Genomic DNA, 67670 nt, shown 5'->3' with positions numbered 1-67670 from the left:
CTACTATTTCTGCACATACAGCACCAAACAATGATGATAAGCCCACATTTTCTTAGATTATCAATGTTTATAGTCCTCCCTAAAGCTGCTTTCCAAATAAATAAATAAAAGAAAAAAGGGTCCTTAGGCGGTGCTTTACTCCAAATGTTCTTCCAATGAAAATGATTATGAGCTTAAGTAGTGAGAGTCTCATAGAAAGAGTGTACATAAAATTTTCCTTTACTGGAAGGCCACCACTCCAATTTATCCACCATTGTAACAACAGGTCCATTGGTGTAGAGCAAGTTAAAGAACTCAACAAGGACACCTACTTCCCAATCATGTGCCTCCCAAATGAAATTAACATTCCATTGTTGCGAACCATCAGTAATTTTTTCCCGCAAGTCAGCCACCAAAGCATCTTGTTCCCGTGCAATTATGAAAATAGAGGGATAGACATCCTTAAGAACTATATCCCCAACCCTAACATCATGCCAAAAATTGATTTTGTTGCCATCCCCCCATACACAGCCTAATGTTGTTGAGAAAGACCACCAACCTTTCTGGATATGCTTCCATAACCCTACTCCATATGCCCCCTAACTTCATTAGAGCACCAATCTCCCCTTATACTCCCATACTTAGTATCAATCACCACCTTCCATAATGTTTTTCTCTCATAATTATATCTCCACAGTCATTTTCTAAGAGCCTTATTGAAGGCCCTCACATTGCGAACCTCCAACCCAACACCCCCTCAAGAGAGAGCACACCTTGTCCCACCCAAGTAAATGAAACTTAAACTCATCGCCAAGTCCACTCCACAAAAAATCTCGTTGAAACTTCTCAATACGAGAGGCAACACTAACTGGAAGAGAAAATAATGACAAGAAATATATGAGAAGGTTTGAGAGGGTACTCTTTATTAATGTAATCCGATCCCTTTTAAACAAATACAACATTTTCTACCCAGCTAGCCTACGCTCTATTTTCTCTACTATCTCATCTCAAATAGTCTTGACTTTGAATTATGCTCCCAATGGAAGGCCAATGTACTTCATAGGCAGCGAAGAGACCACACAACCCAATATGTTAGCCAGCCCCTGACATTGTGCACATTACCCACAGCAACCATCTCTGTTTCAGAGAGATTTATTTTTAACCCGAAGACCGCTTCAAACAAAGCAAGATAGCCTTTAAAGATTGAATATGACTTGGATTTGCCTCATAAAAAACAGCGTGTCATATGCAAACAAAAGATGTGAAATAATGGTAGAATCATGGTTAGTATCCCCCACTGAATGAACCCTGGAAAAAGCCACCCTCCACTGAAGCCGACAACATTCTATTTAGGGCCGCCATGAAAATAACAAATAAGATGGGTGATACTGGATCGCCTTGTCGAGAAGTGAGCCGTTGACACACAATGCCTCATCCAACCCCTCCGTCTCTCCCCAAAATCACATCTCCTCAACAAATAAAAAAGAAATTCCCAATTAGTGTGATGGTAGGCCTTCTCTATGTCTAATTTGCATAAAATACTTGGGACTCTTGACTTGATCCTGTTGTCTAAACATTTGTTAGCGAGAAGGACCAAGTCCAAGCCAACCAGCTCATTTTCTGAGTTTGTAACTCAATAAGGATGGGGTATTTCAAAACACTTATTTGTCGAAACAAAGGTGTTCAAACTTGTTTGGATAGCAAGAATACTATTGGCTTGGACTCTGTGTTTTGAGCTGTTTTGTTGTACTTCTTATTTTGTTTTGTAATTTCCTTGTGGTGGTTTTAGTGCACTGAAGTTTATCTACTTTTTTTTTTTTTTTTTTTTTATGGGGTCTTTTGCATAAAATACCTGGGACTCTTGACTTGATCCTGTTGTCTAAACATTCGTTAGCGAGAAGGACCAAGTCCAAGCCAACCAGCTCGTTTTCTGAGTTTGTAACTCGATAAGGATGGGGTATTTCAAAACACTTATTTGTCAAAACAAAGGTGTTCAAACTTGTTTGGATAGCAGGAATACTAGTGGCTTGGACTCTTTGTGTTTTGAGCTGTTTTGTTGTACTTCTTATTTTGTTTTGTAATGTCCTTGTGGTGGTTTTAGTACACTGAAGTTTATCTACTTTTTTTTTTATGAGGTCTTATTATAGCATACTTGTGCCCCCCCCCCCCCCCCCAACCAACCCAACCCAACCCAACCCAACCCACGGTTGTCTTCTCCATTTGGCTTGATTAAGGAGTTTATGGTATCCTGATTTGTTTCAACAAAAGTTTGGTTTCTATGTTCTTTTGTGTGCACTCTTCCGAAGTAGCTTTAGAATCTGATCTGTTTTGTTAGATCTTCACTTTTAAGTCTCACTCTTTCTCCCATCTCCTACACACACTTGTTGGTACACACAAACAATTGTTCCAAGATTTTTCCTTGTTGATATCGTTTACAGTGGCTTTTGGTCGGAGGGGAGGGCTTTTGTTGGAGGGGAACTGAGCTTCTGAGAGGAAAAAATTCTATTTACTTTCTTAAAATTATATAAAACAATACATTGTCGAAAATGTTTAGAATCTTACCGTGATTTTTATCGCTTATGGTTCCAACTTTGCACTAAAGCAATTCTGTTTGAAACATAAATTTATTGAATTGTTTCGAAGATTTTGGAAAGGGAAGTTTTGAGAAATTTTAGTCCTTTTTTTTAATATATTGTTTATTAAATTTTGTGAAAGTATATAGAGAAATTTAAATAAATCTTTTAAAAAATAATTTTTCATCTGGATATAATTTTTTTAATTCTATAAAAATTGTATCGAGTTTTGTTTTGTTTTTGTTTTTGTTTTTGACTAATATAATAATGATTAGATAAAAAATTAAAATAGATTTTTTTTAGACTGAAAAGTAAATGAATAATAGAAACTTGTGTTTGTCCATTTTCTTTTTTGTGAAACTTCTCTTTGTGCTCGTCATTTTCTTTTAGTTTGGGGAAGTTATAATAATTAGATAAAAAGTTAAATATTTAAAATTGAAAAATGTTTGTATTTGAATAATGTTTGAAAATGAAATTATGAGAAGTTTTGAGATGAGATCAGGGATGTTTGGAAATCATTTTCATCTTATTCCATCTTATTTTATCTCATATTATTTCATTCACAAACACCATTCAAACATAAACATTTTCAAATTATTCATTACAACTTTTCCAAATTTTTAAACAAAAAATAAAAAACAATTCAACTTTTTCAAATCTTAAAACAAAAACTATATTAAAAAATTATATTCTAACAATATTTTAACTTTATAATATTTTTTATTCAATTTTTTCTCTCCTTTCCTAAAACCTAAAAAATACTGAACTCAAACTATCTCAGTACTATTCACAAACTATCTTAATTCACAAAATTCTCATCTCATTTCATTCTTCAAGTATCCCCTAAATCTCACTTTCCACACCCGCCCTTAGGCTCGTTTGGTTACACAAATAATCTAATTTCATAATTACAACTTTTTCAAACTCTCGTACAGAATATAATAAAAAATTTAACTTTTTCAAATCTAAAAATAAAAATTATATTAAAAAATTATATTATAACAATATTTTATTCAATTTTCATCTCATTTCATTCATGTAATCAAACGAGACTTTAATCTTATAAAGAAAAGTATAGCTAATAAGAATAATAAACTTGGCTTAACCCCGAAGGGGTGTAGCGGTCATGGAACGATTGTATAAATGGACGTCATAGTCTCAAATCGAAATTCCAGATTCACATTCTCATATCGGTGGAATTGAAAGAGTTTTCGCTTGAATTACTATGGATGCATTTTGTGAAAAACTTCTTATCAATCAATGCACTCCAAATTGATCACATTTTTTATTTCCAAACATCTTCTAAATATCTAAAAAGAAAAAAAAAAGTTGCACTACTGTTAATGTCCAAAAACGACGCAGCCCAGAAGGGGAGAAAGATCCATTCCCGGATGTGCTAAGGTGGCGGCCATCCAAGGTATGCACGCGACATGTAGGGTACCGATGGTGCGTGCGTGTGACACACAAGGTTTTTGGAGCCGTGCATGTGGCGGCCAAGCGAACGTGGCCAATGAGCACGTTGCATGGTCCATGTAACGTGCCTTAAGGGTGGCCCATGGTCATGGAGTCATGTGCTGATGTTGTTGTTGTGGAGTCGAGGAGAGGTTTATGGCTAAAAACTGTGCTGGGTGATGAGTTTGCATGGTCTTGGAGTCTGAGCAATGTGTCGGAGCTTGTCTGACCGAGGAAGATGTCTTAGGAGCATCTGGCCAAGGTGAGTCCATCTGAGGATGGTGAAAAGCTCGCAATGTAGCCGACGAGTTTGTTCTGGTCTATGAGTATTTTCTTGGAGTTCATCTAAAGAGTTTGTCTTGGCCGACAAATTGATTTGTATAAGGAGCCACTAGCCGGGATACACATGGCCTGGGAGTATGAGTGAGGAAGTGTTTGCCTGCCAGTTAGCGGCTGAGCAGGTTGCATGATCGTGCATGTGGTGGGGTCGTGTTGCCCGTGGAAGTGCACTTATAGCCCGAGGGGAGTGCCATGTATCCTCAACGGGAGTGTTCATATTGCCCGTGGCAGGGCTGCTGCTGGCTAGGGGTGGTCGGAGACCAACCCAGAGAAGTTAGAAGATGCCGACGGGTCATGAGGTAGCCACCTTTGTCCTTTCTATGCCACGGTAGGGCTGGGCTAAGTAGTTTTCAGCCAATGTGCTTCCATGTGCGTGGCCGGGCGGGAGGTCCTCATTGTGAGGGGCGGTCGTGGACCATCCACAAGGAGACAGACGGCGCTGACAGTTCAGCAGGTGACCGCTAGTGCCACTCTTGTGTTGCGCCATGGCGGGGTCATGGCACTTCTAGTTGCCCACTATTGTGTGTTGTTGTGCGTGGCCACTGGCGGCCTCTTTCTCGTTGTCGTGGTCATGGACTTCTCCAATGGAGATAGACAATGCTGTCGGCCACTGTTGGCCGTCGGCGTCCCTCCTTGGTAGCACCGTAGCTTGGCTGGGCTTCAATCCCGTGCACAAGGGGAGGTGCACATCGGGAGCACTATTCACGCCCCCTCCCAAGGGAATGGGGGTTGGCGAGGCTACCATTAGAAACGGGGGATGCCTCGAGTCGTTGGGTGCACGACAATGTTGTTGTGGACCCGACGTGGTACGTGCATGGCACTATTGACGCCATGCATGACCACCACGTTGCACCATTGCACTGTGCACACTTGGTCTGTGCCCATGTGCTTGTTCAGTATACTGCACCCTCTCCCATACTCTTTTTTTTTTTTTTTTTGCACAATATCTTGAAAAAGTATGAGAAACTGCAATTCAAGCAGCGAGTACTTTGGGATTTCCATTTGGGTAAGAGAAGGTTTACTCGTCCAGTTTCTGCAATAATGCTGCCTATAAAAATAAATTTGAAAGGTTGAGAATACTTATCAAGAAGAGTCTCATCTGCTCCTTCAAAGACTATTTAGCACGTTGAGAAATAGTCATTCTTCCGCCTCCAGTGCAAAAACAATCTCAATCCTACAGACGACTCTACTATTAACGTCGTGTTTCGTACGCCTTTAGGCCAAGTTCTAGCAACTCAAGTCTTAAGAACTAGACCTGCGAAAACATAGAAGAGAGAAGCTAGGAGAGGGTGGCCTTGTGGCTGAGAAGTATCCGATGCCAAAGTTAGTAGGGTATTTTGGAAGTTTGTAAATAATGAAAAAGTCTGGGGATCAGAGAGAGTTTCTTGTACCTGGGAGTTGCTGTTTATACCGAGAGTTTGGGAGAATAAATCATGTCTGCCCCATAGAGTCTGTGTCCTGTTACTGTTCCTTTTGTCAGAGTCTTTTAATGCGATGTGTCTCTAGGACAGCTTCATTGATGTGGCGTGTAGCTCGGGTAGTAGTGTCATTAATGCAGCATGGTTTCCCGATTTGCCTTACCCTATTGGTATCCTTAGTGGTCCGTCGATGTCTCCTTGTTAGAGGATCGAGGGCCCCCTTACTTCCCGCCCGTTTAAGTGGACAAGTACTAAAGGGCTGGACGTTGTTCGAGGGGTCTCCAGGACGGCGAGTCCCATCCCCTTGCAGTATGCTCCCTCACGGAGGTTATGTCCAAGGGGCCTACCCATGGGCCGGGCTGAAGAGTCTAGCTATTCGTTCTGGATTGGGCTTTTATTTCTTATTCTTTTAGTTATTCTTCTCAAACTTACTAAGACAGAAGGGGGAAACCGCTTACAACTAGCACTAATTTAAGAGAAATGATAAAACTATCGAAATTTTGGACAAATATTTTATAATGATATTTTTATTTAATAATTAAAGAATATTTTTTAAGGATTTTTTTATTTTTAAAAAAGTTAAAAAAATGTTTAAATAAAAGTTATACTTTTCGGTTAAAAAAAAGAAAAATGATAGAAGTATTATTTTATAACAATTTGTTTACAGTTATGTAATATTTTTACTTTTGATTTGACAAATTTAAATATAATAAAAAATATTATTATATTTAAAATTGTATATAAATTGTGAATAGATTTGTAACCTCCACTAAAAAAAAAAAAGAAGAGAGGTGCTACAATGTCCTATGAGTATAAGGCCTCATTTGTTTTTAGGAAACATTTCATCTCATCTCATTTCATCATTACAACTTTCTCAAATCTCTACACAAAATAAAATAAACAATTTAACTTTTTCAAATCCTAAAATAAAAATAATATTAAAAAATATATTCTAACAATATTTTATTTAACTTTTTAACTTTAATCTCATCCCATCTCATTTCATCTCTGAAAACAAACGAGCCCACTTTTATCGACAGTTATTTTTACAACTTTTTTTTATTTTTTTATTTAAATTTTCTGATGTATTTAAATATATTTTTTAAAAAAATATAATAATATACTTAAAATTACTTTCTTTATTATTAAATAAAAAAAAAATTCACTAAACTGTCAAATGAAACAGTCACATTGAGACGGCATAGTAATTGTTTTTTCAAAAAAGAATGGGTTTAGAAGCTTTGAGAGTAGCATGACCCCTAATCACTTAGCAAGGAAGTCGCGGTTGGAAAAATATTTTTTTTTTTATTTTTTTAAGAAAGAGGGGGAAAAAGAACTTGGTAACGAAGATAAACATGAGGTGTCTACAGAGTAGCCTGAAGGATCATCATCAGTACTGAAATGTCTCTTTTCCAAGGCAGCTTGTCACCCATCATTGCGATACATATCGTTTTATTCCATTTTATCTTATTTTATTTAATTATTATAATTTTTTTTAAATTTTTATATAAAATAAATAATTTAATTTTTTAAATCTTAAAATAATAATAATATTAAAAAAATATATCTTAATAATATTTTATTTAAATTTTAACTTTTAATTTAATTCATTTCATAAATATATCATCATCACAAATATTTAAGATATGTTTAGATATTGAAGTGAGTTGAATTGAGATGATAAAATATTATTAAAATATTATTTTTTAATATTATTATTATTTTGAGATTTAAAAAAATTGTAATGATGAGTTGAAGATCCAAACTAAGCCTTATATTTATTATCTTGAATGATAATTTACATGTATCTTTCTATTAATGATTAATTACACTTTATCTCCTTAAATTTTTGTTCAATTCACAATGTGATTTTAAAACTAATAATTACATTAAAATAGAGTATCGAACTTTCAAAACTTCTTAATTCTCTCATTTCGTTTACCAATAAGCATTAAATTTAATAGAAATTTACTGTACGTGCAGCTTATTTGTATAATATTTACTATAAAAATATAATTTTTATCTAATTTATTATTATTGATTATATAAAATATAAAATATAAAATAATATATATTATTAATTAAAAATAAATCATAAATCATTAAAAAAGTTTAAAAAATGTTTAAAAAAACGTTATACTTTTCGGTTAAAAAAAAATGATAGAAGTATTACTTTATAACAATTTGTTTACAGTTATGTAATACTTTACTTTTGATTTGATGAATTTAAACATAATAAAAAATTATATTTAAAATCGTATATAAATTGTAAATAGATTTGTAACCTCTGCTTAAAAAATAAAATAAAATGGGTAGAGAAGCTTCTGGGGTGTAGCATCACCCCTAATTACTTAGCAAGGAAGTCGTGGTGGGGCAAAAAGTACTTTTTGGGGGAGGGGGGAAGAACTTGGTAAGGAAAGTAAACACGGAAGTGTCAGAGGGGTCATCATCAGTACTGAAATGTCTCTTTTCCGTGGCAGCTTGTGACCAATCATTGGAATACATATTTGATTTTATCTTATTTTATTTAATTATTATAAATTTTTAAAATTTTTATATAAAATAAAATAAAAAATTTAATTTTTTTAAATTTTAAAATAATAATAATATAAAAAAAATATATTCTAATAATATTTTATTTTAATTTTAATTTTTATCTCAATTCATCTTATAAATATATCATCATCACAAACACTTACATTTAATATCTTAAATGATAATTTACATATATCTTTCCATTAAAGGTTAATTACACTTTATCCTTTCAAATTTTCACTTAATTTATAATGTTATTTTGAAACTAATAATTGCATTAAAGTAGACTATTAAATTTTTAAAACTTTCTAATCCTCCCATTCCGTCTACCAACAACATTAAATCTAACAGAAATTCATTGTACATGCTTCTTATGTGCAGAACATTCACTACAAATATATAATTTTCATCTCATTTATTATGATTGACTATATAAAATATAAAATAATATATGCTATCAATTAATAATAAATCATAAATCATTAAATAATTTTTTATTAATTTATATATGATTAATGAATATCAAATAATTTTATTATGATTATAAATTATTCATACTTACTTACTACTTAGGTATAAAATAATTTTGTATATGATTAATGATTAATAAATAATAACTTAAGTATAAAATAATTTTATATATGATTAATGATTAATAATTTATTATTAATTGATAGTATATATTATTTTATATTTTATATAATCAATGATAATAAATTAAATAAACATTACATCTTTACAGTGAATTTTTATTAGATTTGATGCTACTGATAGACGAAAAGGAATTGAGAAGTTTTGAAAGTTTGAGGATTCACTTTGATGTAATTATTAATTTCGAACGTACATTATGAATTGAATAAAAGTTTGAAGGATCAAGTGTAATTAACTCTTTTATTAAATATGTCACATCTTATTTAGTAATACGAAAATAAGATGAGAGTATGGAGTATAATATTATTTTTTTTATATTGTTAAATATTTTTTTAAAATTCACAATATTATTAAAAAATATTTTTTTAATCATTAAATAAAAAATAATAATCTTTAATTTTCTCTATCCAGTTACACCCCCCCCCCCCCCCCCCCAATACTAGGCACTAGCCGTTGCATCCATGATTTCACCTGTGCCGTTTATGAGGCCGCGAAATACTGCTTTTTGTAAAGTGAATATTCTCAGCTCTGCCTTTTTCCCTGTACGCCAATGTTAATCTCTATGCTGTATAAGATCCAGTCCTTTCTTTCCCATATTCAAAAGCGCCCATTTTTCTCACGTTTCCTTCAGTTGAAGCCTTTCCTTATATCTTCGATGGCGGATCCTTCTTCCATGCAAGTCCCGCTACCTCACCCGGTGGAGCAGCTGCTCCAGCAAATCTGCAGGGAGCAGAGCCAGATGCCCCCCGGCGCCCAGGTGCGCCAGGCGCTTGCTTCCATTGGCGAAGAAGCGGCTGTCCAGCACCTCCGAGTTATCTCGGGCTCTAAAATTAGGAAAAGCCTCGGCGGATTCATCCTTCACATGGTCCGCAATACTCCCTGTTCGCCGCCTCAGTGTATCGCCCCCGCCTCTCAGCTTCGCAGTCCATCCTCTGTTTCCCGCCCGTGATGAGCCCTCCTCAAGGTACATACGGACATTTCCCTATCACATTATAATTCTCGGAACTTTCTTATTTATTTATTTATTTTGTATAGATACATGTAAGTGTTTTCGATGATGATGATGATGGTGCTTCTTCTTCGACGTAGAGATTTCAAATTTGGGTTCTGATAACAGTCAACATTGTTGTTTCAGTTTGTTTTATTTCTTTGTACAGACTTTGTATTTTTCTTTGTACAAGGGTTTGGTCTCGAGCTTTTCTCAACATTTACATTTTAACCTCTGTAATTTCTTGTTTATCCGGGATAGAGCATTTCCTGCTCCCTAGAATATATTTTCTGGAAAAGAAATATCTTCCATAAAACCAACCCGAGTTTTCATTTCCTGATAATTTCTATGCTCTCTCTCTCTCTCTCTCTCTCTCTCTCTCTCTCTCTCTCTCACTCACTAGAGTAGTTTTTGGGCAGACAATGTTTTACTAGTGAACTCGATATGAGATTAAATGGTCACAGATATGTGAAATATATATTAATATTTAAATTAATTCTATCTTGAAATATAGTTGCGGGAATGTATAGTTGATATCAATTTTTTTTTTTTTTTTGATAAGTAAGAATCTTTATTGAATAGAATGAAACTAGGCAATGCTCAAGTACACAGAAAGTATACAAAGTGAGACACCTACTTATATTCTAGTAAGTTGGAAAGAAGAAAGAAACTCCTGAACATTCTCACCCTTTGATACAATAGCAGAAAACCACTGTAAAAGAGGGAATACAAATAAATTCCAGATTTTCCCCACTGCACGCTCCTTGTTGTTAAAGCACTTATCATTCATTTCCGATTATAAACACCACATTAAGCACAAATGTATCATTCACTACACTGCTGCCTCCTATTCTAGCATGCTAGTAGTTCTACCACACTCTTAGGCATTACCCAACTCAGCTCGACTCTACTAAGGATACCAGCCCATAACTCCCTAGCCACCTTACAATATAAAAGCAAATGATCTATCGATTCCCCATTCCTTTTGAGAAATGATATTTGCAGTCGTGAGTGAGCAAGCGCCGTGCAATCACTTTGAAAAAAATGAATAAATACGAGATTCACATGTTGAGAAATTAATTTCTTAATAGTGGACCCTACTTTTTTTCAAAGCGACTACACGGCGCTTGCGCACTGTATGTAGCATTACTCATTCTTTTTACACATGTAGCACCACTTCGTGACCACCATACCGCACTTCCTTAGATTATCAACCGTCAAAATCTTCCCAAATGTAGTTGTCAAAGTAAAAAACACAACTTTAGACGGCACTAAAACCTTCCAAATGCTCTTCCATGGAAAGAATGTGGGGTTGTTGGACTGTCAAGGCCTTGTAAAGAGATTTAACAGAAAACTTTTTTCTCCCCTTGGGAATCCACAGCATACGGTCACCCCCATTGCCTCCTAACTTTGCTGAATACAAGTAACTATAAAAATCTTCCAGCTCTTCAAGTTCCCAATCCTGCGCATTTCTAGTAAAAGTGACATTCCAAGTTACTGTCCCATTTGCATGACACAACAATTCTGAAACTGCAGCTTGCTGATTTCCAGCCAAGTTAAATATAACTGGAAAAACAGTGGAAAGAGGGCTCTCCCCATTCCAAACATTGAACCAAAAGCGGGTTCTTGCTCCATCACCCACCTCAAACGTCATATGTTTTTCAAAAGTGTACCACCCATTTCTAATAAATTTCCATAGGCTTACTCCATAAGACCTCCTACTCTCCTTAGAACACCATCCCTCCCACGCACTACCATACTTGTGATCAATAACCTCTCTCCACAACGAGTTTCCTTCCATTAGATACCTCCACAACCACTTTTCTAATAGTGTCTTGTTAAAAACGTACAAATTTCGCACACCTAAACCACCATTCACAATCGGACAACTCACCCTTTGCCAACTCACAAGGTGAAATTTAATTTTCTCCCCCATGCCACCCCACAAGAAAGCTCTAAACAACTTTTCGATCCGGTTTGCCACACCCACCGGTAATGGGAAGAGAGAAAGATAGTAAGTGGGAAGATTGGAGAGGGTGCTTTTGATAGTGTTAATCTCCCCCCTTTCGATAGATATAACCGCTTTCACTCTGATAATCTTTTCTCAATCTTTTCTATCATACCATCCTAAATACTCTTTGCTTTGAATGACACTTCCATGGGAAGTCCAAGATATTTCATAGGAAGAGAGGCAATTTTATAGCTCAACAACTTTGCTAGAGAAGCAATATTACTCACATCCCTCACTTTGGTGCCCCAACTCCAACTTCCCCAAGTTCACCTTGAGTCTCGAAACAGCTTCAAAGTACAACAAAACCGCCCTTAGAGCTTGAATCTGGTCACTAACAACCTCACAATAAATGAGCGTATCATCAGCGAATAGCAAGTGAGAAATGGAACTGACATCATTATTATTGTTGCCCACCGAAAAACCAGCAAGAAATCCCCCTTTATGGCAGCCTTCACCATGCGACTCAATGCCTCCATTACTATAACAAAAAGGAAAGGGCATAGCGGATCTCCTTGTCGCAAACCCCTCGAAGTTTGAAAAAAACCACAAGATTTTCCATTGACTAAAATTGAAAACTGAGCAGTCAAAACACAATGTTTAACCTATTCGCATCACTTATCCCCAAAACCACATCTTCTAAGTGTATAAAAGAGAAAGTCCCAACACACATGGTCATAAGCCTTTTCCATGTCTAGCTTATAAAGGACTCTTGAGATGCATTCTCTCAACCGGTTGTCCAAACACTCATTTGCTATCAAAACTGAATCCAAAATTTGCTGACCTCAAACGAAAGTATTTTGAGGTTTGGAAATGAGTTTGTCCATCACCAAACTCATATGATTAGCTAACACATTTGATATGATTTTATAGATCCCACCTACCAAAAATAGACTGGAAGTCTTTCAATTCATAGGCACCAACTATCTTCGGGATAAGAGCAATAAAAGTAGCGTTTAATGACTTCTCAAACTTAAGACTAGAATGAAAAGCATGGAAAATCTAGATCACTTCCTCCTTCACTATTTCCCAACACTCTTGAAAGAAAGTCATAGAAAAACCATCCGGGCCTGGGGTTTTATCTTTGCACATACCTCTCATCACTAGATGCACCTCCTCTTCATCAAATGGCCTCTCCAACCAACTTGCTACATCCGAATCCAGCTGATCAAAAATTAAACCATCAAGTTTGGGACGCCATTCTACTTTTTCAGTAAGGAGATCCTCGTAATACTGCACCATATGATCTTGGATCTCTTCGGGAGAATGTAACACATTTGAGCCTGAATGGAGAACTTCAATAGCATTGTTGCGCCTATGAGAATTAGCGACCTTGTGAAAGAACTTAGGTGTCGTTTGGATTCGAAGATGAGTTGAGATGGGTTGTGAATAATAATGAGATTTGTGAGTTAAAGTTGATGAATAGTAATGAATAGTAGTGAGATGAGTTTAGATTAATTGAGATGAGTTGAGATGGGTTGCGAATACAAACCGGGCCTTAGTGCATTTATCCCCCTCCTTTAACCAAAGTGCCATTGATTTTTGCCTCCAAGATATTTCTTCCATCAACAAAACTTTCTTAATTTTGGTCACCACCATATTCTTCCGTAACAAAGAATCATCATTAACATCCCCTTCCTCCAATGCATGCAACTCATCCCAAAGAATATTTTTCTGCAATTCCGTATGTCTAAATACTTCTTCATTCTACTTCTTTAAATCGGCCTTAGGGGATTTAAATTTACCCGCCACTAAGAAACTAGGGATACCATCAAAATAATAATCATCCCACCAAGCCCTTACCTTCTCCACAAATCCTTCAACTTTCAGCCACATTCTCAAATTTGAAAGGACGTCTACCCCCATGAATGTCACTACAATCAAGCAAAATTGGAAAATGATCGAAACATACACGTGGCAACCTTTTCTGACATAGATTTGGAAAGTGCGTCTCCCACAAAGAAGAGACTAGAAATCTATCCAACCTTGACCACTCTCGACTGTTGGACCAAGTATAGGCCCCCCCACCGAAGGAAGATCCACAAGATTCAAATTAAAAATCAGTTCTGAGAAGTCTTCCATTGCTCTTGTCAACGTAGATGCCCCTGCCCTCTCACTAAGGACCCGAACAATGTTGAAATCTCCACAAAAAATCCAAGGTAAATCTCATAAAGAATATAGACCCTCCAATTCCTCCCACAAAGAGCTTCTATCATTATCCAAATTGGGCCCATACACGCCCGCAAAAGCCCACCTCCACCCATCTGCAATATTCCTAAACGTTACAGCCATTGAAAAAAATCCAATACAATCCTCTACCATCTCCACCACTCTCTTATCCCACATTACCAACACACCTCCCGAAGTCCCTGATGAAGCTAAATAACATCACCCCACAAACTACGGATTATGTTTCTGTCAATACCACTCAACTTAGTCTCTTGTAAGCAAACAATGTCAATTTTTTGACTGCGGAGAAGGGATCTAATGCGAAGACGTCTATTCACGTCATTGGTCCCTCTTACATTCCAATACAGTATTTTAGGCTTCATTAGCAAAAGTAAAGTCCCTCCCTTTTACTCTGTCTCTCCCTGAAGTTCCCTCCTTATTGTCATAGTTAATAGAGCATTGCAGTCATTTCAACTCTCTCTCCTTTCTAACAACTGACTTCCTGGTTGTGGAACGACAAGCTTCAATGGCTACTAGGAGAGCCATAAATTGTTCTTCATAGCCATCACAGGATAGTCCCACCCAATCTTGAATCTCCTCCACTTTTTTTAACACTCATTTTGAGACTTTAGGTGCAATCTGAGGGGGAAGCATCTGTTAGGGTGATAGACTACCCATCTCCTCCTCATTGCTATTTGTTGCAACTACCTCCATCTGTAGGTCAGAATCTACCTCCTTTTTCTCTTCCATGTCAAGTAGCTCATTCTCAGATTCTGCATGAATATCTGCATACACCTCCCGTTGTCTGCTACCCTCAAAATTCAGAAGATGCTTCAACAGACTAGTACCCTCATCCACCAGACTTATCTCCTTACCCACAGGAGCTAGCGAGACTTTTTTTCCTACTGAAATTTCCACAATTTCCCCTTCCTCGGTTGACGGCGCCTGAGGCACCACCTCTAGCCCTCCCGAAGCTTCCTGTCGGGGCCCTTGGATGAAGCCGTTGGCTTGAGAATCAACGCCGAAACAACCTCATGAGAGTTGGCTGAGACAACCGAGATATCAGGTTTGACGGCAGCCTTGCCTCTTCTCGTAGATATCTCCTCTGACCTCAACGTGGTTGCCTGTGCGCCGACGACCTCCGTCAAATTAGTCTGTGCAGTTATCGAGATGTCGTGGGCGAAAGATAAGACATAAATCATGCCTCCAAACTCCGATGGTACTGTCTCTGGCGACGGGACCTCCATTCGTGCTTCTGTGACCTTCGGCGAGGTCTTATGAGGCTTCGTCGGCAGCTGTGGCGCGGATCCACTCGCCGATGGGCCACTGACGTGTTGGTGCTTCTTCCTCCAAAATGGGTCATACCTCTGGCCAGTCTGTTCAGGCCTCTCCTTCGGCTGAAGCCCATCACTAGGGCTAAATTGGAGTGAGACATGGCCCTTCCCTTTAGGCCCATTACCCACGCCCAACGTCTACAGCACTCCCAACCCTTTCTTCATTTGATCTGATACCAAATCACAGCCCAAGCCCAAGTCCAAGCCCACCTCATCTTTACCCTCAACGCACTGTATTAGGCTTTTAGCTTTATCAGACTAATCATCCAGCGAGCTCTGCATAACACACAACTCCTTCAGAAGCCTTACCTCTTTCTACCCAGCAAGCCCTGGCATCTCCCCTCGACTCTGGATAGCTACCGAAAAGGGTGCGCCGCCTGCCCTTTGCAGGTCTGCCATAGCAGGTTGCCGCATAGCTCGAGGTATCTCCAAGACCTCCCTGTACCACCGCGACGACTAGGTTATTGCCTCTAGGGGTGCTACCTGCATGGTGCGGGGCACCCCTGCACGCCGCCCCGCACCATGCGGGGGGGAAACCCTGCCCCGGTACCAGGGGGTGGGGTTGAAACCACACCCCGCCCTGCCCCCGCCCAACCCAACGATCTAAAAATTTTTTTAAGACCTAAATTATAATATAATTAAATTATAAATTAAAATTTATACATTCAAATTTGAATTCAACTTCAAATTTTTAACAAATTGTATATATTTATATATAATATATTTATATAAATATTAAAAATATAATTTTTTATATTAAATAGGGGAGGGGTGCGGAGCTGGGGGTGGGGCGGGGCCTCGCTAAGGGACTTCCATGCGGGGTGAGGGCCCCCGCCTGCCCATGTGAGGGTGGGGCGGACGGGAGCTGGGAAGCGGTGGGCGGGCCTCCGCTGCCCACCCCTAACTGTCGCCGTCGTTGATGGTGAATTTCTCCCCTGACCACCTTCTCTGCCCATATCCTTCAACGCTGCCGCGAGCTTCCTCCACCCGATTCCATCCTTATCCCCAGGAATGAAAATGAAACTCCGACGACCTCCCCCACCTCCACCAGAGCCATGTAGGAACCACGAGAGTTTGCACAGTGCTGGGCAATGAATCCTCTATGCTTGTAAGATATAAAACCTTATTTATTAGGTTAGTTCAAGTACTAGGGTCAATTTAACTCTTATATTAAATAGATCGAAATAAGATGAAACTATGTTGGAGCCAACCCAACATAATGTGTTTATTAAGCGAGTTATGGGAGTGTCATGTACCATTTTATTTAAACAGATAATGTGATGATTGAGAGGTTTGATTTGTTTGATTAAATGGGTTGGGTTAGGATTGACACCTATTGTATTCATTGCCGGAATGACATATACCTGACCCATGAACTTGGATTGCTTGCCCCTTATTGTAGTTTAATAAATATATATGATACAACTTGGTAGATTGTTAGATTATTCAATACCCATGCTCCAAGTTCACGGTCTTCAATACAAATTAGAAATAATTAAGGTCTTGTACAAAGTGGTACTTGGGACAAGCAGTACCTCTAATCTATCTCTACCTTCGAAGGATCTGAGAGGCAACCCTGCTTTGAGTTCACCAAAACCTATTACAGCGAGGCTCTATATGTTCCTTTCTAGTGTTCAATATTTTATTTATTTAATTTTTGTTAGGGGGTACATTAGTTTATTATACCAGTGTCTTGTGATTGAACTCAGTCTGTTTGCTATGAACCAAGTACTTCTATATGATTTTATTATGGTACATTTTCTGCCCACACGTGGTGCTTCTACTGACGCAAATTATTATAATTCTAGGGAGTCTGAGAGGCTCACCCTCTTCAAATTTAAGTTCAGCGGGTGCTGTTAGTCCCAGGTTACTGGCCTGGGGAGAACTTGAGTTCCGAAAGGCTTTCTTAATACTAAGTTACATTGGGGCGTAAGTTTTTCTTGCTTTATATTGGTAGTTGCAGTTTCTGGATGCTATGCTTATAATATTGATCTGCTTTTTCCCACAGAAATCAGCTTGAGGATATTGATATATCTGCTGATGAGATTAGAAGTCTGAAAGATTTAGGAATGGTAGAGTTTGAAGAAAGAGTTTGGAAAGCCTTGGGCCTAAAATATGTCAACATAGAACACCGAAGAATGGTGAATTTTATGTTCAAATTGTTGTTGAGCTATGATATTTACCGTTTCTGGACTAATTTATTTTTGCCTGAAAAGTCCACTGAAGATATAGAAAATTGAAGCCGCTTTGCTCTTCATATTGTTAGGTTTTTGTTTCCATTCTGAACAGGAAGGTTTTTTTACCTGGGTTAGCAAAACTAAGTTTATTTTTCCTGGAAAAATAATGTATGCTTCTGACTTGATTTAAATAATCCGAACTTTTTATAAATTGCTATTTTTATAAAATGACACGTGAAACTGAGTGCATTATTCTTTATTCTCTTTGCTTGTTTCTTTTGCCGGATGATTAATTAACAGATGAATGCATTTCATTTCAATATTTCCTCATTTTATGGTCCTGTCTTTTGTATTTACGAAGGAATGGAATTCATATTCCCTGAGACTTATTTTTTTATTGAAAATATCTTAATGATTGTGCTTTTAGACACACCACACACACACACAAGTTATTTCCTCTCATCACGAAAATAAGTTGAGCTAGGACTCTTTGGTTATGTGCTTTATAAGCAATAATGAGCTAATTGACCTATTGATAAATGGAATTTATTTAGAGAATGTTGTTTTATCGAATGGTGGATAGAATTCAAACAAGATTCCTGATTAATTTGTTGATTTTCGAGATGAAAAATGCTGTCCTCCAGTGTTGGCTTCGTATCCCTTGTATCAACTGCAATATTTGTCTATGTTTTTGTTGTCTTGCAGACTGCTGATTGGGATGCCAAAAAGACACACCTCTACCATTGTCATGTTTCTCAGGATGGGAAATGCATGTTCAAGGTTTGTATGTCTCCTCTGTTTTGTATATATATACAGGGACATGGCGAAACTCAAGTAGATACCTGAATTATGTTCCAAGGATAAGGTTTAAACTCATGGAAGTGTACCTCAGTTGCTGGTGTTAAAGTTAATCAGGTTCTAGTCCATTATAGTTGATATTTCCGTATTGAAATGTAATACGAGTAACATGCATGAGACACTGTTATTGTAAATTATCATATAGAAAGAAGTGCCCTTTGGGTTCACTTTCATGGGTGGCTGTGATTTATATCTATTCATTCTAATGCACATCAAGAATAGGTATGTGGCACTTTCCTGTTTGACAGGTTTGGAGTTCAGTGCTTCTATTCCTATTTGTAGGAGCTTGCAGTGGTAATGTGTGTTAGTTGTCTGCTAATCTCTTTCAGAAGAAAGGAGCTGCGTATGATTTTATTAAAAACGCACATTTAAACAAAGTGAAGTACTTGATTCATACATCATAACAGATTAAATACATTACAGATTTCAGGCATTTATTTTCTTAAATTCTTATAAAGTAATAATATAAAATGACATCTTTATGTTGATTTTCTTCATTAAAAGAAGATTGGAACTCATTAAAAAAATTCTACTATTGATTTATCACTTTAATATATTTTTTGCTCAATATATTGTTATATCTTTTAAACTATATTCAGGGCCCTTATTTACACAAAACGAAAACTCACCTGCAAAGAGTTTTAGGAGATGAGAACGTTTTAGTTGTCAAGTTTGCTGAAGAGAGGGTGGACAGGAACAGACAGGGTATCATTTCCTTTGATGATTATTCTATGTACAGCAAGATTGCAAGAGAAGGGATTCATGTTGGTACCCGACGTTATTTCTTTTTTGGTGAGCCATTCCATATGCCATTGGTGAAATGAACTCTGAATTTTGGTTCTTTCTTATTTTCTTAATATTACTCACTGTTATTCCAACTGTACTATAGTTCAGAAGCAATTAAAGTCAGGACGTGCACTTGATACTCAATCATTTTATATCATACATGCAAAAGCAAGTGTTGGTACTTGGGCTGCAAGTGTTGGTACTTGGGCTATGCCCAAGTGTTGGTACTTGGGCTATGCCTATTCTTGTTTAGAGAGTCATATACAATCTTTTTCATATATGATCTGGAACAGCCAACGGTTAACCATCTTGAATTTATGACTGTGGATGTACAGATCCACATTCATGCATGCACACCAGCCATGGAAGTTCATACCTGCCTAACTTGTTTGTATTGATGCATACAACCATGGAAATTGTGCATTTTCTTGTGTTCTATGGTTAAGGGAGTGCGATTTCTTCATTTGAAAGTGCTGGCATTGTATAAAGCATGTAAGAGTAAGAGAGTCATAAAATCGTGATAATTTATTTCTCGTGTGATTTGTCTCATATATGGTCTAGAACAGCAGTTAACCATCTTAAATTTATGACTCTGGATGTTTAGATCCATATTCATGCATGCGTTCATCCCTGCCTAACTTGTTTGTATAGATGGTCTGAAGGTTTTTGAGGACCTTTTTTTTTTTTTTTTCTTATTGATGTATTGGGTATTTTTATTGCCCACTAGAAAGTTTGACTTTTGCTTTTTCTTCTACTGGAAATAGGACCAAGTATGGGTTCGAGTAGTGCATGGTCCTAAATTTATACTTATTGAAAGACCTATCCTAATTTGTTCTTTCTTTTATGGTTATTGATCAGTGTTTAAAGACGGAGGCAAGGAAGAAAAGAAGAAAAGCCCAACTTCTTCACCTGTGAAGTGTTATTTCATTCACATGGACTCTAATGCTACTATTGGTCAAAGCCATTGTATATTATCTAATAAAAACGTTTGTGAAGCACGATCTCGTTTTATGCATGCACATAGATTGTCTAGTGTGGCCAGTTATATGGCTAGGTATGTAGAAAATTAAAGAATCCCATTCGGAGAGACATATTGAAGCCCTTTTTAATGCTTTGGAGTAGTAATCTTCATTTGAAATCAGGTTTTCTCTTATCTTGTCCAAGACCATGAAGCTGGATGTTGATTTAGCATCTGTGAATATTGAAGTAATTGAAGATGTATTTTGCAGGGTATGCTTTTTGAATAATTTTGAAGTGCAATTACTTGAGTTCCATGAATGCAGTTATATTCAATTTTTTACACTCCATTTGTCTTTAACATGCATTTGTTTTCTCATTCCTCTTTGGCTGAATTGCAGGATAGAGATGGCAAGATTGTTTATGATAGAGATGATAAACATCGAATACATACAGACGGAACTGGCTTCATCTCTGAGGATTTAGCTTTGCTTTGCCCAAGTAATTTATACAGAGGAAAGCAAATCAGAGATGAAAATATTGAGGTTTGCGAACTTTGGATTTGTTTCCTTATAAGATTTACTTCCCACATACTGCGGCATATATAGAGTAATGAAGATAAAACAATTATAGTTTATTGGAACTGATTGCAGTTGCCATTAACAGATCTGCATTCTTAACTCATGGCTGGATATTTATTTTCTTCTTGTCTTCTTGGCTTCCATATTCTTTTTGATTGTTTTCTGTGTAAATGATTTGTCTTTTGATTAATGTTCTCTTTTTACAATTGTTAGAGAAGTCCCAATCTTGATGAACTTGCTGGTAAGCTTTTGGCCATGGAACTGTCAGAATCTAGTATCCGAGAACCTGTATGTTGATCTAGTACCGCATACTTTTCTCTTTTTGTCCCTTTTTATGTGTTCTTTTTTTTTTTTTTTTTTTTTATGGCTTGGAGTTTATTCTCACTTGTTTTTGCATGCCGTTTCTAGCCTTTGCTGATCCAGTGCCGTCTCTTTAACAACGGTTGTGCTATTAAGGGAACTCTTTTGGTCAACAAAAAGGTATTTTTTCCAGTTTCTATAAGAGGAGAAAATGGATTGATTTTTCTTCTCAACAGTTGCTTTCAAATGACTCAACTTTAATGGAAAATGGATATGCTTGTTATTCCAACAAATGAAGTGATGATGCATCATTACATCAAGAATGCAATTTTTCTCCATGCTAGTGCCAATGGATGGCCTTATTAGGAATCTTATTGGAAGTGAATATTTAATAGATATGGAAATGGGCGAATAGTGGAACATATTAGAAAACCCTGCAAGCATGACCTGATGCTATTGGTTTAATCTTATATGTAATGTCCCAAGGGAAGCCCAAGCCACATATGGGCCCTACTCCAAATGGACTAGTCAATGATACAATTAAAATCCCATTGGCATCATTATAAAGAGCAAGAACTTCTTCTCCCTCTCAAACAATGTAGGATCTCATACACCACTTTCACTTATCAGTCAGTGTGAAGTATCATAGTATATGACCTCACTCCATGCATCTTTGGTGGTAATATCTTAGGATTTTAAGTTTACTTTGATTGCATTTTTGGCTGTAATATTAATTGGGAATAACCTCCAAATTCTATCCGATAGTCACATAATAAGAAGTTCGTGTTCTGCATTCAAATGTTGTAGCTTCCTCCAAGAACAATTCAAGTTCGACCTTCCATGATTAAAGTTGATAAAGATCCAAAACTTTCAAATATTAGAACAGAGAACTCTTTGGAGATAGTAGGAACAAGGTATTCATCATTTAACCATTCCTTTCATATATTAATCTGCAGTTTATATGTGCTCTGCATTTAACATGGTACTGGTTTTCATTGTAATCTTCTTAGTTATTACTTATCTACTTTTTCGAGTGTGCTTCAAGTTCAAAATCGAGAAAAGAAAAATCATAGATATGTAGATGAATGAGGAGATTTAGTTTATATTAGTGGGCATATTGCTTATGGCGCAAGAAATGGAATATTTGCATGTAGTAAAAGCTTGAAATTGATAAAGAGTCAAACTTTGGTTAGCAATTATTAAATTTATAAATAAGGTAAAATCTTCCCACTTTAAACCAAGAAGTTAGTTACAATGTCCCCACTACACCATGGAAGTTTCTCCAATTTCTATCATTTATCTCAAAAATCATACAAGTACCACATTATTAGATGATCACATGCTTATGCTTTTTTCTTTATTTTTCCATGATCGATATTTTTCAAGGGAAATGTGAAGTAGAGAGGGCCGATTCCTTTAGTTTAAAGCCTAAGGGACAACATTGCAAATGACCTTATTGTTTGGAGTGAGGAAATGCAATTTACTCTATAACTTTTTTTTTATTAGTAGAAATATTATATATATCAAAAGGAGTAATCATGTACACTGAATGTATACAAGAAAACACCTTGCCCATATTAGAAGCCCTTAATGACCCAAAAAGCCCGTGAAAAACAACCTAAAATACACCAAGCCCGACCCCAACCCCTTGTTTCCCGTAGAACTAAAACTCTACCCGAAAACCCAACCCCAACCCCTTATTTCCCATAGAACTAAAACTTCACAATGCTTTCTTTAGACTTCCCTCTAGTTGAGCTATCACTCTTAGCGTCGTAGTTGATTGCCCAAGAAAGACGCTGTAACTCTTTGCTTTTCTTGAAACTTGATTTGGTTTCAAGTGCGTGGCTTGCCTCAATTGCAGTGATTAATTCTTTAAATTGGTATTCACATAATCCATGTGAAATTCTCACGAACTACTGAATCTCATTAACTTTAGGCAGAATCCAATCCGCTATTGGAGAAAGAGAGACCAAGGGAGCAACATTATCCCCAGACACAGTATCCAACTGCACTCCTAACCAATGATTTGAATACCGTACCGGAAGCCGTACCGGTCAAGGCACTGGAACGAAATATTTCGGTACCGGTACCGTTTCGTGTACCGTTTTGGGATAATATTTCGGTCACGATACCGTTTCGGTACCAGTACCGTACCGGTACCGTTTTATGTACCGTTTCGGAATAATTTAAACCTGGATAAATTATATATATACAAGCATTAACTGTATTCCAAAATAACAACAAAATAAGTCATAAACTCAATACTTCTCAATACAAGTCTTAAGTTTTAAGTTACAACTAACATAAAGTTATAAATACTAACATTATCATGATAAAATCATTAACGTCATCACGTCATCAAAAATACTAATCCTCATAAAAAAGACAATAAGGATCAGGATTTGACATGTTAATCAAAATATTTTCATCAATGTCATCACTGTCATCAACATCAACACCAACATTTTCATTGTCTTCCTCATTTAGTGAGGCTAATGGCTCCTCAATACTTGCCCAATCCAAATATTCTCCATCAAGAAGCTCAGATTCTTCACCTACCCATTCTTCCATCAAATCAATGTTTTCAAGATTGATTGGATCTAAAGCATCTCTTCCTTTTTTTATGCTCCTGTCAAAATAAAATCAAGCATAAGTAAAAATGTTATATATTTTTCAACAATGAAAACATTAGTATTAAAAAAATTTACCTCTCTCAGCTTCAAGTTATACCGAACAAATACTAAGTCATTCAAACGTTTATGTACTAATCTATTTCTCTTCTTCGAATGAATAAAATCAAATGTGCTCCAGTTTCTCTCACATCCAGTTGCACTACAACATTGACTTAGTACTCGAACAGCAAACCTTTGAAGCGTTGGAACCTTGCAACCAAATTGGGTCCACCATGCAACTATAACAATAATGCAATTATAAATTATTAATTAAATACAAGTAAAAATAAAATAAGATAAAATTTAAAGTACATGGTCACACTATTTAACAAATGATATTGATAAATAATAATACCTGGATTAATCTTATCACGCTGGCGGATTGCTAAAGAATGTCCAAACTCACTTACTGCATTCTTATACAAGTCAAGTTCTGCAATGATCTTGTCTTGATTATCGGGATCAAGTTCTATTTTCATAACATAGCTGTTGAAGCCTCTTATAACATCATTTTTATTTTTAAAATTGGGGCTATAGTAAATTCCAGGGTTAAGAAAACAACCCGCAGCATGTAATGGACTGTGAAGCTGCCTATCCCATCTAGAATCAATGATCCTGGTGAATGGACTGAATAAACTGACTTTGTTATTGCATCTTGCTTTTATGTTCTCTTTGGCTCTTTCCATTGTATCATACAAGTATCCCATTGCAGGCTTCTCATCCCCGTCAACAAGTCGTAGAACACGAACCAAAGGTTCACTAATTTTAACAATAAATTGACATTGAGCCTAAAACTCTTTATCTTCTAAAACGATCTCAGCTATCTCATTCCCTATACTGCTCTTAGAATGACTTGATGCAATCCATTTATCACAAGTAAACATTTGTCTGAGTTCTTTCTTAAACAAAAGCAAACATTGGATACTTAAAAAATTTGTCGCAAACCTTGTAACTGCAGAACGACACAAATCATGACCTTTGGTAAAGTCTTTTCTCATCAATGCCAAAACCCAACCATGGTTATAGATAAACTTTGTTATCTTTTTTGCCTTTTTTATGGTATAATAAGGGGAAAATATCTTGGATCTGAAAAATTCTCCAACATTAAGTCTATACAATGAGCTGCACATGGGGACCAGTAGAAAGAGCCATACTTTTGTTGTAACTTTTTTCCTGCAGCTTTATAACTTGCATCATTGTCCGTTATGAACTGCACAAGATTCTCAGCTCCAATTTCTTGAACAACCTCATCAAAGATATTAAACAATGTTTCAGCATATTTTCTAAGGCCAGATGTATCAACAGACTTAAAAAACATTGTACCTTTCGGACAATAAATTAGAAAGTTGATTATTGATTGTTGCTTCTAGTTTGTCCAACCATCTGCCATTAGTGAACAACCAGTCTCATTCCAAACCTTCTTAATTTGTTGTAAATAATCTTGAATCTCATCCACAGCCATCTTAAATAAATTTCCTCTCAACTCATATAAAGATGGGCCCTTGAATCCTGGCCCAATAGCAGTCATGGCATCGATAGCTAGTTGATAAAACTTAGATTGAGCAGCATTGAAAGGCAGATTAGCATCATACCACCAGTGTGCTACAGCCATCTTTGCTTTTACAATCATCTCATTTGAACACATAGAACTCTTAATTGAAGGTTGGGCCCCAGGAGTTGTTCTTGGAGCAAAAAATCTACTCAATCCCCCCACTGACTCTCCAGTTCCAGATTCTTTTGACTTCCCCTTACCTTTTGAAAGCTGAGACTGTCCTTCCATATTATTACGATCATCAATATCATCAGATGTTAAATCTATATCGCCTCCAATCTCTGACCTTATTCTCCTTCTCTTCTCTTTGCTTTTTTTCATTTCATTAAGCAACTCCTTCATTTGCCATTTTACATCTTCAGACACCTTTTTACATGCTTCTACATCGCCTGGAATTCCAGCTAGATGATGCTTCAACCGAGTGATTCCGCCACCTCTAATTACTTTATTACAATATAAACATTCAGTATTATTTCTTGCCCCTGGCATTGCACGTGCATGGGCCCATGCTGGATCTTCTGATCTTACCGGAGCAAGTGTTGGAGTTGAAGTCATACCACCGGTTGATTGACAACTAGATATTTTTAACTATTAAAGTATAAAAAATTAACACTTATAAGTTATAAGTAAGCAAAATTAAAAAAAGAAGAAATTCATCAAAATATCAAATCCAAACATGATTAGCTTTAAAAAAACACCAGATTCATCATAAAAAAGTACCAAACAATGCAAACACCCACTGAATTTTAGCTAATACTTGAATAAGGATGTTTTTATTATTATTTATTTTCTGGGTAAAGAAACGGTCTTCAAAAGATTTTCACTCCCTTCCCTTTGTTTCAGTCTTGTTCCATCAAAATAAAAAACAACAAACATCAGACAATATATATATTATATATATATATATATTCCATTCTATCACTTAAATCAATGTATTGGAAAACTTGTGAACATATAATCTAATATTACATCATTAGAAGATGAGAGATTGATAAAAAAAAATAACGATGAATAGATTATTTTTTAAAAATTATATTATGAATGCAACTCCAATCACTATGTATTTATATAATATAGGAAAATAAGAAAAGTTAGAATCCTCTTTTTTTTCCAGCTTTCTTATTCTGGGCGATGTAGAAGCATAATTACACTTTTACAGAATAATTACATTCTCATTGTAAATACCAGACTAATTTTTGCCTTTTTTTAAAAGCATTTTTCGTGATCTTTATAGAAAAACTCTTCCGGCAAGATTTTCATGGCACCAACTACGTATGTATATATATCCTACCCAGCCGCCACTTCTCAAACCCGAAAAACAAATTAATTAAACAAGAAAACAACATTAAAATATTCACATAACCTATATATGCCAACATCTATAAAATTTAAAAATACAATTCTGATTTATTTATAAATAAAAAAAAACTAACAAAAAAATTAAATTAATTTCAAGAAAAAGGGCAGACCGGTAGAGAGTTAGACGATGGAGGTCGGCTGAGGATTACGAGTTGCACCTCTTCTGTTGTTGCTGCTAGCTGAAAGATTCAAAGAAAATCAAACTTTGTTTGAACTTTGAGAGCTTGCTGCTTGAGGGCTGGTCGGCTGAGGCTGAGAGAACAAATTTGGATTTGTTTGTGTGAAACCGAAAAAGAGAAGAGAGAAATCAGAAAAGTCAAAACCCTAATACGTGAAAGTCCAAAATTACCCCTGAAAGTTTATTAGAATTTCAAAAATGCCATTGTTGCTAGTTGCAGAATTGCGTACCGGCCGAAATAAGTGTTTCGGCCGAAACATCAAATACTGGCCGGTACACCCGGTATTTTGAGCGAAATGGAACATATATATTTCCGGTACCGGCCGAGCGGCCGGTACAGCATATACCGGCTGTACCGGCCGGTACGGTACGGTACCAAAAACACTGCTCCTAACTATTGGTTTATCTTGTGTTACAAGAGGCGAATGACATTTCATTACTGATGTCTCTACGCCGATACTCGATGTAGACCCCGCTTCAAATAACCCAGAATTCCTTTTGACTCACCATACTCTCCTAGATCTGGTTATAGGGACAGGGCTGAATCCGATCTTCCGTTTTCCTTTATCTAAGTTTAAATGGTTCGGGTTTATCTTGTTTCTTACAACCCTGTTGCCTCCAGTTGAAAGCAGGTCTATTTTCGTAGACAAGAAAGCTATCACTGCCTTCAACTCTACCAGTTGGGTTTCCATCCCCTTTAAAGAATTGTGCATATTGTCAAGCTGGTCCTGAGGCATGATTTGCAAACCCCCCTCACTCTGAATCCTCGAGGTATGACCTGTCTTCAGAGTTGGCCACATAGGATTGCCTCGACACTGAGGATGTACTGGGTCTTTCACCTGCAAGTTCTCCCTCTCTGCCACGCCACCTACATGTCTGCTACAGCCCCCCTGCCTCTGAGTTGGACGTGACTCCCTGACAGAGCCATGTCCTGCAGCACCTTTTTTTCCTTCCAAGCCATCACTCCCAAAACAACACCCATGGGACTGATCCACGTGATTGATCTTGTCGAAGGAAAAATCACGCAGCACCTCCCCCATCCTTCTCAGCCACTGCCCCTTCTCGAGAATGAAAATAAAATTCCTCCTCCCACCACCACTAGATAACGTCCTCGAGCATTCGAGTAGCAATGTGCAGTGAAACTGCGTCTACCTTCCCGAACAGTGGAGAAAAAATCTTGTTTCTCATCCTTTGTGCACACATCCATGGCCTTAGCCAGGCACTGTACTGTTGTTGAACCCAGAACCAACTTCAATATCACCCTTTGACTCCTTTCAGTAATGACCAACATACTCCCTCCTTAACTAGTGTGAAGGATTTAGATTCTATGACCAACTCCATAAAAGAATCCATATTGAGCCTGACAGCCCCAAAACCCAGTCGTGAAAAAATTGTAAACCTGATCAGCAACCATTCGTCATCTTAGGAATATAAAAGAGATCAGAAACCAGATCTATGCCGACGTCGGAGGGCCACTGTACTGTCGTCTCCAAGAAATGACAGAGAAAAACCAGATTGCCGGCTGAAGGGAATGGAAAGATGCAGGTGTTGGGCTGTCACCGTAGTCCTCTAGAATATATGAACATTTCTGAGTCAGCAGCATGGCCACCGGAGCACTCTAGAAGACCGCAGAAAAAGACCTAGCGAAAGTCCAGGTCGCGGTGGGATGACCGGCGCCGGATGGCCCTCAGCGAGGTCGTCGGGGCCATTGGCCTTGTTTGTGGTGGTGGTGAGGATGCACTCGCTGGCAAGTGTGGGTATAAGGCAGATGGCACCTCTAACAAGGAGAACTAGTGAAAAGAAGCAGTTTTTCAGAGAGGACATACGTCGGGGTCCATCGGCCTCATCTGTGGCAGAGTTGTGATGCCACTCTCCGGTCGATGGTGGGTAGTGGGTGGTGGTGGTTTACACTCGTGCACGTAAGCTATAACTTATTTAAAAGTTTATAAGAATCTTGACCTTGGAGAGAAGTCTGATAAATCTTCATTTTTACATTTTTTGTTAGTAGTAGATGAAGCTACCGTTGAAGTCTGACAAATCTTTACGTGCCAAGAAAAGTTTTAAATATAATCTCTATAGATACCACGACCAGACAGATCATTAATAATGTGTATTCTCCAAAAAAGAAAATGCTCAATGACCTCAAAACTCCGTTGAAAACGGCAATGCCCAATTGACAGCACATAACTTGCAACAACCTGCACTCACCTAGCCCTTCACATCACATTTCAAGTCTAGTGTTGAACTGAAGACTTCCAAAATAAATGTTGTTCTCGAGGGAGAGACACTCTTAATTGGTATGATTTTAAGGACACTTACATTTGAAGATTGGCATGTTGAATATGAGGGGATGAGATTTGTGTTCCCACTCTTTCCGATATTGGTTATAAGACTAAATGAGTTCACCTTTTGGCCTATGTCCTCACATGTACCTGTTGAAACTCGATACTTGTCCTGAAAATTATGGGCTAGTTTTCGTTCTGCCAAAATTATCTTTGGTAGGTTCATAAATATGAGGGACATATTGATTAAGTGAAGAAAAATGTTACTCATTATTCATTCAAACATCATCCTTTTTATCATTTTCTGGTGTGGCATCAAATGATTGATAAATAAGTAAAAGATAACAAATAATTTTTTAATAATTTAATGCTACATAAGGAGATAAAGAAAGGATTATGAATAGCACTTCAATTAAGTGAATGAAGTTTATACTTCATGCAATCATTAATTTAAAAACTATTTAATTCATTGTTCAAAAAGAGTTCTCAGCTGATATGATTGACATAAGATATTGTTTTGAGTAGATGCATATGAAGATAATAGTTGTACCCATACATTATTGTGACTTGCTTGTTTTCTTCTGTTGAAGTTAGTTTTTATGATATAACTAGTTGCAGACCCACATTATGTGTCATAATAATTAAGATATACAATGAAAGATGATACACATATATAATTTTTTAAAATATTTTGTATTTAAAAATGTTTCACATATGTATAAAATGTTTTAAAGATACATAAAAGTGTCAATGGACAGCAAAGCTGTCCATAATTATTCTTCTTTCCTTCTATTCTTCTTTCCTTATTTTACACCTTTACGACATTTACTTAGGCTTTTACAGTTAGCATATTGACAGAAGATATAGTTTCCATATTAGGCTAGAGTACTAGAATCACTCGGCAATTAGTTTTCTTTCCATGTATAGTTCTCTTGTAAAGTTCATATATAATATACAGATCACTGAAAGGCCAGCGATCCGGCTATTCACACAATATTTCGACTCACTTTGACAAAAAGAACCCCTAGGGGTTGGCTCAAGTGGTAAAGGCCTTGGGCCTGGGGGTATGCTCCCCCAGGTCCAAGGTTCAAATCCCCTTAGGTGCAAACAATCTCTAGGGGCTACACCCCTTGGTGAAAAGCCATCGATTTAACTAGTTCCGTGTAGGGAAACTTCCGAGAGTGCGGGGCACAGGATCGGAGTTTACTCTGCAGGAGTGGGTCCGAAGGGCCCTGCCTTGGAGAGGTTCCCCGACATAAAAAAAAAAAATAAAAAAAAAAAAAAAAAAAAAAAATTTATACCATATACTATGTAAAATCAATAAATAAGTTGAGGAACCCATCCTTGTGAATCTATTTTTTTCTCCCTTATCATTGAGTAATGAGGTTTGTTCTCTATTCTCTATATCAGGTTCATTTTTCTCTTTAAAAGAGACATTTTGAAAACAAAAAGGCTACTAATTTTAAATAATATTTAGTCACTTCACTTAACAAGTTTAATTTTATATAAAACTTAGAGACTCAATTAGATTTTATTTTTTGTAGTTAATCAAGAAGTTCTATTCATAAGAAAAGAAGGCATAGCCCAAGTACACAGGATGTATACATGAAAAGTACATACCTAACAACCAAAAATAGAAATCATGGATATTAGTCCATTAAAATCAATGACCCTCCACATAAGTGAACAAGATTTTGATAAAGAAAACTTTAAGGTCATCCATTGTCCTCTCGCAATCCTCGAAACTTCTATAGTTTCTCTCTCACCAAATGCACCAACACACATATAGGGGCCATCTTCCAGATTGCTACCACTTGGGGATTGCCTTGGAGGCCTCTCCAGCTTGATAGAAAATCCACTAGCCTATGAGGCATGACCCATGATATTCCAATTCTCGCAAAAAAAAAAAAAAAAAAAATCCCAAATGGTCCTGGCCACCACACAATGTAGAAGTAGGTGATCTACTAATTCCCCATTGTTCTTGCACATGCAACATCAATCCAACACCATTACAAGATGAATCCTCAAATAGTAAGAATCTTGCCTGAGGTGGCTGTCTAAATAAAGAAAGCTGCTTTCAGAGGAGCCTTCTTCTTCCATATATTCCTCCAGTGTTCATGCCTTGACTAGTTAGAACTTGGTAGAAAGATTTGATCTTGAATTGTGGATCTACCTTTCTTGGAGGGGATCCTATTGATCTTGTCTATGGTTCCCTTGGTCACTCTTACGGAATACAATAAAGCAAAGAACTTGGTGATAAGATCCAACTCCCAATCATTTGCTACCCTAATGAAATCTACATTCTATTAAGGGAAGCCATGAGAGAAGACCAAGAGATCAGCTACTGAGGCACCCTTGGACTGTACAAGCTCGAAAATGCCAGGGAATGTGTCTTTGAGGATATGTTCACCGCACCATTTGTCATGCCAAAAGTTGACTTGGGAACCGTCACCTACCTCAATATGTGCATGTCTTAGAAAAATCTCCCATCCTTTTCTAATGTTTTTCCACAAACCCCATATGGTCCGCGTACAACTCAATTAGATAATTATTGTTTAAGTTTGATATGTATATTATTTAATTTAATAATAATACAATTGGATAGTGGATGATGTTGCTTTATAGGACTAACTTTCATTTGCTAATAATATAATGAGATAGTGGATGTTGTGGCTACCTAGAAGCAAAACTTCATGCTTAGAAAATTATATAGTATATAGATTGATCTTGAAAGAAGAATTCAGATACATAGCTTTTATTTTATTTTGTTTTGTTTTAAACATGTTTTGAGTTCTAATCTAACAGCAATCATCCAAAGAGATCATTTCTGTCAAGAAATTTGATTGCACTTTTAAGCTATGGAGGGATCCCAAAAGAATATTTCTTGGATTTACTTATAAATGCTTTAAGAGATGCCCATGGTGCCTCCTCCAATAAGCGTGCAGCATTAAGAGGTATTCTTTCTAAAAAAGCTTATAGCTTATGGGATATCATAATGTCTCTTATTTGATTATTTCTGGGCTTATTGGAATAAAATCTCATGTGTTGCTATATCTATATGCATTTGAGTGTTTTAAGTTTTTCCTTTTTCCATGTTGAATGTTTTTATGTGCTTCTCATTGACTTTCCACTGTATCACTAATAGAAGTCTCATAACTATACTTGTCTTTTTCATCTACTCTTACAATATTTATGACTCCTTGATGTATTTCTTCTATTCTTGTGCTTTATGCAGTTTCCATTAACTATGGTGAGATGGATGATTTCTGTGTTGCAAGAATGATTTTATCAGGGATTCCTCTTGATGAATCTTATCTGCAACATCACCTCTCTATACTGATGAAGGAGGAAAAGAAGAGTCTTGCAAGAGGAAAGCTTCATGTACCGGAATGTTACTATTTAATGGGCACTGCAGATCCCACTGGAATCCTCGAAAGTGATGAAGTTTGTGTTATCCTGTATGTACCTTTTTCACTTTCTCTATATGGTTGAAACAATTTGAAGTGTTTGTGAAAAAAAACAAATGGAGAAAGCAACCGTACTAGCATTGGACAACAAATACTTGGACATTTATATTCTAAAATCTATATTCTATAGGATTTAAGCTGCAGTACTATAAAAAAATGTCTGTCGAGTTCTTGATGGATATGTTCCCTCAGACTGGATTTTCCTTTTTTTTTTCCAAAATTAGACATTCATTTACAGTTGAGTCAGGAACATATTGCATATCTGATCCTTATATGTTGCCATATTAAAAAGCTCTTTTTGGTTGCACAGTATTACCTTGACATTATAAATTGAATGCATTAGAGCATTGGCAATGGCTAGTCATTGCCAAGTCCAAAATTTAGCTAGAATCTTAATTTTTGGCTATAATATCAATTTTTGACTAAATAAGTCTACATTGAACTAGCTATCTTAAAGTTAAAATAATAATATAATATTATATATATATATATATATTTTTTGCAAATACAATTCATATATTTCCTAAATCTTCATGCTTTGTAGAAATAATGCCGACGACGAGCAAGATGGTTCCGGCGAACACGGCGACACCATCGGTAGTGGCGAAGCTACCGGATTCTGGCCTGGGTCCGATTTTTGAGTTTCAACCCACGATGAAACTGGGTCAGTCTCAATCTTACCGGGTCAACACGGTGAGGGACGACAGGGTTTCGTCTGCGTCTCCTGTGTCTTTGGCTGAGGTTCCGAACCTGGAATCCCCTCTCTGTCCTGTGTTGGGAGGGTTCCCAGGAAACTGTCAAGGCGAAGACCAGAGGGAGATGGTGGAGATCCTGCCACCGAGCGCCGCTGCTGTAGTTCCGTGTAGCCAGATAGTGCCGATGAACTCTGTGGGAGGCTCATCCCCCTCGCTAAAAGTCTAGGTCCAACTCGAGGATCATCTCAAGAACAATGTTGAAGCTCCAGTTCTCGGGGCAAAGGGGATAGGGATGGAGGTGGTGGATGTTGGGCTCCTTGGCAGTGAGGTTTTGATAGTTCCTGAGCCTCAATTTCCCCCTAGTGATGCTGTGGTTGAATGGGAGGGTAGAAATTTATTTGGGGAGGAAGAAAGGGGGGAGACACCTTCTCTGCAGTGGGCTTCTAGTGTAGGGGAGCCTATCCCATTGAACCGTCTACTACCAAATGAATCAACTACATCGAATTGGATGCTACAAAAGGTGAAAGACCTACAACACTTAATAGGTATGGACTGTGTGGGTTATGAAGAGCAGTTTTTCGCGCTACTTACTGCCATTGAAGCTGGCCATGCACAGTCGAAGAAATCAGGGTCGAAAAAACAGCGGGAGCTCAAGCGCCTCACTTGGTCCTTGAATTATGAAGGAAGCTCAAGCCGTGAAAGATCAAAAGAGAAGGGGCTTGCTTCTCCTTTATGAAGCCAAAAATTGTATCTTGGAACGTTCGGGGGTTAAATGAGGCAAATAAGAGGCTTTGTATAAAAAATTTACTACGAGAATGGAGGGCGGACATAGTATGTTTACAAGAAACTAAGTTGAAAACTGTTTCTAGAAGACTAGTTCGAAGTGTTTGGAGTTGTACTTATGCGGATTGGGTGTATCTTGCTTCGAATGGGGCTTCAAGTGGAATATTAGTAATGTGGGATAAAAGAGTCGTTAACAAAAAGGAGGAGTTTGTGGGGGAATATACAGTGGCATGCTCTTTTAAGAGTGTGACAGATAATTTTGTGTGGTCCTTGGCTGGGGTTTATGGCCCAAATGTTGACAACGATAGAAGATTTTTATGGAAGGAACTTGCGGGACTACACAGCTGGTGGGAGCTTCCGTGGTGTATAGGAGGGGATTTTAATGTTACCAGATCCACTAGTGAACAGTCTGGTGAGAGTAGGATGCGACCTGCAATGATAGAGTTCTCAGATTGTATCTATGAATTAAACATGTTGGATATTCCTCTCTCGGGGGGCGCCTTTACTTGGTCGAATAATCAGAGATGGTCCCCGGCTAGACAGATTTCTCATCTCACCAGAGTGGGAGGTGCATTATCCGGAGGTGTGCCAAAAGAGATTGCCTCGTCTTTGCTCAAATCATTTTCCTATTTTATTGGATTGTGGGGGCATTCGAAGTGGGCGCTGATACTTTAAGTTTGAAAACATGTGGCTGAAAAGTGAAGGTTTTGTGGATAAGGTGAGGCAATGGTGGTCTTCTTATCAGTTTTACGGTAACCCCTCTTTCATCTTAGCCTGTAAACTGAAAGCTTTGAAAAATGACCTTAAGCTTTGGAACACACAATCCTTTGGAGATATAGGGGAGCGTAAGAAACTCATGGTGGAAGAGTTGCAACAGTTTGAGCGGATACTTGAGGCTAAAGCTCTTTTACCGGAAGAAATATCGAGGAAGGCCGAGTTGGTTTCAGAATTAGAAAGATTATTATCATTAGAAGAGATTTATTGGCGCCAGAAGTCGAGAGCATTGTGGCTGAAAGAAGGGGATCGGAGTACAAAGTTCTTCCATAGGGTTGCTAACTCTCACAGAAGAAATAATACCATTGAAATGTTGAATATTAATGGTATGGAGTGTAAGGAGGCTCCTGTGATTAGTGACCATGTGGTGGATTTCTATGAACAACTGCTTACTGAACGTGAGGAATGGAGGCCAAAGATGGATGGTCTTGGTTTTGATACTATTGAGCCCCAAGAAGCGGCTTGGTTGGAGAGGCCTTTTGAAGAGGAGGAAGTGTATGATGTAGTGAGACGTATGGGTAAAGATAAAGCTCCAGGTCCAGATGGCTTCTCGATGGGCTTTTTCCATTCTTGTTGGGAAGTGGTGAAAGTGGATTTATTGAATGTGTTTCAAGAAATTTCCTTGGTTGGGAAGTTTGAGAAAAGCCTAAATGCCACTTTTATTGCGTTGATCCCTAAGAAGATGGGTGCGTTGGAGATTAAGGATTTTCGACCCATCAGCCTGGTGAGTGGAGTGTATAAAATTATCTCCAAGGTTCTTGCCAACAGATTGGGAGTGGTTTTGGGGAAGATTATAACGAAACCACAAAATGCATTTGTTAGGGGGCGACAAATCCTGGATTCAGTTCTTATAGCAAATGAGGGCCTAGATAGCAGATTAAAGGCTGGATCCATAGGGATTCTTTGCAAACTAGATATGGAGAAGGCATATGACCATGTAAACTGGGATTTCCTTTTGTATTTGTTGGGAAAATGTGGCTTTGGGGTTAGATGGCGTAGTTGGATCAGTTGGTGTATCTCTACGGCCAGATTTTCAGTCTTGATTAATGGCTGCCTGATTGGATTCTTTAGCAGCTCTCGAGGTCTAAGGTAAGGAGATCCTCTGTCCCCACTTCTCTTTGTTATCGTTATGGAGGCATTGATTAGGATGCTTTCGGCAGTGGTTACGCATGGTTTGGTGGCTGGTTTTCCGATTGGAGACCCCAATAGGGGTACTATTATTTTGTCTCATTTACTTTTTGTAGATGACACCCTTTTATTTTGTGAGGCTGATCACAACCAGTTGAGGACATTGAAGGCTCTGTTATTAATACCAGTGGGGAATGTGAGTAATACTAGACAGCTAGCTGGCATTCTTGGATGTAAGGTAGCTTCTCTTCCCATTACCTACTTGGAATTACCTTTGGGGGCTGCTGCTAGGGCCTCATCTATTTGGGATTCAGTTATTGAAAAGATAGAAAGGAAATTGGCAGGATGGAAGAGATTATATTTGTCGAAAGGTGGCTGGGTGACTCTCATTAAGAGCACCCTTTCTAACTTACCTACGTACTTTCTATCTTTGTTCCATTTGCCTGTCAGTGTAGCGGCTCGGATTGAGAAACTGTATCGTGATTTCCTATGGAGTGGGATAGGAGATGAATTCAAATTTCACCTGGTCAGCTGGGACAAGGTGTGTAGACCAATCTCGTCAGGTGGATTGGGTATAAAGAATTTGAGAATTTTCAATCGGGCCTTGCTCGGGAAGTGGTTATGGCGGTATAACTTGGAAACAGAAGCCTTATGGAAACTGGTGATTGATTGTAAATATGGAAGCGTATGGGGGGGGGGGGGGGGTTGGTGCACCAAAGAGGTAAATGGGGCAAGTGGTGTGGGGATGTGGAAACACATTAGGCACGGGTGGGGGGATTTTATGGCTCACTCTAAATTGGTGTTGGGGAGGGGATCCCGTATTAAGTTCTGGGAGGACATTTGGTGTGGGAGTGAGGCTCTAAATGATGCCTTTCCAACTGTTTTTAGAATGGCTCGTAATCAGGAAGCATCCATTGAGGACCTCATGATTATAGCAGGGGATCAAGTGCAGTGGAACGTGACATTTAGTAGAGCGGCACAAGATTGGGAAGTAGACATCTTTGATGCCTTTTTCCACCTCATATATTCTGTGAAGCCGAATAGACAGCAAGCTGACAGTTTATGGTGGAACCCTGCGGGTAAGGGCATCTTCTCAGTTAGATCTTTCTATAAGTCCCTTTCCCAAGCTGCAACCATTCAGTTCCCATAGAAGAGACTTTGGAGAAATAAGGCGCCTCCGAAAGCGGTCTTCTTTGCATGGACAGCAATGTGGGGGAAGATTCTGACCACTGACAACCTGAGGAAGAGATGGATAGTTATACTAGACTGGTATTGCATGTGTAAGAGATCAGGGGAGACAGTGGAACACCTATTGTTACATTGCGAGATAACCAGAGCCTTGTGGGTGGAAGTTTTTAGTCGAGTAGAGTTATCCTTTGTGATGCCGGCAACTGTGGTTGATCTGTTGGCCAGTTGGACACTTCCGAGAGGAGTTCAACAAATTAAGGAGGTGTGGAAAATGATTCCGATCTGTATCATGTGGTGCATTTGGCAAGAGCGCAATGATCGGACTTTTGAAAACAAGGAGTGGTCGTCGGAGGAACTTAGAGCTTTACTTTTCCGTACTTTATTGCTATGGGCCATTGCTTTAGATTTTAATGGCCTGAATGTTCATGACTTTCTAGATTCCCTTTCGTTGACCTAGATAGGTTTTAGCTCTTGTATCCATCTTGTGTACTTGGGTTTTTGCCTATCTCTATTTATAATATTATCGATTACTTATAAAAAAAAAATATTCGCAATCAGTAGAATAAATAAAAAATTTTACTAGTGCATGTCATGCATGTTTTACCATTCAAAGAGAGAGGGAAGTGATGAAATAATAAAATATTGCTTTTTATTATGAATAGTAGCTAGCCATGTTTGGAGAGGACTTAAGATTTACTATAGCTCAAGTCTTAAGCTTTGGACCATTGGCTAGTCCAATGTGGAGGCTTTTTCTCACATCTAGCTAAAGTTTGGACTTGTATTGACATTTGGTTAATACATTGCCAATGCTCTAAATAGTTATCCCCGCCTGTAATGGGTGTAAAAGTATCCATACTGTTGCAATTTTAATATAATAATGATGTTGTAAAGACTACATGGGTGGATACATTTTCTATTTTCTTAATTATAATATATTGGTTTTTCTCTCTCTGTTTTTATTTTTTGGTCTATTCTAGTGTCAATTAATAATGTTCCCTTTATACTTCTTCTGTGCACACATGCTTTTATCCTTCTTTTTTTTTTTTTTTTTTTTTTTTTCTTTCCCTTCACATTAAATGTAGTGAAAATGGACAAATATCCGGGAAGGTATTGGTGTACAGGAATCCTGGTTTACACTTTGGAGATATTCATGTTTTAAAGGCTACCTATGTGAAGGCCTTAGAATCTCTTATTGGAAATGCCAAGTATGCCATATTCTTCCCTTGTAAGGGTCCACGGTCCTTGGCAGACGAAATGGCAGGTGGTGATTTTGATGGTGACATGTATTGGGTCTCAAGAAACCCCCAGGTTGGCATTTTTCATTTGTTTCAGTGTCAGCTAGTTTCTTCATTTTCTCTGATTTTTATGCTGGAAGTAATATCATATTCTAAATTCTTGTTAATGGTTACTTTTTCCCTTCTTTCAGTATATCCTCTGTGCATTTGTATAGAGATTATTTTTGTGAACCTCATAATTCTAGGTCAACAATTTGTGCATTTGAAGTGTTAGGTATTAAGTGTTTATTTTAGAAACACCGTAGGGACATGATCTTCAATCTGATATTTTATCAACAATTTCTGAAGGGCATGCATACCCTGAATATTATGATGTTGTCCCAAATTGGTACCCTTCGTATCAGTTTTAAACTTTAACACATACATACACAGGTACGTATCTATTGGTCAATAACTTAATTTTTCTGATGTCCTTGTATATTGGGAAACCAAATCACTGTCAACTCTCTAGTCTTGTGTCAAAATCTTTTGAGGAAAACCAAATTGATACTGATATATGTTAAATGATGAGTGGATTGAGTAAAGAAAAAAATGGCAGAGGTTGGGTCTCAAGTTAAAATTTGAGGAGGCCTGCATTAATAAACCAATAGTAAAATGTCAGCCTTGTTTCAAATACTTATTTCCATTTACAATGTGTCTGATATAAATATTTTGACATTCAGTACATATTTTTGAATCTTCAGCTATTGGAATATTTCAAAGAGAGTGAGCCTTGGACTCCAACTTTGTCAATGCAACATGTGCCCAATCATGATGTGGCCACTATAAAGCCCAGTGATTTTTCGTCTGAGAAGCTCGAAGAAGAGCTTTTTAAGTTATTCCTGACCACTAGGTTTCAGCCAAGGTATGCACTCAATCATGTTCCTAATATTTACTGTGGAACATAACATTCAGGTTAACGCAAATTTCCTTAAGCTTTACAATCTTGTAGCTATTGCTAACCCATATCCAAAGTTTAACCTTTTGATTTCAAATGAACAATTACGGTTATAGTCCACAGAAAATAAAATTAGTTTGAAAATCATTTTAGCTTATACATTGCTTACTGTTTTGAAGTTTCAACTCATTGTTGGATCCCAAAAACCTTGTTTGCCTGGATAATGAGTTTGTACTGACAAACTTAAATGGAGAAAACTCATAGAAATACCTTCTTTTCATTCCACAATAAAGGTGGTAAGGTTTCTTCGTTGCCTAGCTGAAAATTGTGGTGGTGAATCTGCCATATTGATACTAAGACTGTGGTGTATAGTATAATTTCATCTTTGAAATATTACTTACACCTGAAATATGGGATATAGATCTAACCTTTATTATTATGAGACAATGATGTTTTTATTTGGAATTCTTTCTGCTGTTTACAGTTATGCTATGGGTGTGGCAGCTGACAGTTGGCTGGCATTGATGGATCGGCTTCTGATACTTGGAGATGAATGTATTGAAGAAAGAGATCTTTTGAAGGCAAACATAATTCAGTTAATTGATATATATTATGATGCTTTAGATGCACCAAAAAAGGGGGGACGAAAGGTTAGATCTATATTTTTTCCCATTATTTGCCAGATACTCGGGCATCAGAAGCATCTTATGTTTCTGTTTGACTCTCCCCCAATTTCGATATTTTGCATATAACTTTAGGCTGATTATCCTCTCATTACCAATATTTATATCACCTGCCTTCTTAGGCTGAAGTTTTGCAATGCTCACCAGCTGATCACCTTAATTTTGAGCTGCCTTTTTACTCTTCCTTTTTCTTCGAGAAATTTTTGAAAAATTAGTTAACCAAAACATGGGCAAGGTTTCCTTTTAGAAAAAAATCAATGTGCTAAGATCAAGATTTTGTTTATCTTATTATGGTTCAAAATATGCCTACTTGGTTGCATATATATTTTGTTAAATTTTTTGAAAAAGACATATAATGTAATGCAGCAACCTCATCAATAGCAGGTAGATGGCTAATATGATTAAGGTTACTTGGAATCAATAATTAATAAAAGTTTTATAATCGGATATTAATTGGAGCTCTTAGTTCTTTTAGAAATCATCCTATGTTTATTCATATTTAGTTATTTAGTCCCATGATCCTTATTGCAAGTTGCTTTGTGGTGATTGGTTCTATTTTGATATTAATAATATTCATTTTTTCTTTTAACAGATTGAAGTTCCAGAAGAATTGAAAGCAGAATTGTTTCCACATTATATGGAGAAGGGGAATTCTTTCACTTCTACATCTATTCTGGGTTCAATTTATGATGCAGTTAAGTCATATCAAGCAAAATGTCTGCCGATGAAAGGTGACGATTATATATATTAAATCTGCAATAGATATCTATTACTTTTCCCCATTGGTTTGATGACCCAAGACTGTTTATGCTATAAGTGAGACAAAAGAAGACAGAAGCTAGATATCTGTAAAGGACAGAGGCTAATTTTCTTCCTCAAATTATGTTCTGCTGGACTCATTTATTATATTTTCTGATGAAAATTGTAAAACTCTGTCGTTAGAAATTTTCAACACCATATGTTGCTTAACTTAATGAAGATTGTCGAATTGGTGAAAGGGAGAGATAGATGAACAACAATTGATGATATGGTTATATTTCGTGCAATCCAGATGTTTGGAAACTCCCTTGTTTTGAAGTTGAAATCCCTGAAGCCTGCTTGGACAAATGGAAGAAATGCTACGATCAATACAGGAAGGAGATGACTACTTCCTTGAACCAGGGTGATGAGGGCAAAAATGAGGCTGCCGAAGAAGTCATCAAAAAGTATAAGAAGGTGGTGATGCTTTAACATATGCTTCTTCTTAGCTTCTCAAATTTTCACTCCCATGAATATTGGAAAACCCTTTCCCTTAATTGCATTGCTAACTATTTTCACTGTAGATTTTGTATGGTGCAGCGGAATATGAAGAGAGTAAAAGAAGGATGGAAGATATATTTAACGAGGCACTTGCAATATATCACATCACTTACGATTACGCTAAAAGCAAAGGCTCTGCCAGCTATTGTGGGTTTGCTTGGAAGGTTGCAGGTCCAGCCCTAGTCAAGTTCCATGCTATGAAACAGGATGAAAAGTCTTTCATCTGTCTCCCGTCTGTTTTGCGGGAGATATTAAATTAACAGGTTGCAATAGTGTATCGATGTTATAAAGAATATGACGTGTTGTACTGTAAAATATGCATCATAGTATAGAATGTATGGATTTCAACCTACTTGTACATTCTGTATAAACATATTCATTATTTCCAGGTAAATTGTAGTGTGTGTGTGTATTCCTGATGGAGTTGGTCGGACAATCGTAGTTAGCAGGAAGAAGTTTGCATAATGAAAATTGATGCACTGATGATTTAGTAATTTAGGGAGATTTTGCCTTACATTCTTTAATGTAACTTTTACATTTGTTTTAGGGTTCATAGCTCACATACCTTGGGATGGACGGAGCTTTCCTTTTTGGGTGCTTTGAGTGTTTTGTCGTAGGAAGTGATCCTTCGTTACAGAGAGGTGGTTAGGTATTCGAGGGCCTTTGAGGTGGTTGACATTAGTATTGCTTAAAGACTGCAACTGTTAGAGCACTCAATGGATTAGTCAAAGTTAAATAATATTTTTTTATAAATGTAAGAGAAATTTGACTTTTGACTATTCCATTCACATAAATTTCTATATTAGAATAACTATTTTTTCATTATATAACAATAAAATAATATAAGATAAATTTGGTTTTGATTATTCACATCTAAATTCAAAATATTTAGAATTTAGTTAATTTATTGTGAGTATATTTTACTCTCTAATAACTAAATATTCAATAAATTTAATTTTTAACTAATCCTTCAGACAAAATGCCATTGGTTTTATTTTGGCAGCCATTTGTCATGACGAGTATCTTCTAATCGGTCCTTCCGCTAATGCCCCCACAAAAAACGCCCTCCAATGAAGGATTACCACGTCGTCCTCTTGTGGGACTTGTGTTGCGCATTTTAATAGTATGAATTTATCTGAGTTCGTTTGATTTGTTGGGTCCTGGCTGGTATTTACACAATGCTTTTTGTGTTTTGGTTACCACGCAAACACATTACAAATTCACATAGACAATGACGAAGAGATAGGAATTTGATGAATCTTAGCATTTTGAAAAGCAAAACAAATTAATGCCGGCTTTCTTCTTGTAAAATTTTATATGGTCTTTTGATTAAGGCCAAGTGTTGATTAGCTTCAACCAAAGTTTTATATGCGGGACTATATTGCATAAATGTGGTTGTTGTGCTAGTCAAATTTCTAATTCCTAACACGTTAGTAAGGTATTGTGTATACTTTTCTCTGAATTGTATTCTATAATTTGAAAACAAGACGTAGGCCTCGTTTGGTCACACAGATGAGATAAGATGAAAGTTGAATAAAATATTGTTAGAATATAAAATTTTAATATTATTTTTGTTTTGTGATTTGAAAAAGTTGAATTGTTTATTATATCTTGTTTAAGAGTTTGAAAAAATTATAATGATTAGATGAGATGAGAAGAGATTATTTGTGAAAACAAATCAGGCCTTGGGGTCCTAGTCAAGTACCCTACAATAGACCCAAAATTTTTACATAGAATGTAAATTTAACTTGACAGCACTCTGTTGATTAGTTTGTGATAGTTATATGACCAGAATCAAGCAATATAAAAGGCAAAGAAACTCATTCCAGTTCAAGTTCTTGGACTGCAAGAGCAATGAAGCTAGACTAGAGAGACTATTTTGCTATTGTGGGATTCCATTGAAGCTAAGGAGTTATAGCAAGACTAATAGGTTTGGTAGACGATTTTACAATTATCCAAACTATAAGATCAACAAACAATATGGATTTTTTGAATAGATTGATCTTGAAATGGAACAAAACACTTGTTGGAAAATTACTTTGGAGTTAGTTCAGCAGAGGAACAATAGGATAAATGTTGAATGTGTAATTACTAAATAAGCCAAATTTAAAGCTATGGAGAAGAAGTACAAGGGAACCTTGAAAGCTTTATCATTGGCATGGTTCTGTTTTGTTATGATTTTGTGTTGAAATTATTTTGTATGCAAAAATAATAATGTACGTCAGCCAATGCTAAGATATAGATATTAGGTCGTTTCTAATGGTCATCCAGTTAATGTTTTTTTTGAAATGTTGTAATGATGTAATATTTGTAAGACATTTTGGAATGTAACTTTGAATTGCTTCTAAGACATGTTTATAGTGTAATTGTTTATATTCTAGTGAATTGTGATTTTAATTGTGATTGTAATGTTAACAATATATGTACAAAATTAGAATAAAAATCTGTTAAAAAATACACTAACCACCAAAATATTTTCAGAATTACAACAACCAATCTATCTAAAATTACACTTAACAATATTTGTCCACAATTACAATCAAGAATTACAGCCAAGAACCAACAATTAAGCAAATATGGACAATCACGTCCTGTTATGAAAAACATCACACCCACACACAATGATAATGAGACAGACAGTGAAATAAATGTAGAAACACAGGAATCAAGCACACACAAACGACACACATAATTTAACGTGGTTCAGCAACGTGCTTACGTCCACAGAATTGCAGGAGATTTTATTCTAGAGGATATTACAATCACACACACTGAGTTATAAGAGTCTCACTCTACTCACACAAATCTCAACTGTCTCTTTCTAGGGCTTTTTTTTTTCTCTCTCTCTCATACAATATTACTCTACATGCCTCTTACCTCTTTCTGTTCAATCTGATACGTTTATGTTCCAAAACATAACATACATTTACATATATATATATATATATATATATATATATATATATATTACAAACAGAGCCATAAATCCCTAATGCGGCAAAACCAGGTTATTTGCTTGAGCGGAATGTCGAGTGTATCTCAAGCGAATATTTCGTCCAACATTTAGTTGAGCCAACCATTGAGCGAGCCTCGAGCGAACTCTTTACCTGAGGTTCATTCGAGCCAATTGCCGAGCGCACCTCAAGCGAACTCACTGCCTGAGTTTCGCTCGAGCGCTTTGACGAGTGAGAGTTGAGTGAATTCTCGGCTTGACATATTCTCAGCTAAAAAACAACCAGACTCCATAACCTAAAAATCTCTCACTTGGAGACTGGTTCTCCACATGCTAGCTACTATCTCCAACACAAGCCTTATCACCTCTGCAGCTCATAACTCCTGTCTTCTGTAGCTCATAGCTCCCGTCTTTAAGCCAGAAGATGAATTGAAATCGAGCCTAACTTTAGTCTCTCACGTACATTGCCCTAAGTCAACACATTTACTGGGCAACTCACAACTCCCATTGCATTAGGAATATCCGGTCTCGAATCAACCCTAGCAAATATCAGAGAACTTGTTGTTGACGTCCTATTATCTGATTTAGGCGACTGATCCCACCTCCTACTACTAACATTTTCTATCTTCAGTCGACGTGCTCATATCTTGTGTAGTCTTTGCTTCCTCCCTGTAAGTCCAGTTTGCGTCCTCTCAGCTAACTTCCACTTGCTCGATCTCCTGTCTTATAAGATTTCACCTTTGTACCATGGCTCATTACTTTCTGTCTGCAGGATATTGTTCAAGGTAAATGACTACCATGGAAGACTGGTCGTCCTGGCAGCTTTGCGAGCAGCAACTGTAGGTTTAGATGTCCCTAGAACACTAGACGCTTTGTCCTCATCTCTCACACCTTTGCTTCGCATCTTAGTCTTGGGAGATTTTCCCATGCTTACATGAGAAACAGCGAAACTAACTTCATTTTGCTTCCCTATTCGATTTGTAAGATTAAGCTTGCTTTGTTGCACTATTGTATTCTCCTACATATCACTAGACACTAATGTCAAATATAAAGTGTCAGTTCTCTTACCACACGCCAAGAGCAGCGTACCCTTCATGACCTTCTACGCTCCTCCAGAAAATGCTATTGCATGACTACTATCGTCAAGCTATCCCACATATATCAAACTTTTCTTTAGATTTGGAACGTGTCTGACTTGCTACAAAGTCCACACGCTTTTATTTGGAAGTGCAATGCGCACATCGCCTACTCCTACTACATCCAGTGCCTCTCCATCAACCATGTACATTTTTCCAAAATCATCAGCAATATAGTTCTGCATGATCTCTTGATTTGAGGTACTATGGAACGAAGCCCCTAAATCCAACACTCAATCTTCAACTGAACTGTGCATTGCAAGAAATAGAGTATCCTATATTTCTTCAGCCACCACATTCACAACGTCATCCTTATTCTGTTTCCGATTTCGATAGTCTCTTTTGATGTGGATTGACTTACCACAATTCCAACAAGTGATCTGCTGCCCTGGATATTGACTTGCTCACACCCCTGTTCTTAGACCTATCATGTCCCTTGCCCCAATCACCAACACTCAGGGCCAAACTGGTACCAGAAAACTCCCTAGAGTCTTTTCTACATACCTCCTCAGCGAGAATCATATCCAGTAAGTCATTGTAATTCAATTTCATCTTACTGACTAAATTACTTACCACAATTCTCATGGCCTCCCAACTATTTGGTAACAATACCAACATAATCAATGCTCTAATCTCATCATCAAACTCAACTTCTACAGATGAAAATTGATTTGTGATCGTATTATAGTCATTCAAATATTGGGCCACAGAGGTACCTTTTGCCATTCTCATATTCAACAAATTCTTCATCAAATACACCTTATTATTTGCCGACGGCTTTTTGTATATACCATATAAAACCACCATAAGATCCGTCATAGTTCTCTCCTTTTATAACGTTGTGCACCATTGATCTAGATAGGGTGAGCCGAATAATCCCTCGAACATGTCAATCCAACAGATTCCAATCAACATTGTCCATACTCTCCGGCTTCTATCCCAATAGAAAAAGGTGAAGCCTCTTCCTAATAACCAAAATTATCGATCCACATCCTCCTAACCAAAATATGTGTCATCGAACTTCTCGATTCCAACATTCATGTCTTCTCCAACCATCATTTAGTCCCGAATTCTAACTTTGGAGCTCTGTTAACAATTGTTATGAGAAATATCACACTCACACACAACGATAATGAGATAAACAATGAAATAAATGCAAAAACAAAGAAATCAAACATACACACATGACACACAAAATTTAACATGGTTCGACAACGAGCCTACGTCCACATAATTACAGGAGATTTTATTCCAGATGAGATTACAATCACACATAGTGAATTACAATAGCTTCACTCTACTCACACAAATTTAAACTCTCTCTAGGGATCTCTCTCTCTCTCTCTCTATATATATATATTGCTCTACACGCCTCTTGCCTTTTTCTACTTAATCTGATACGTTTTTGTTCCAAAACATAACATATATATAACAAACGGCACTAAGAAACCCTAATGCGGCAAAATTGGGTTATTTGCTGGGAAACCCTAATGCGCCTCGAGTGAATATTCCGTCCAACATTCGGTCAAGCCAACCATTGAGCGAGTCTCGAGCTAATTCTTTGCCAGAGTTTCGTTCGAGCTAGCTATTGAGTACACATCAAGTAAACTCACTGCCTGAGCTTCGCTCGAACACCTTGATAAGTAAGAGTTGAGTGAACTCTCGACTTGACGTCTTCTCAACTCAGAAATAACCTTACTCCATAACCTAAAAATCTCCCACTTGGAGACTAGTTCTCCATATGCCAGCTACTGTCTCCAGCACAAGCCATATCACCTCTGCAGCTCATAACTCTCGTCTTCTATAGCTCATAGCTCCCGTCTTCAAGTTCTGCAATGTCGTAAAATTGCATCATTAACTTGCTTTTTCTTATCGTAAGATCATCTTATGTCATTACATGCCCTAGAGAGCTTGGTATATCGAGAATAGCTCGACTCTTAGCATTGATTGTCTATCTCTCTAGTTTATAATGTTGTGGCAAACTATCTACTTTTGATTTCTTGTCAAGGACACATAGGATATAACTATAAATAATTTTTTATAAACTCAAACATATGGCATGTACATTTTGTTTTCTCCTCTCCACTCTCCAATGTCACAAAATAAAGAGATGTTTCTTTGCCACAAGGTGTCACTCCATATGTTTAGTTTTCACCTTCTTTATGAAATTTGGTTGATTTGTACCATTGACTATTAAAAACTCATCTTAGAAGAACACGAAAGACTTTCTTGTATAGACTATGACTACCTCTTCTTCAATTTTGTGACAAGTTTTCGATATCGCTTGTGTATGTTTTGTTTGTATGTCATTTTCTTTCTCTTTAAAATAACGTGCATATAAAAATTTCTCATATTAATGCACAAAGTTACTAACCATAGTGCTTGAATGAACATAATCCTTGAAAATTTTGTTCATGCTTTCACTCATTTGGGTTATTGAGATACTGGCACAAAACTTTGAATGCAAGTAAGCCGGAACCCACTTATCTAGTCAGATGTAAGGATTTTGTAGCTAAGTATTATCTGCTAGTCCGTACTTCACTAATATTGAACTTTATTTGTGCTTAAACTAATAATTTGTTATAGTCTCATTGGTACAATGAAAAAGATTTTTTTGAAAGTCTAGAGATTTATTATGTACATGGACCGAATGTTCGAAATTTTTTGTAAAATGTGCTACAAGCACAACCTATGAGTCATATTTAGGAGAACCTCTATAATGACATTGGTCTTGGCCTTGTCGTCATCAATAATCATAGTTGTAAGAGCACGCCCAAATATTGCCTCTTGCCATGTTCTTAATAACCATGTATATGATTCAACTATTTCATTACCTAACAAGGCACAACCAAACATTATAGTTTGGTGATGATGGTTAACTCCAGAAAATAGCACAAATGGCATCTTATAAATATTTGTCAGGTACATGGCATCAAAGGTGACAACATTCTCAAAATATTGGTATGTAGCCATTGATCTTGCATCAGTCTAAAAACAACTTCTCATACATCCATTCTTATCAACTTGCATGGAGTACATAAACTCAAATTCTTTACATTGTTGATCAAGAAAGTAGGCATAGAACTGTTATGAATCTCTCTCTTCAAATAATTATATTATTTTGTTTCCCAAGTAATTCAACATCCTTACCAATACAACCAACGTTAAAATCACTACCTGATTCTTTACTCAACACTGAAATTATCTTCTTTTTCGGTACACTAGACTCATTCAAAGTGAGAATGAGTTTTTTTTGGACACATGTCACTCCTCTATGTCCACGGAGTAAATTAGTACTTCTCGGTATGAATAGCTCATGGTTATGTGATGGCACAAACTTGCATACTATCAACTTTTCATCATCTTTTTCTATTATCATCGTTGCTTTACATCCAATCTTTATTTCAGCAGATTCAGGAATTTTTCGTTCTTTTTGTTTGTGGCTTTCACACCGAAACTCTTGTCTTGTGCAAACATAATTTACTCCAATTAGTTTTCTCTCTTCTTTTGACAATCGAGTATGATTGGTTCTTATTGCAAAACCTCTCCCTCTTGCATACACCTTGTAAAATTCTTAGGTGTCTTCTATTTCTTCAAATTTCATACCAACAAATGGATCCGAAGGATCACTACTGGAAGAGAAATTCATTTTCACTCCATCTCTCACATTCACTGTATCTTCCACATTCGCATCACACTATTCTTTTACATTCACATCACATTCAACTTTCACAATTTCATCATTATCCAAACTCGAAATATGATCCTTCATAAAAAATAAACACAAGGTTACCAATTAGCAAAATATCACAATTTGTGCAAATATATAATATATATATATATATCACAATCAACAAACTCATGTTTAGAATTTCCACAAATCCTACTTGAGAAATTATAACAACCAGAATGCACAAAAACCATAAATCATATGTTAGTCATACTTGAGAAATCATAAAAACTAGAATGACCAGGGTGTAGATGTCGTGGATACACGACATGATATAATGAGTTGTTTTGATGGGTTAAAACACGACGTAAGGTTCCATTCCACATATTTGATGGGTTAAAAAGAAACTTTTTCTGAATTTGTGCAGCATTTTTCATTATTTTGAGGTGCGATATTGACCTTTTGGAGGATTGTCAAAAAACTTCGTTATTTATGTTTTTCTAATTTCCAATATTGGAACAATAAGCGAATAACCAAAAAAGAAAAAAAAAAAGAAAGAGAGACAATCAAAATAAGAAGAATGAGACAAGTGATTGGAAGGTGGGTTCCTTGTTGCAACGTAGAAATACTTTTGTTTGGCTTCAATGTAGAGATGCATTGAAAAAACAAACCATTTCAAGCACCAAGCAACGACGACACCAAGCAGTGGCAAATTGTTGCGACGGAACCAAGCAAAGATAGACTGGTTGCGATGGCACCAAGCAGCTAGTGGCAAAATGAACTATGAGGCAAGAAGACAACCACAAAATCAAGCCTTGGAAAGAAGACAACCAAATGAGGAAGAATGGGACTCATAGGTTTTTGTTTCTAGTAAGAATTCATTGTGATCATCCTTATCTGTAAATTGTGTAACATCGACGTGGCCTCTTTCCATTGGGGGTTGTTAAACCCCATTTGACACCCAATCTATTCTGAATCGAAACTATTTATTGTGATATTCTTGGTACCTAAAACTTTTGTAGGCTACATTGTAGCAAAGGGGGCTCATGCCCATATTTTAGAGCCAAATAGGGTTTTGCTTAATTTATCATCTTGCTAAATTTTCGTTGGAGCTAGATTCTGTCTGGTAGTCAAGGTCTTGTGACAAACTCTCAAGGGAAACTTTTAACCTAAATCTTCCATTTTTCCCCCATAATTTGAGTTCTTTGCTGCACCATTGTTAGACTGCATTGTTTTCACTTACAAGTTGGTGCTCTTAGATGAGAATTCTCCCAAACTTATTATCACCTCATATATTAGTTGAACTTCAGGCAATATTCCTAATATTTTTTTTTTAATATTCCACCATCCCGTGCCTTGCTCAAAATAATAAGTTTCTCTTACAATCCTATATCTTCATGCAGGGTGACTTTAAAATGACTATTGTTTCAAGTCAGCTATCATTCCAAATGTTAACATCGGATAATTGCCTACTCTCTATATACAACTCTCTGTAAGACTTTCTCTTAGCTTCTCAAATGCCCTTCCAAGAATAACTTCCTCTAATAATCCTATAATTTAAGTGATTGACATGGAAAGTCATTTAACTATATCATATCAAACAAGTGTGACTGAAAATGATAAGATAAATATTGTTGTGAATCCTATTACGAATTTCTTACTATAGGATTATCATTAAGTGTAGTTGTGAAGAAATGATAAATTTAAGATAAAATAATAATATTCTAGCAATAAACAGAGTTTCCCTAGGTAGGAAGAAACTTCCACAATCCATCTCTATAAAAATGACATATGTCATTTGAGCATATAACAAGTCCAACTGTTGTGTCTTATGGCAATAGACATAATATATATATATATATATATATATATACATATTCCGAACAATTTTCTGAAAAATAAAAAGTAATAACTTTTCGTTCGCATTCTTAGTTGACATCTATAAATAGACCCATTGGCCTGCCATTTGAATATTCCAAAATTCAAATTCGAAATTCTCTCTCTCTCTCTCCCAAAATTTTCAGTTCTTCAAAACTTGTTAGAATCTGTTTGAGAGAATAAATTTCTAATTTTTTGGTTGAATAGCAAAATTTAAGGGTATTCGGGATCTAATTTTGTGTATGCATAACGCAGTTAGACAAACAAACTTGTTCTAGACTTTGTTGTCTCTTGGAGTAAAATTCGCTTGTGCATACCGTTATTGGTAGAGATGAATATTGTCTTAAGGAAAGCAACATTGTAACGCGTCTTGAAGCAAACTTTTCTCTCACTATTTTTTGTTTTGCAGCCCTTTTTGTTCTAACATGATGTTATTTTGATGGCTTCCATATCTTCCTAAATGCATTTTTTTTTGTGCCATTGATGCCATATCTTATTTTTTGTGCCAGTAGTGACCCGCGTGCACTACAAGAAATCAGGTCTTATTCAGTGTTCAAAATTGTCGCAAATATCCCTATTAATCGCTGCATTTGAGCATATTCGGTGATTTTTAATTTGCTGCATCTTCGACGAAATTAAAGTGTCTTTTTTGATCAATTTCAGTGATAGGTAAAAATCGTTGCAAAAAACTACTATTTCCAGCAATTTTTGTGCTTCACAACTGTCTAAAAAATTGAAGAAAATGACATTTCTATTTACTATTAAATTGTTGAGAAAAATCAATTGCAGCGATATATCGTCACAAAAAGTTGTAAAATTACCGCAAAAGACTCGTTATTTTTTCCAGCGATTAAAATTTATCATCGCTATTATGTAGTCCTAGTCGTTAGTGTCACTGAAATAGATTATTTTTGGCGATTAAAATTCCCCGCAAATAAGTTAAATTGACAAGAAAGTATTTTCGGCGACATTTACTCGCCAAAAATATTTTTTCAAATAAGAAAAAAAATGCACAAAAACATAGATGAATGCTTGGGTACAATTCACCTAAATAGTGCAACAACCACTCTCACATATATATAATATATGTGAGGGAATGTTGCATTATATATAGTTACTCTTATATATATGATATATGTATATATAACTGTAAGATATAATTAATTCACCTAAATAAGGTACGTGGCCGGCCTTAGGCTAAATCCTACTTTTTTTTCTTTTTCATAATTTTTAAATATCTTTAAATATTTTTAAAAAATAAAAAAATATAAATACACTAATAGTCGTTTCTTTAATCATTAAGCAAATAAAAAAATAAAAAAATTAAATATCAGTCAAAATAAGGAGACAAAATAAGAGAGCATACCATCATTTTCCATGAATTATAGAAGCTGTAAAGTTCGTGCTCTTTCATACCCTTTCATCTCCCACGAAAGGTGAAGTTCGTGCTCTTTCATCTCCCACAAAAGAGTCTACGGGAGAGATCACGAAGACCTCGTCATTTACCTTTACCGACGCCAAGTATGTTGCCGGAGAGAACATCAAGCACATTGTACTTGAGAATGTAAAAAATGCATCTCTTAAAGTTCGATCGAAGCAAGAAAATGGCATGCGATGGATATGAAGGGCACAGAATTCCAAACTTGGTTTAGAGTGTCCCAATATATATATAAAAGTCGGAGAAGGGTCGAATTTAAGACTTCCATTTTAGAGATTTGAGTGTTATACTTTCAGGCCATACACCTTTTTGGCGAGTGTCCCTTTATAGTTTGAAATACGGTGGGATTCATCCCCCCCCCCCCCCCCTTTTTTTTTTTCTTGGTCAAAGAAATGTCAAGGGACAGAGCTCAATCATTACATATAAATAAAATGTAAAGTAAATGACTACGTACAATTAGTTTAACATCTTGCAAAATATTTACTGACTCTAAACTTGACTTATAATCTCTTTGAGTGACTTTTTTTCAGTTTCTATGATATATTAACTTCGGTCTCTTCTATTTATAACTTTCCCCACAAATGAACTCGTTTGCACCCTGGAACTCCAAAAACGTTGATAAACTCACGAGCAATAATCCAAGCATAGGAGCAAAAAGATGTTTATAAAGAGAAAAAAAAATTAAGATTTTAATACTTTTAGGGGATGTTTGGATAGTGAGATGAGATGAGTTCAGATGAAAGTTGAAAATTAAATAAAATATTGTTAGAATTTTATTTTTTAATTATTATTGTTTTGGAAATTTGAAAAAGTCGATTTGTTTTTTATATTTTATATAAAATTTAAAAAAATTGTAAAAATGAGATGAGATGAGTTAAATTATTTTTTGTATCCAAAACTCTCCATGTATTGATTAAGGAAGAGCAAATTGTTTGTATGAGAATGTTCTGAATAATACAAACGAGACCTTTTTTTTTTTAATAAATGAAAAGGGTAGAAGGGGGCAATCGAAGGTAGCTTCCTTACTTAGGCGTGACCATAATAACTAGAGTTGGGCAGCGGGAGCTCGCCCCCAACTACCCCGCCTCGCATGAAGGATCCATAACGGGGGCAGGGGGCAGGTTGACCCCAACGGAGCCCCACCCCACACCCCGCTCTGCACCCTCCCAAATATAATAAAAAAAATATTTTTTATATTTATATAAATATATGTAATTTGTTAAAAATTTGTGAAGTCTCACATTGTTTAAGAATGACTATTGTATTGCATTAGCTTCCTATATAAAAGTTGGCCTAAGAGGCCAAAACAATAAAAAATACATCTCTAATGAGTTTATATTTTTTTGAATAAAATTTATAATTATATTATATTATAATTTGAATCTAAAAAAAATTAGACAAAAAAAAAAAAATTATAGATCCAATAAATTACTAGGTTGCATGGGGGGCAGGGCGGGGTGCGGTTCCACGGAGGTAGCACCCCTAATAATAACACTTCATCCGCTTGGAGCCGAATAGAGGTATAAGCGGTGAGAAACAACAAAAACTCCCTCGAGTCAAGTCTAAGCCATAAGTTAGACCTTAATTCCACTAGGCAGCTAATACTAATAGTTTAAGATAAATGCATATTCGGATTTAAACCCAATACCTAGTATATGTCAAACCACTTAAAGTAGCTCAAGGATCAATGAGCCATTACCTTTGACAGTACCCATCTAATGAGGAGTTTTTTTTTTTTTAGGAAAGAGAAAGAGACACCAATTTTATTGAAATCCCTGTGACGGAGGAATACCGTGGAGACAAACCTCAAGCTAAAGAAAATATATATCTTTCTATTATATAAGAGCCTATTAAACGGCTGTAAACGGAAATTCTTATTTTAACGGAACGGAAATACTTATTTTAACGGCTATCAAACGGAACTCCCATTCTCTCGAAGCTTCTCCCCCTCCCACTCTCTCACTCTCTCTCAATCCTCTATATATTCTCCCCCTTATACTCTCTTTCAGTTATCTCTGTTTTTCGCCGATTCTCTCTAACCCCCAACCTCCATCTGCTTCTCTAACCCTCACACACTCAGACCTACACTCTCTCACCCTCGACCCTCCTCAAACTCACTCCCTCACACCTCTCCTTTTTGTAAACTATTTTTCGTGGGAAACCAGAGGTCTCTCTCTCTGTCCTCACGATTCTTCAACCGTGTCTCTCAAATATCCTCTCTACAAACGTTTCCCGTGTTTGGTCTTAAAGAAAATGAAGAAAACTGCAACCTAGGTCAGCTAACGAAGAACACGGTTGTTCTTCACGGGAAATGTGGAGTTTTTTTTTTTTTTTATTTTCTTCTTCTGATCTGAGTTTTTTTTTTTTTCCTTCTTCTTTAAATCTGAATGTATGATTCTTAGAGATCTGAAGTTTTTTTTTTTTTTGGCATCCTACTCCACAGGAATCTGCTTAAAGGCTTTTGATTCTTCACATTGTGGTTCTTCTCCCTCTCTCTCATTCTTCCCCTAGAGCTTCCGATTCTCATAGCTTGTCTCAATGTTTTTTTCTTTTTTTTTTTTTGGTTTTTGTAAGCAGACTAGATGCTCAGAGACTAGCACAAGCAAGCTAAAGATGTTTTGATCTCTCTTGGAGGGACTTTTTTAGTTTTAAACCCTCTCGAGGCGAAAGTTTTGGTTTCTTGGTCTTCGGTATCCATAAGATGGATTTTGGATGTCAGACGCGGAGGAAAAGCTTCCTCTCATAGTGGTGTATCTTTGGGTTCCTCTTCTCTGTTCTTGTTGTCGGTGTGGTTTGGGTATGGTTTTTATGGTTTTGTTTTTATTTTCTCTTGGTTGGATGTGAATCTGTGGGATGTTTTGGATTTTGTTTGCCGTCTCGTTGTTTTTAGATTGAAAAACTTGTGTGGTTCTTTTTTATTTCATTTTTTTTTTTTGCTTGTTCTCTTTTTGTTCTGCATTTTCTTTTTTTGTTCCATGTGAATCTGGTTGTTGGATTTCTCTTCATTGCTATGGACTATTTTTGGTTGTGTTTGCCAGTTGCTTGGATGTGAAATTTCTTGTTCGTTCTTATGGGGTGCCAAATTGAGCTCAGAAATGGCGGTGTCTGTACATACTGGTATCTGGGACAACGTGAGAGAGCTAACCAGAGTGGCCCAGAGAAAGGGTGGCGATCCTCTGCACTGGGCGTTACAGGTATCTTCGAACTAAACTCCGCTGGAGTGGCTCTGCCATCTATGGAGCTCGCCGACGTGTTGGTGTCGTACATTTGTTAGGACAACAACCTTCCTATTCTCTGGAAGTTTCTGGAGGTTGATGTTGAGAACGACAACAACCTTGCCCTGCTCTCCACGAGGTTTGTGTTTCTGTTTTGAATGGTTTTCTGGGTCTTGTTTTATTTTATTTTTGGTGGGACTGTTTTGGTGATTTGGAATGGGCGTTTTTGGGATATTGTTTGTTGGGTATAATCGAAATTACGTGAGATTGCTTTGTGAAGCAAGCTCGCTAACTCTCATGGCTGCACCAGTAGTTGACGCAGACTACCGCAAGGAAATCAGCAAGGCTCGTCAAGACCTTCGCGCTCTCATCTACAGCAAGCAATGCGCTCCTATAATGCTCTGTTTAGCGTAAAGTCTCTCTCTCTCTTGCTCTGCTTTAGCAATGCAATCCCCGTTTCATTCCCGAGAAAACTACGAAAAGAGAGAATGTAAATGAAAATTGAAAATCTCCTGCTTCTTATCGCCGTAATCTTGGAAAGTTGCAATTTTTCTTCTTTTTTGATCTTCTCACCATTGCTGGTTGACAAAACAAAGAATTAACTATTTAGGCATGCTATGTTAAAACATTATGATTGATCTTAAGCATGCACGCAAGCGTATGGTACAGGACATTAACCATGCATAATGCTAGGACAAGTGGCACAATGCTGGGACCTATGATGCCAAAACGAAGACTGGAGGTTCTAATGGCTCAATCAGGAGTGGGGTGGAGTTGAAACATAGTGCAAATGCTGGTTTGGAAATCGCAGTTGGATTTTGCAGTGAGCTTTTACAGCTTAATATGTAATATTATTTAGCAAATCTGATTACGGGTGGGTCAAGAAGTTTAGAGCTTAGTTTGTTCTCCAGCGAAATGAATTGATATTTTGCACCTAATTTTGCATTAGTTCTCTTCTCACTGTTCCTGGGCTTGTTTCTTCGTTTTGATGTCAGAAGAAGTAAAGTCCAAACATCCAAAGATTACATATGCTGATCTCTACCAAGTTACGATTCTATTTCGAGAAGCATACATTTGTCTTCAACTACGTGGTGTTACAAATTTAACTCATCTTCAACTGCGTTTTGGATTTTTAGCTTGCTGGCATTGTTGCAGTGGAAGTCACTAGAGGCCCCTCTATTGACTTTGTTCTAGGAAGGAAGGTATATTCATGGAAGAATTTCTAAAGCACCTATCCATGATCTGTACTCTTTTTTAACTTTCTTAACCTCAAGTAGGATTCATTGGAATCTCCTGAAGAATGGCGCCTTCCTGATGCTAGACAAGGTATGTTATTAACCAAGTTGCTTTAGTTTTTATGGGTGATTTCCTATGAAACATAAGCTATCCCAGTTTGCTGTTTGATTTATGATGATGGAATGAAGTATAGGTTTTATATCTCTTCTTTGAAGATTGTTAAAAGTGAACATGAATATGCTAAGCTATCCATCACGGTGCTTATGTATGATAAATATTGGAAAAAACTTGGTTCTTCTGTGGCTGATGTATAAGTTTCTTTACTCTGAGTCTAATCTGTACATGCATATATTAGAGCAATTGACACGGGACAGTCTATTTCATGGTAATAGAAAACACAGAACAAATGGGATGTTGAACAATGTATTCACGTCTTGTTCCATTTTGTTATAGGTGCAAAGCATTTAAGAGATGTCTTTTATCGTATGGGCTTATCTGATAAGGACATTGTGGCATTGTCTGGAGGCCACACATTGGTAAAGTTCTCCAAAGATTCAACTATATGTGTGGAAAAGGTTTTTTTTTTTTTTTTATTAATTCATATCATCTACATAATTTGTCTTTCATTTTGTTTCTTTAGGGAAAGGCACACAATGAGAGATCAAGATTCGAAAGTCTACCTTGGACAACTGACCCTTTGAAGTTTGATAATTCGTATTTTGTGTGAGAAATCAATGAAAACTTAATTTGGTAGAGAAGAAAAACCTATAACAAACTCATTTCCATTTGACAAGATGATATTGTACATGGTACATGTATGTTATGATGGACAAAATCAAGGAACTCATTTCCTTTCTTTGTACCTCAAGGTCTCTCTCTCTCTCTCTCTGCGCGTAACTGTGTGTAATATATATATATATATGTGTGTGTGTGTGTGTTGTATAGGTATATGTGCGTGACCTTATCATTTTTGTTCAACTATCTTATTTTAGGCAGTCACATTCACAGAGATAACTTTTGTACATTGTCATTCTGCACCGACAATCATGGCTGGTGGCATATAGGCTTCATCTTGAACTCCTTAAGAGACATGCATTTACCCTTAAATTTCAGATAAATGATGTGAATTATCAGAAGTGAGTTATATTATCAGAGCCATTTATTTCTGTTTGGTTCACCTTGTCACTATCATTTGATTGTATTCATTAATAATTTTGTTTAAACCATATCATTTTTGTAGAAAAAAGTGTTTCACTCAACTGGAGCAACGTGCGCACATTGCTCCCGACCTAGTATATATATATATATATATATATATATATATATATATATATGAAAAACAAGGCCTATTACTTACAACATATCACTGGTAATCTTATCTTATATAGTCTCAACAAACCTATTATCTCCTTTGGAGCCATGTCATGTCCATTAGCACCTTCTTTAGCAAGAAAATGATCAGCAACTTGGTTTATTTCTCTATATGTGTGTCTAACTATTAGATTCAAATCCTTTGCAGAATAAACAATTATCTCCCAATCCTCTTGCACAGATCAATGTACATCACCCTCTCCATTCCACCAATTAACCAACAGTCGAGAATTAGTATCAACCACGACATTTATCTGTTGTAGCATAGTACGTACAAATTCGCAGACCACCCAAGAGTCCCTCTCCAGATCAATCATGAACTACCCCTCTAGAATCAGTATTCAATGTAACGAGGTTATTACATAGAGTTGATTAGCATAAATGAAATAAAATGAAATGAAAACTCGAAAAAATTCAAAGTCTTGATAATATAACTTGAGTACTCTTTCTTGTCGATTCAAGGTGGAGGCTAGGCTGCAGGAAACTAATTAAGAAATCTCTCCTACGTGACTAAATTTTAGTAAAGACGATGTGGAATAAATTAAAGAAATTAATGAAGATTTACATTCAAATGATTAGGGTTTCTGATAACGTCATCATGCATAAAGGGCCCAACCATGTCAAAAGCTGTGTGCTAATTGCTAATAATTTCTTTTTTCAATTATTCAGAATATTCGCCTGCGCCTTCAATTATCAATTATATATATATATATATATATATATATATATATCCTTCCTCCACCGTCGACCGACAGAAAGTTACAATAAAAAGTTTGAGCAGATCAACAACGCATGAACACAGCACTCAATTATTTTCTCATAATTTTTTCTTTTTTAAAGAAAAGAGCCTTTATTCATCACAGATCTAGTGTTTTCTGATTCGTTCAAAAGTTCCTATACACCGCAGACTCTATTTATTTTAATTTCTTTCTATTTTTTTTATAATAAATATATGATATATAGATGATAAATAGAATAATTTAATTAATTTAATAAAAATAAAATAGAATAATAATAATAAATAATTTTAAAATATATAAATTATGTAGTATGAGATGATGAATAGCATCTGTCCTCAATAAAGTACGGCCAGCGTTTGAGGATTTTTTTTATTTTTTCTCCTTTTAATTATTGTGATTAGATCTGACCTCCCCCCAGATGCAGACCACATGCAAATATTGCGCGATGTGATCAATTATATATAGATAATTCGATCGATCTGAGTAGAACACGTGGATGGTTGCACGTGTCAAGTACTTTCGGTTAGAATAACACGTGGAGAAAGATATTCCCACGTGTCTCACGGTAGTGTTTATTTATAGGTATTTTCAAAAGAATTATCTAAATATAGATTTTTTTAAAACAAGAATATATGAAACACTCTTTTTTTTCACTGATGTCATATTATTAAGAAATAGTATTATAAAAAAAAACATTTAATATCATAATATCTAAAATATATAATCTAGAATATCTAAAATAATTTATATTTTTCAATGGATCTAGCTAGGCAGTGATCCAATTACAATTTTCTTATAATTATGTTATAATTTTATTTTTAATAAAATATAATTATATAATCTTCAAATAAATTTTAATAAAATATCATGATTACATTAATTTATGGAAAAATAATTATCATCTTTCAAAAAAGAAAAAGTGACAAAAATGAGCTCTAAGAATTTGATTACGGCATGAGGATCTACCCATCATCCCACAACACATGCTTTAGATATTTTAAAATTATTTTTTATTATTTTTATTTTTATTATTTTTTATTTTATTTTATTTTTATTAAACTAATTGAGTTGTTCTACTTATCATTCATACATCACATAGTTATTATAAGAAAAAACAAAAAAACAAAATAGATGTAGCATGGTGTGTAGAGATTATAAGTATAATTATTCTTTATAGAAGGGTGGTACTCTGCCTCTCATATTTACCAATTGCAAGTTACCACTAAGACAAAATCAACTTTTCATTTTTTTCAATTTTTTTATTCATATTTTTTTTATCATTTTAAAATATTTTTAAAAATATAAAATATATCAATACACTAATAATTATTTTCTTAATTATTAAATAAAAAAATTAAAATAAATGAAGTATCATAATAAAATGTCGAAGTATCATTATTCTTCTTTATATGTCATTGCTTTGTTCGTACTATATGAGATGCATATAAATGGAAAACAAAATGAGATGCAGGTTCTAAATTTTTACCTTTTATAACAGGTTCTGAAAACTTGAAAGAAAGACTGGAAAGCCGACACGCTGACACATCTCCCGTCCTGTTTTTCACTTTGATTAACGCTAGAAGAAAGAAAGGAACCGAAACAACAGTTTTGCAAGTCGATCCAAGAGAGAGAGACTAGAGAATAGGGAAAATGATAACCTTACTAATTGAGTATAAAAAGGATTTGAAAGAGAGCTATGTTCCAAAGAACCAATGGGTAGCGTTACCCTTAAAACAAAAGAAAGATAGACAACAGCAAGAAAATTATAGAGTCTTCAGCCTTTGCTTTTTACCAAGGTTCTCCATTGAATTGACAAAACTCAACAAGCGTAAGATACAAACCATAGCTGTAGATAGTTTCAAGTCAAGGTGAATAGCAAAATCAACCAAGGTGAAATGGTTTAAGAATTTCTACATCATAACCTATTACAGCTATTGGTGCTGGAAGTAAAACAGCTTCAGTGGACGCATATAACCAAAACAATCTGAATTGCAGACACAATCAAGAGCAATATCAAATATATTCACAGTGGCTTTTGGGCGGAGGGGAGAGAGTTTTGAGCTTCTAAGCAAGCGTGGCTTTTGGGCGGAAGAACAGGTTTCGAGCTTTCTAACAGTGTTTTTAATATAAAGACCAAAGGACGGAAGAAAGATAAAAAAGAGAGCCACGTGGGCTGGGTAGTAGAGCAGTGGTGGAGAAGAGGTAAGGGTATCGCTATAATAGAGAGAGACGCTACCGACAATGTCTCCGTGATGAGCTCCATATAATCCCGTCTATTGCAGCCCATGTTCTTGTAAATAATAAAATATCCATCCACACCCACCACTCTTCCTTGTCGATCATGATCATGAGTGACCACCACCACTTCTACTGCAATCAAAACAATCTGAAAGAAAAAAGAGAAACACGATAAATCTTATCCATACCTTACAAAAAGAAAAGAATAATGCGTTTTTCAAATTGAAAACGACGCCAACAACTCATCTTTGATTCTTTTTCCCGATTTGACTGCCTGTTTTTTATTATTTATCTGTAAACAGCGAAAGTCTTCCCAGCCTTGTTTTTTGGTGGGTATCTATATAGTAGAGCGAGAGAGAGTTTTGGGTATCTTCTGTTTTTGAGTGTAGCTGCTTCTTGTGTTGTGTGTATTGCAGATCAGGAGAGTGTTGACTTTGTTCAGAGGTTCTAAAGAGGTGATCAGGATGACGAGCACTCTCAAAGATGGCAAGCCGGTGCCAGAGATCTGTCCCAAAGAGACTGTAGGTGGAGGCGTCGAGGATGTCTACGGAGAGGATCGTGCCTCCGAGGACCAGCTCGTCACCCCCTGGACTCTCTCGGTTGCCAGGTTTCGCTCTCTCTCTCTCTCTCTCTCTCTCTCTCTCTCATCTACAACTCTTTCATGATCCGTATCAGTTTTGATGGCTTGGTTGAAGTTGTTTTACTTAATCCAAAAAGTAGTTTTGCTTTAACTCATCATAATCGTTTAGTTTGTTTGAGTGAGCTTCACTGGCTAGCTTCTAGATGTACTGTCCATCTATAGATGATTTTCAGAAGCTAGGAATGGTACTTTGGGATGGGAATGGTCTATGACACTCATGTTGCTAGCGAGAAGCATACTATCTGTTCACAAAACTTCCTAAACTATTAATTTTCCATGGTTGTGGCGCAGTGGGTATACTTTGCTAAGGGACCCTCAGTACAACAAAGGCCTTGCTTTTACCGAGAAAGAGAGGGATTCCCATTACGTGAGGGGTCTTCTGCCTCCAGCAATATTGTCTCAAGCGCTTCAGGTTGTATTTGTGATTATTGTCTGAAGTCTATGTATACACCTTTGATCTAATTCATTACCTTCAATTTCCATTCTTTTGCTCATCCTTTTCTATTTTACTGTTCTCAGGAGAAGAAACTGATGCAGAGCATACGACAATATCAACTCCCGCTACAAAAATACATGGCCGTGATGGACCTTCAGGTAGCTGTTTCACCTTCATCCAATTTATCTGTGGTGGTGTTGATTGTAGTATATTATCTGCATGTGGCGACCATATGCAGAAGAATCGTTTGATAATATCTTATGTAGCATTAAAAAATGACTTGGCTTGTGCCTCATGGCATTCGGAAATGGTTATGTACTCCCAAGTTTATGATCATTTTGAGATGTTGAGAATTTTATGAATTAAGTTTTTGATAATGACAACAAGTATTTTTGGATGCTTCTTCGTCTTTCTCCCTTTTCTTTTGTTGCTGTAATCAAACCCCTTCTTTAATGAGTCTTTGTTCGAAAGTGAGGTTATGCTATCAAAATTTTTGTAGAAAGACAAATGGACCTATTTCGATATTATTTGATGATAAGTGCCTTTTATTCAACTACAAAGATGGAAAATAATACGGCGTTTGTTTTTGGTTTTCAGGCAAGGAACGAAAGGCTGTTCTACAAGCTTCTCATTGATAATGTTGAAGAATTGCTCCCAATTGTCTATACCCCAACTGTTGGTGAGGCTTGTCAGAAATTTGGGAGCATCTTCAGGCGCCCTCAGGGTCTTTACATAAGTTTGAAAGAGAAGTATGGATTTCTGTTCTGATGTAATTATGTTCAAACAAGAGCTAATATTGGCATAATTGAAAGAACCTGGATTTTTGTAGGGGTAAGATTCTTGAGGTGTTGAAGAACTGGCCTGAGAGGAGTGTTCAAGTTATTGTTGTCACTGATGGTGAGCGGATTTTGGGACTTGGGGATCTTGGCTGTCAGGTAATTATGTGGTGAATCATCTTGTCCGAATCTAACATTCTGAAAAAAGCTCGTGGATATAATTACTGGGCTGTAGAAGTGAACTAACAACCTTCACATGACATGAAAACGTCTAATATTCCAGGGGATGGGGATTCCTGTCGGAAAATTGGCTTTGTACACGGCACTTGGAGGAGTTCGTCCTTCTGCAGTAAGTATTTCCAGATAAAAGTCCTCTCTTCTTCATTTTACTGCACTGTAAATTATGAGCATAATTCACTCAATGCACTTCATTTGAAAATGTAGAAGACATTTCTTAGAAACTAACACGACTCTGCTAAGTTGCAACCTAAAGCAAAGTTTGGATAAAAAAGCATTGACTTTAATTCCTCCTAATCAATGATCTTATTGACTTTCCTGTGCTAGTGTTTGCCTATTACAATTGATGTGGGGACAAACAATGAGGAGTTGCTGAAAGATGAATTCTACATTGGGCTTAGACAGAGGAGGGCAACTGGCCAGGTTTCATAGTTTACTTTTGTACTTTTCTCAAGTTTAGATTCATAGATTTTTATTATTATGCAATTAAATTACCATGTGCCAATCTTTGACAGGAATATTACGAACTTCTTGATGAGTTCATGAGTGCTGTCAAGAAGAACTATGGAGAAAAAGTTCTGACACAGGTTTTGCATTAGTTATATTACATCCTTGATTGACAAAATTTCATGGTATGAAATTTTCAAGCATTTCTCATGTCATCTAATACATTTTAACATTTTCTTCAGTATGAAGATTTTGCCAATCACAACGCTTTTGAGCTGCTTGCAAAATACCGCACAACTCATCTTGTTTTCAATGACGATATACAGGCATGCAGTAACATTAGTGGCGACCTTGTACTTAAAGGAGTTATGTTGTACATTCTAGCTTATACTGTCTTTTGTTCAGGGGACTGCCGCTGTTGTCCTTGCTGGTGTTGTTGCAGCAATGAAGTTATTGGGGGGTAACCTGGCTGACCAGAGATTTGTGTTCCTTGGTGCGGGGGAAGTAAGATTCTTCCCATTGTGTTTTTTTTTTATCCGCACTTTGTAACTGGTTTTTCTATACATTCTGTTAAATTTTTGGGGGGCAGGGGGGACAAAAACATAGTGGAGCGCACCACAAATGATCCTAGCGAATTTAACCCAGTTGATAACAATAGAATAGGACTTATTATGTTTTTTCTGGACGGGCATGCACTTCTCATGCCTTCCTTTTGGTGATGCTGCTTACTTTCTACTACCCTGTCCATGGGAAATACTTGTCATGTACTAGTAGCCAAGTTTTGTATCCAACTTCTCTTGTTTCATGCTGCAGGCAGGGACTGGAATAGCTGAGCTTATAGCTCGTGAGATTGCAAAACAGGTACCAATTTTCAATTAGCTTATTCATGCCATTTGTTTGCTCATCTAATGATTACATGCAGTTAGTTTGGAGTGTTCATTTATTTATTATTTTTTCATTTGCCATTGTAGGCAAAGGCTCCTATAGAAGAGACCCGCAAGAAAATTTGGCTTGTGGACTCAAAGGTAGTAAAAAGCTTTATCAGCCCCTTGGCCATAAAATATATATGAGCTGTTTCTTTTAAAAGATCGCGTAAATATTCTTGCAGGGATTGATTGTTAGTTCTCGTAAGGAATCACTTCAACAGTTCAAGCAGCCTTGGGCTCATGACCATGAACCTGTTAAGGATCTCTTAGGTGCTGTCAAGGTGTGAAAATGTGTCACTGTTTGAGGTATGGTGAGTAATCTATATGAAGTTCTCGGTCTCTCATCCTGTTCTCTTACTTCCTCAGGCAATTAAGCCGACAGTTCTGATTGGATCATCTGGAGTTGGAAGGACATTCACGAAGGAAGTGATTGAAACTGTGTCCTCTTTCAATGAAGTAAACTCTTTCTCCCTCTGTGTGTGTGTGGGTGTGACAGAATTTTGTCCATGTCTTTTCTATTGACAACTATTACTCGAAGCAAATAGAACCAATCTTGTTGCAATAAGTGACCTGCAGAAACCTATCATTTTGGCTCTCTCCAACCCAACTACACAGTCTGAGTGCACAGCGGAGGAAGCTTACACTTGGAGTAAGGTAAAATTAACTCACAACTCGTGTGTCTCAACTTTGCTCAGGTCTTTACCAGACAAAAGATGTTCAGTTCTTCTCCTTTTTCAAGTACCATTAACGCTTTATGTTTTTTCTTTATTTTTTTTTTCAATTGTAGGGTCAAGCAATCTTTGCTAGTGGAAGTCCATTTGATCCTTTTGAATATAATGGCAAGACTTTTCTCCCTGGCCAGGTAAGATAATTTCATATTCGTATTAAGTTCCCTAAACAAAATCAGTTGTACATCCCGGACTGAGGCTTAGCATTCCTTTTCAGTCCAACAATGCCTACATCTTCCCTGGATTTGGTTTGGGGGTGGTGATCTCAGGAGCAATCCGTGTACATGATGAAATGCTTCTGGCAGCCTGTAAGTAGCATGTAGGAATGATTAAATGCACAAAAATAAAACATTCATAGAAAAATATTCTGCAATTTTATCTTTAAAGTTCTATTGCAGTATCTAGAAGGTAAACCGATGTCTGGTGGGAAAGGCCTATACATTTATGCGTTCCTTGTATTGTATACTATTCTCTGCACACTATCCTTCTGTTATGTGGAGCGAGTTCCACGGAAGAGTATTCTCTTTTGGATCTCTTAGCTAACAATTATTTTGAGAACAATTATTTTGAGCTTAAACACTCAAAACATATGGATTTTTAATTTTGAAATCTTGTAAAGATGGTTTGACTGACGTCTTTGCCATTCTCCCCTACAACAGCGGAAGCCTTGGCTGGGCAAGTGACACAGGAGCACCTTGATAAGGGTTTGATATACCCTCCGTTCTCTGGTATAAGAAAGATTTCAGCTCATATAGCTGCTAATGTTGCTGCCAAGGCATACGAACTTGGTAAGTTATAACATTTTCGTTCAGTGTCCTTGTTCAAATTTCAACTCTGATCAAACATGTAATTAAGATTTCTCATCTTTTCTCATCGTGCTTTTGTAGGCTTGGCTACACGTCTTCCTCGTCCCAAGGATCTTGTGAAATGTGCCGAGAGTAGCATGTACACTCCAGTCTACCGAAACTATCTGTGAATGCTCCCTATTGCTGAGTCTTAACAAGTGTTTTACTATGTCAAAACCTTGTTATCGAGCTGGATGTTGCTTATGGTGTGTTTGGAAATAGCTTTCATGTAAAAACGGTTTACAACATGTCTCTTGTCAATTGGAGTGTTATGTCAGTTCCGCATAGTATCAACATTATGTACCCCACTATGTTTTTTCGTAAGCGTGTATCCTACGGCATGTTGATTGGAATAAAATTGTAATATTCTTCCATTTCCTCTGGTGTTTTGCTGAATGGGGTTCAAACTTGGAAAGAATGGCATTGCGTGAAGCAATATGGCTTTAGAGCTATCTTGGGTATGATTGGGTCTATATTTAGAAAAACATGTTTATGAAAACGACTTGCGATAATGATTGTTAGAGACACAATGATAAAGCAGTGCTAGTGCTGGCTTCGAAAGCATTTTCAGCATTTTAGAACATTTTCCACTTAAAACTTGATCTGGTTGGGAGTTCGTCTACTGCTGCTCCTTCTACTCCCTTAGATGATTTGAAATACAGATTAATAGCTTTCTTTCGAGACCACATCCAACTATAAAGATAGGGTTGTTCAGGCTTTAAATAAAAGAACCTTATCGATTCAATAATGTAGGATAGTGCTCCCAAAATGAATCTAGACATGCATGGACGACAACCCCCTTGTGGCCCCTCAATTTCCTCATACAGTATATACATTATCTGTAGCAAAATAAAAAATAAAAAATAAAAATATCCTGCTTCTTCTTGTCCCTCTTCCAACGTGATGCCAGCCGTGACCATATTTTTTTTAACCAAAGAGATACGCTTAACTACAAAAATAAATATACAAATTGACATGATTTAATATAATATATTAAATTATAAAGTTACTTTTATTATTATAGTTGAACATAGAGAGAGAATACTTCTTGTTATTCATTGATGTTCAACAGTATATTTATACTATATACAAATGATAATTATATCTTCTTAAGTTACACTAATTACAACTATGTACTCTAACACTCACCCTCGAGCTAGGGCATATATATCATATAAATCTAGCTTGGAACAAATAAGCTTTAACCGACTATAACACAGTGGTTTGGTAAACATATCTGCAAGTTGATCAGCAGACTTCACAAAGGGTGTAGAAATGTCACCACTTAATATCTTATTCCGAATGAAGTGACAATCAATCTCAATGTGTTTAGTCCTCTCATAAAACACAAGATTAGATGCAATATGCACTACAGCTTGATTATCACAAAATAACTGAAGAGGGACAAGAGTTGGAAACCCAA

The 67670-nt window shown here is 36.6% G+C and overlaps 3 protein-coding genes across 5 annotated transcripts; all 3 read left to right on the top strand.

Moving 5' to 3' along the window:
- Positions 1-9446: 9446 nt before the first annotated feature.
- LOC121251053 (probable RNA-dependent RNA polymerase 5) lies at positions 9447-41669 on the top strand. 3 transcript variants are annotated; one of them, XM_041150355.1, is made up of 19 exons: positions 9447-9911; positions 17255-17375; positions 17455-17587; positions 18329-18403; positions 19081-19273; positions 20126-20321; positions 20410-20497; positions 20626-20769; positions 21019-21093; positions 21214-21285; positions 21913-22019; positions 31954-32102; positions 32384-32606; positions 38305-38491; positions 39162-39322; positions 39840-40005; positions 40631-40769; positions 41090-41253; positions 41361-41669. In XM_041150355.1, the coding sequence occupies exons 1-19, from the start codon at positions 9896-9898 to the stop codon at positions 41595-41597; spliced, it is 2646 nt and encodes an 881-aa protein (XP_041006289.1). In that variant the 5' UTR covers positions 9447-9895; the 3' UTR covers positions 41598-41669. The 3 variants fall into 3 exon arrangements, with proteins under 3 accessions (XP_041006289.1, XP_041006288.1, XP_041006290.1); XM_041150354.1 differs by having other exon boundaries at positions 9448-9911; positions 38266-38491; XM_041150356.1 differs by lacking the exon at positions 17255-17375 and having other exon boundaries at positions 9449-9911; positions 38266-38491.
- A 13838-nt stretch (positions 41670-55507) lies between these two features.
- On the top strand, positions 55508-57590 carry LOC121249476 (L-ascorbate peroxidase 3-like). Its single transcript, XM_041148184.1, has 6 exons — positions 55508-55606; positions 56321-56437; positions 56764-56829; positions 56905-56953; positions 57317-57399; positions 57504-57590. Exons 1-6 carry the CDS (start codon positions 55508-55510, stop codon positions 57588-57590), a joined length of 501 nt encoding a protein of 166 aa, XP_041004118.1.
- A 3611-nt stretch (positions 57591-61201) lies between these two features.
- Positions 61202-66621, top strand: LOC121251063 (NADP-dependent malic enzyme-like). The gene is made up of 20 exons (XM_041150368.1): positions 61202-61541; positions 61629-61819; positions 62144-62264; positions 62372-62446; positions 62886-63037; positions 63118-63223; positions 63348-63413; positions 63629-63724; positions 63817-63888; positions 63991-64074; positions 64154-64252; positions 64562-64609; positions 64720-64773; positions 64857-64955; positions 65041-65130; positions 65251-65328; positions 65462-65536; positions 65620-65710; positions 66062-66190; positions 66290-66621. Exons 2-20 carry the CDS (start codon positions 61677-61679, stop codon positions 66376-66378), a joined length of 1767 nt encoding a protein of 588 aa, XP_041006302.1. The 5' UTR covers positions 61202-61541; positions 61629-61676; the 3' UTR covers positions 66379-66621.
- Positions 66622-67670: the final 1049 nt, after the last annotated feature.

This window comes from Juglans microcarpa x Juglans regia, chromosome 2D, assembly GCF_004785595.1.
Source record: "Juglans microcarpa x Juglans regia isolate MS1-56 chromosome 2D, Jm3101_v1.0, whole genome shotgun sequence".
Taxonomy (NCBI): domain Eukaryota; kingdom Viridiplantae; phylum Streptophyta; class Magnoliopsida; order Fagales; family Juglandaceae; genus Juglans; species Juglans microcarpa x Juglans regia.
The sequence above is the reverse complement of the archived record's forward strand: the minus strand, read 5'-3'. Positions and strand labels throughout refer to the sequence as shown.

Coding starts and splice junctions, on each gene's coding strand:
- LOC121251053 (XM_041150354.1), top strand. Junction 17,376..17,454: donor ATACTAAGTTACATTGGGGC/GTAAGTTTTTCT, acceptor TTTTTCCCACAG/AAATCAGCTTGAGGATATTG. Junction 41,254..41,360: donor TCATCAAAAAGTATAAGAAG/GTGGTGATGCTT, acceptor TTTTCACTGTAG/ATTTTGTATGGTGCAGCGGA.
- LOC121249476 (XM_041148184.1), top strand. CDS start 55,508: ATGGCGGTGTCTGTACATACTGGTATCTGGGACAACGTGAGAGAGCTA. Junction 55,607..56,320: donor CTCTGCACTGGGCGTTACAG/GTATCTTCGAAC, acceptor GCATAATGCTAG/GACAAGTGGCACAATGCTGG. Junction 56,830..56,904: donor ACTTTGTTCTAGGAAGGAAG/GTATATTCATGG, acceptor AACCTCAAGTAG/GATTCATTGGAATCTCCTGA.
- LOC121251063 (XM_041150368.1), top strand. CDS start 61,677: ATGACGAGCACTCTCAAAGATGGCAAGCCGGTGCCAGAGATCTGTCCC. Junction 64,956..65,040: donor ATCTCTTAGGTGCTGTCAAG/GTGTGAAAATGT, acceptor TTACTTCCTCAG/GCAATTAAGCCGACAGTTCT. Junction 65,329..65,461: donor AAGCTTACACTTGGAGTAAG/GTAAAATTAACT, acceptor TTTCAATTGTAG/GGTCAAGCAATCTTTGCTAG.